Source organism: Zingiber officinale, chromosome 1B (genome assembly GCF_018446385.1).
Source record: "Zingiber officinale cultivar Zhangliang chromosome 1B, Zo_v1.1, whole genome shotgun sequence".
NCBI classification, from domain to species: domain Eukaryota; kingdom Viridiplantae; phylum Streptophyta; class Magnoliopsida; order Zingiberales; family Zingiberaceae; genus Zingiber; species Zingiber officinale.
In genome coordinates, this window is record NC_055986.1 from 169,024,171 (window position 1) to 169,074,677 (window position 50,507).

General features: G+C 36.7%; 6 protein-coding genes and 1 pseudogene across 7 annotated transcripts; 2 read left to right on the plus strand and 5 right to left on the minus strand.

Annotated features, from left to right (window-relative positions):
- Positions 1-5,510: 5,510 nt before the first annotated feature.
- Positions 5,511-12,653, minus strand: LOC122044996 (annotated as a pseudogene).
- A 12,702-nt stretch (positions 12,654-25,355) lies between these two features.
- On the plus strand, positions 25,356-27,960 carry LOC121991124 (phosphoglucan phosphatase LSF2, chloroplastic-like). Its single transcript, XM_042545147.1, has 4 exons — positions 25,356-25,708; positions 26,248-26,453; positions 27,147-27,317; positions 27,561-27,960. The coding sequence occupies exons 1-4, from the start codon at positions 25,450-25,452 to the stop codon at positions 27,762-27,764; spliced, it is 840 nt and encodes a 279-aa protein (XP_042401081.1). The 5' UTR covers positions 25,356-25,449; the 3' UTR covers positions 27,765-27,960.
- A 177-nt stretch (positions 27,961-28,137) lies between these two features.
- LOC121991133 (probable protein phosphatase 2C 73) lies at positions 28,138-30,613 on the plus strand. The gene is made up of 5 exons (XM_042545157.1): positions 28,138-28,682; positions 29,183-29,467; positions 29,574-29,691; positions 29,826-30,049; positions 30,126-30,613. Exons 1-5 carry the CDS (start codon positions 28,431-28,433, stop codon positions 30,558-30,560), a joined length of 1,314 nt encoding a protein of 437 aa, XP_042401091.1. The 5' UTR covers positions 28,138-28,430; the 3' UTR covers positions 30,561-30,613.
- Positions 28,989-32,042, minus strand: LOC121991143 (macrophage migration inhibitory factor homolog). Of its 2 annotated transcripts, XM_042545166.1 has the most exons (6): positions 31,884-32,042; positions 31,319-31,519; positions 30,636-31,241; positions 30,117-30,485; positions 29,563-29,997; positions 28,989-29,447 (listed from the first exon to the last, which is right to left on the minus strand). In XM_042545166.1, the coding sequence occupies exons 1-3, from the start codon at positions 31,992-31,994 to the stop codon at positions 31,188-31,190; spliced, it is 366 nt and encodes a 121-aa protein (XP_042401100.1). In that variant the 5' UTR covers positions 31,995-32,042; the 3' UTR covers positions 28,989-29,447; positions 29,563-29,997; positions 30,117-30,485; positions 30,636-31,187. The 2 variants fall into 2 exon arrangements, with proteins under 2 accessions (XP_042401100.1, XP_042401107.1); XM_042545173.1 differs by having other exon boundaries at positions 29,883-29,997; positions 30,117-31,241.
- Positions 32,043-33,142: 1,100 nt separating this feature from the next.
- LOC121991158 (ran-binding protein 1 homolog b-like) lies at positions 33,143-34,874 on the minus strand. Its single transcript, XM_042545180.1, has 4 exons — positions 34,652-34,874; positions 34,412-34,563; positions 34,201-34,326; positions 33,143-33,532 (listed from the first exon to the last, which is right to left on the minus strand). The coding sequence occupies exons 1-4, from the start codon at positions 34,801-34,803 to the stop codon at positions 33,342-33,344; spliced, it is 621 nt and encodes a 206-aa protein (XP_042401114.1). The 5' UTR covers positions 34,804-34,874; the 3' UTR covers positions 33,143-33,341.
- Positions 34,875-38,079: 3,205 nt separating this feature from the next.
- On the minus strand, positions 38,080-40,740 carry LOC121991176 (metal tolerance protein 1-like). Its single transcript, XM_042545196.1, has 2 exons — positions 40,603-40,740; positions 38,080-39,511 (listed from the first exon to the last, which is right to left on the minus strand). Exon 2 carries the CDS (start codon positions 39,509-39,511, stop codon positions 38,141-38,143), a length of 1,371 nt encoding a protein of 456 aa, XP_042401130.1. The 5' UTR covers positions 40,603-40,740; the 3' UTR covers positions 38,080-38,140.
- Positions 40,699-46,026, minus strand: LOC121991166 (internal alternative NAD(P)H-ubiquinone oxidoreductase A1, mitochondrial-like). The gene is made up of 9 exons (XM_042545188.1): positions 45,478-46,026; positions 45,097-45,319; positions 42,343-42,503; positions 42,139-42,204; positions 41,888-42,051; positions 41,630-41,744; positions 41,383-41,562; positions 41,139-41,292; positions 40,699-40,839 (listed from the first exon to the last, which is right to left on the minus strand). The coding sequence occupies exons 1-8, from the start codon at positions 45,886-45,888 to the stop codon at positions 41,140-41,142; spliced, it is 1,473 nt and encodes a 490-aa protein (XP_042401122.1). The 5' UTR covers positions 45,889-46,026; the 3' UTR covers positions 40,699-40,839; position 41,139.
- Positions 46,027-50,507: the final 4,481 nt, after the last annotated feature.

The following is a 50,507-nucleotide window of genomic DNA, read 5'->3' on the forward strand; positions in this document are numbered from 1 at the left end:
GGAGTGGTAACCCTAGGCGGAAAGTCTTGATGGGTCGAAGGCTTCGGACAAAAACCCTATAGAGTCAGGGACTCTAGGTGGAAAGTCCTAGTGGTCACGGACCAGGTGAAAAGACTGGATGGGTCGTGGAGCGAACGTCCAACAGGAAGTCCTGGAACCTTGGGCGCTGAGCAAAAGTCCAGTCGGTCTGGAGGACCGGCTGACAATAGGTAAACTCTTCTAAAAGGAGTAGGCGAGGACGTATTCCCCGAAGAGGAAACAGTAGGCGTCGATTCGACATAGAGTTTCGATGAAACTCAAAGTCAGAATCGGACAGTCAGAGGCTGCCATAATTTCATATTATATATATTATTTTTTGTCTACACTAACTTTATTTTGTAGAAAATAAAAGTGCTAGAGAAAGTTGGTCCGGGCGCCTGGAGTCGGTCCAGGCGCCCGGAACCCAAAAGTTATCGCCAAGCTGATGTGGCGCGCGCGGAGTGACCGAGCCACGTGGTCCAGGTGCCCAGAGGGGTTCCGGGCGCTCGGAATGGCTTATAAAAGCAGTCTCGACCAGAAGTTTCATTACAACACAACGAACGACTTCCGCTTCTTCGAGCTACTCAGAAATCACTTTCACGACGCCCGAAAGCTCCGATGATGATTCTTCTAGAAGATTTTCTCATACAAAGTTATCGGTATTGTTTTCATTTAAAAGTTCCTTGTACTATAATTGTAATACTTCTCGTTCGAATTGATTAGTGATTGCCCATCGAAAGCACTCTTACGTACGAGCCTTGGAGTAGGAGTCACCACATGCTCCGAACCAAGTAAAAAACTTGGTGTTTGCGTTGTATTTTATTTTCTGCTGCGTGTTTTACTTTGAGTTTTCCTAAACGAACGAAATAGCCACGAGCGCCATTCCCCCCCCCCCCCCCCTCTCTTTAGCGCTTTCAATCCAACATGATATTGATAGTCAAAGTAAGATAATAAATGTGGAGTTGTTGAAGTATATCGACAAAGCAAGGGGATTTGGAAGAGCATTGGTAATGGTGGAATGCATAAAAAATGATAAGAAATATAATACGGGTAACAACTAAGTAATAATTGCTTCCTTTATTTTGTAATTTTTATTGCTTGTTTCTTGATTTTGCTTATTATTATTGTTTGATTTATTTTTATTTAATTGGATGGAAGTATCTTTTTGGAAAAATTTTGATGCAATTTGCATTAACCGTCTAACTCAAGTTTTGATGAATGAAAAGCGAGTTAAGTTAGGTGTTTTCATGATCTAATGCATTAACCGAGCGTGCAGAGATTGGCGAATCTAGGGAACCTGATACTAGGATGAAACCCAACTAGGTCTGAGGACCTGATAGTTTGTGCGAAGCCTAGATAGGTCAAAGGGTCAACCTGATATCTGGCGGGAAGTCCGGCTAGGTTTGTAGGGCATGATAGCTGGCAGAAGTCCAGTTAGGTCTATAGACCTAACAACTAACGAGAAGATCTGGTGGATCGAGAGACTAGTCGATAGACTACAAGTTGGTAAGTGAAGATAAGTCACTGGGAAAAGTGACTCGGTGAGGATATGTCCCGGTTGAGGGGACAGTAGGTGTTGATCCAATTTAGGTTCATTTTGGATCTCTAAACTGAGACATTAACTAGTTCCTGTCCTTGAAGGACATGAACTAATTATTACTGATTATTATTATTTGTCCTAACTTTGTTTTATATGTTAAATGTTTTAGTATTGAATTGACACATTTTGCAGGGCAAATGAAGCATAACGTGCCTTGGGTGAACAGTACCCAAGGCGCCTTCAAGAGCTTTGAAGGCACTTGAGCATTGTTCATGGAAGGTGCCTTCAAATGCTTGGAAGGCGTCTTCCATTGGATACAATCAGACTTCATCAATGATAAGGAGCGAGCTATACTAGATCAGATTTTGCACATTGGATGTGCCTTTAATGTTATGGAAGGCACCTTCCATGCTCAATAAAAGAGCATCTTGACCAAGGCTTAACACACATCACTTTTACTATCTACTGTGCATCCATTTGAAGTTTTGATTGCTCCGACTTACTGCTACTACTTCTAAGAAGTCGGTCTACCACCAAGCTACTTTTTTGAGTCATCTGATCATCTCCGGTAGACCAACAGCAACACACCAAGCACTCTAACTTATTGGAAACATTTTATTAGTGTTGCATTCTTTATACTACTGCTTTAAAAGGTAAGTGTAGGCTGTTACACTATTCCTATCTTTTATATTCGATTACCTATTTCAACGATTTCGGAAGAGGCATTTAGTGGACTACCCATCAATAGGTTCGCGGGACTTTAGTCTTTGAGTAGGAGTCACCGAAGGCTCTGAACCAAGTAAAACCGACTGAGTTTTTCTTGTGTGTTCTTTTAAGTTTAATATTTCCACTATAATTTTATTTTAAGTTTTTAAAATTACTCTGGTTTCAAAGAACACGTGAGTCACCCCTCTCACGTGCTCACGATCCAACATAATGTACCTAAGTTGTAAAAGATGGCTAAAAGAATCCTTTCTTTAATAACAAGTTCTTTTATTTGTGAAAGAAATTGAAGTACTTTTGAGGAGGTAAGTACTTAATTACTTATTATGTATAATGTACTACTAATTATTAAATGTCTAAATATGTATTCATATTAATATTTTGTTTAAATGTAAATCCATATAAAGAAAAGAAATAGACTAGATACTGAAAGGTTGAATAATTTAGTCTATATTCAATTTAATGCTAAGATCATAAATAAAAAAAGAAGACAAAAAAAAGAGTTGATGTGCTATTTGTTAGTGAAGCAACTATAACACAAAGATGGATTGTTGATTGTAGAGATGAGGATGATAAGACAAATATTGAAGATGTAAGAAAACTTATGAAGAAGATTTTGTATTGGATAAAGAAGAGGAAGATGCTATGGATTTTGAGTTTCAATCTGATACAAAGGAAGTGTTAGTGAAATATAGAGATAGAGGAAGAATTAGGGAGATAGGATTATACGAGTTATTTTGTATATTTTTATTATTTTCATTGTATGTTGAATAAATTATTAATTTTAGATATTATAAAATATTTTAGATATTTTTATAATTATTTAAAATTTAAAAAAAATGCCTGGACAATTGGCGATGGATGACCGCCTGCCTAGCACTTTTTAGAACATTGATATTTCTCATAAAATTTTAGTAGTTATTGTATCAATTCAAAGGACCAACCGATGCAAAGTTAACCAAAGAGTTAAGTGTTTTTCGAATGATTCCAACAATCACTTCTTCTATAGAGTTATCAAGAAAATGAGAAACAAAAATCACTATGAGAGATTATGGAAAAAAGTAAAAAACAATTAATATAAAAGAACACCTTAATGTGTAGAATTCTACCTGTATCTTCTTAGTGTAGTCCAATCTCGAACTTCTTATAGTATTTAGATTCTAAATTCACGAGAAAGAAATATGAATGTGATGCTTCTTATAGTATATTTATGAACTGGTTGGAATGACTTTTGATAAAAAGACACAGACAAAGATAAAACAAGTGAATTTAAGCAATAACGGCGTGAGAATCGAACGCATCAAATTAGAGCGTGCGATAACGGCAAAAAATCATCAGGTCAATTTATAATCGTGAATTCTGTTCTTAGTTGCAGATTCCATTCTTCGACTTTAAAATCCGTAGAAATTGAATCCAAATGGAGATGAAGTGGTCGGGCATCCGGCTCACTTCGAGGAACTACAACGCGCTCATCGGTGGATTTTTGCGGAAATGTCAGCTGTTGATGGCCAATCGCATGCTTGTTGAGATGAGCAAGGAGGGTGTGGAGTGGAATCGACAGACAGAACTGCTTCATATATCCTCTTGGATTCCTATGTCAGTCAATTATCGCTGTCTGGAGGACACCTGGTGGATGGGTTCTCGGAGTGATGAAGGCAAAACGAATTCGATTGGATTCCTCTGCGTATATCGAAATCATTAAGCTTTATATGGACAATGACATATGGAAGAAGGCAATGAATCTGGTAATGAAGATGCGTGAGCTTGGCATTGTGCCCGTGAGAATGTACAATGATATATATGATCAACACCTTATACCTTCTGAGAGTATGATCAATTGGATGAAGCAGTCCAGGTATTTGACAAAAGGTCCAGTGGGGACTGAAGCTAGACATCAAAACTTGGAACATGTTGATTAGGTTGCATTGCAAGGCTGGAGACTTGAAACACGCACTTGGATTTTTTACTGAAATGCAAGAGCAAGGGTTATACCCTGATCCTAAGATCTTTCTCACTACCATTAGTTGTTTAGGAGAGCAGGAAAGAAGATGGGATGACATAAAAAATTTGTTTAAGGGTATGAAGTAATATAGAGAAATGGCAGATAGTGACATAATATATTCAGTTTTGGTCAATATATATGGTATGGTATGTTTCAAAATGCTGAGTAGTGTGTTGGAGCACTTAAAGCTGAAGGCATACAAATTGTCTAGCATTTTTTGGAGCACTTAATAATCTCATGCTTTCTATTAGTCAAATTGTCTGGAATTTTGATGCTTTCTGTGATTTGTATTGCTTTTAAAATTTCATGTCATTTTCGACTTTTGGATCTCTCAGATAGTTATCATTTTCTCTATAGCTTTCTTGCCTGATTGTTTCCATCTAGCATCCTCCAAATACTTGAACCTTGTACAAAATTTAGCATCATTTGTGGATTTTACATTTATGGATGGTTGAATTTGATATTATGTAGGTTCAGAATTGTAGTTATTAGGGAACTTCCTCCTTTGCATTACTTGAAATCATTGTCTATAATGTCACCCTCTTGCAGGTGAAAACTAAGCTCAGGGGCCATCAGAACAAGATAACCAGTCTTGCATTTTCTGCTTCATTAAATGTTCTCAAGTCCGCTAGAGCTGATGCTCAGGTGTGCAGATAAAATGTCATGTTCACTTGTCGGCTCAAAGTCCTATTTTAAAGTTGTATCTTCTAACATCTTCACTTCTAGTGTATCTTCTAACACCTTCAGTTGTTGGTCATATTCAGTATTGTGTTTGGAGTATAGATGCCCGGGAGATGAAAAAGGCGTGCTTTATCCACAAGGGCACGGAACTAGGATATTGGTTCAGTCTTAGCAAATTGTGGGTATCATCGACAGACACGTTGCGGATAGCGCCTCCCTCAGTTTAGTTCCGAGGACAGGCCTGAGGCTGAAGCTCTTCGATTCGCAAGCCGTGGCATTGTTGCATGGCAGGACAGCGATCAACTCCAACTCACAAATCACAACGAAGTCATAAACCAAACATACATTGAGCCATTGGAGTCCAAATATTGGTATACTATTGGTATCAGTCCAAATATTTGGACTCCAATGGCTCAATGTATGTTTGGTTTATGACTTCGTTGTGATTTGTCCTAGTTCCATGCCCTTGTGGATAAAACACGTCTTTTTCATCTCCCGGGCATCTATACTCCAAACACAATACTGAATATGACCAACAACTGAAGGTGTTAGAAGTTACACTAGAAGTGAAGATGTTAGAAGATACAATTTTAAAATAGGACTCTGAACCAACAAGTGAACACGACTTTTTGTCTGCACACCTGAGCATCAGCTCTAGCGGACTCGAGAACATTTAATGAAGCGAAAAATGCAAGACCGGTTATCTTGTTTTGATGGCCCCTGAGCTTAGTTTTCACCTGCAAGAGGGTGACATTATAGACAATGATTTCAAGTAATGCAAAGGAGGAAGTTCCCTAATAACTACAATTCTGAACCTACATAATATCAAATTCAACCATCCATAAATGTAAAATCCATAAATGGTGCTAAATTTTGTACAAGGTTCAAGTATTTGGAGGATGCTAGAGGGAAACAATCAGGCAAGAAAGTTATAGAGAAAATGATAACTATCTGAGAAATCCAAAAGTCGAAAATGACATGAAATTTTAAAAATAATACAAACTGCAGAAAGCATCAAAATCTAGATAATTTGACTAATAGAAAGCATGAGATTATTAACCTGCTCAATCTGAACATTATAGATCAAAAACTACAATCTTCCATTCCAACAGCAATGATGTCATTATCTCCAGGATTAAATGCTAAAGACGTGGCTGCCGGTGGGGGTTGGCATAAAGTGGTCATAACCTGCAAGATATGTTTCCATTTAGTTTCTCCAAGAAATAAAAAGATGTTACCACTCCTTTCATTGGTCATAAAAATACCATTTGATGGCTGCCAAAGCTGAGGAGAAACAGATGCAATTGACTGAACAAGCAAAACAAACAATCAGCACTAGGCTTATAGCAAATAGATAATTTCTTACAACTGTTTCTTTCTGACCTCACCCGGTGGATTTGGTTCATCGCGTGGCCACTTCCAGAACTTATGCACAGCATTGGAACCAAGTGCTAACAAAGTATGCCCAGAATTGGTGTATATCAATCTCACAACCTGGAAGAGAACACAACTGAATAAGTTGCCCGGCACCTAATTGAAATACTAAAGATAAGTAGAAAAATAAAGATAACCATTGTAATACTGGACAGCATTAAAGAGAACACATTATCAAGACTAGAGAAGATGGATAAGTAGAAGAATAACAACAAGATGATGAACAAACTAGCATATAAGGCAGCAAAATGAGGAATTTTCAAATAAAATTTCATGCGACATAAAAACATACTTTGCTCACTGCTGATGTTGAATTGGGCAACCAGAAAGCTTTAAGATGCCAAATATCCACAAACCGAGCTAGCTTCCAGCTTCTGTATTTTTTGGCTTTTTTAGATAACCTTGGCTCAACATCAGCAGCACTAGTACTATCCATAACAGCCTGCAGATTTTGCTCATGCCAAATAAAATTTTGTAGACCATGGAAGTGTGGTTTGTCAAAAAATTCCATTCTAGCAGCCTACCATTGAAATTTGAAACACAATATTCACGTTGAGCAGTTGCTGAATATTACCTTCACGTTGGAATCAGATTGTTCATCAGCACTACGTGAAAACTCAAACTTCTTTAAAACCTGTTGTCCAACAGCATTTGCCAGGATTTTGATTCCATTATCACTAGTTGAAACAGCAAATAATGAACCATCTTTCTGGAATCTCGGTCGAGGAAATGCCTGCCATGGAGAAAGAGTTGCGTACAAACTAAAAGTTTGAATTGCAAGAAATATACAAGAAAAGCTAATGTAGATTAAGCTACTAACAGGAAGTCCGCCATCTGCATCAATAGTAGTCAGTATATTAGTGTTATCCATATCCCAAAGGGTCATAGACTCATAGTGCCATCTTTTGATTTTACCATCAATTGAAGTTGAGAAGATAAACTTCACAGAGAGAAATAATGAAACAATATAAGCAGATGGATTTGGATAAATAAACTATAATTAAAAATTTTGCATCGCAAAAATCACAAATAGAAACAGTATAAAACAGAGCAAATACATACACGGATGGCGTCCTTGAAGTGAGGACAAACAGAATAGACAGGGGCTTCATGACCTTCAAATGTATACAGTTTCTGTCCAGTTGAAGCATTCCATGCCTGTTCATCATGCAACAGAAGCTATTAAGAACATACAATTCTTTGATCAACAACATGGTTTAACTCACTTTAATTGCCTTGCATCACCACAAGTAATGATCGAGGGAGTGTTCTTGTGATAGGAAAAGGCGATGCCATTAACACCACCTACATGAGCGTCAATCTGCAGAACACGATGCTATCAGCATCATCATATGGTCGCCAAACACCATAACTATTAACTGACCTCCAATTGTTGTTGTAGTACTCCATCTAGATCACAAGCAAATGTCTGAACTAGATGCTTTGAAAATGCAACACCTATAAGTATCACAGAAGAATAACAAGAATTTTAGATTAATGTTGTGACAATATATCCACCCAACCAATGGCCCTATTTGAACTTGATCAAAATAATCCAACTATTTTTTTTTTTGCTTCGGCATACCGAGAATGAAACCTTCAGGATTCCACAAGCATCGGTTCATAGATACAGTAGCATCTTGTATGAGTGTTGCCTGCAAGTAGGAAAAAAAAGTGATGACAAGTATGAAAAACACTATGAGATTTAAGAAAAATGGCATGTTCATGTTCTTAGTCAGATCAAAAAGTGTTCAGGGCTGGGTTTTCAGTTTGATGAATACCAGCAAAGGTAAAGAACATGTTCTAATATCCCATACTTTGAATTTCCTTTGTGCTAACCTTATTTCACATTCAACGTCCCAAACCCCAATGTCACCAACATTTGTTCCAACTGAAAGAATATTGAAAGGATATATATATATAAAAGATGAGCATCAAATGAGAAGCTCAAAGCTAAATGAACGGAAGATGAAGCTACCTAGAAGAATTGCATCGTGGATAAGGTGAAAATCCAAGCTCGTCACCTTTGAACCTTGATTAAAAGTTCGTACCACTGTCCTGGGAATGTCATCTTGAGAATAGATATTGTGTTGATGAGTTACACCAGAGAATGACACCTAAATGATAAAACTATATATTAAATTCCTAGAAAAAAAGCATTCAACTTTACAGATAAAGGATCCCAGCCCTAACAACTGTAAGAATTATATCTTTTGTACCTCATCTACTTAGCTTGTTTCAATTTCTTTCATTGGACATTTAAAATCTGCAATGTGATAATCAATTCCAAGAGCACCTGTGGGAAGACACGGGTGGTTCATAAATGCAGCTGCAATATCTCATGCCTGGTTTGATTTCAGCACCAGTCACTACATTTTTTGATCGCATGTGGCATGAGCATCAAACAACCTATACCTGCATTCAGAGGCTGCACCAAACCTGAAGGGCCAGGGATTACCACAGGCTGTGGCAATGAAGGGTTAGCATTGGTCATCCACCCAGCAATGAAACTTGCAGGGGCCAGGGGGAGAAACAACTGATTGAAAGGGATAAACAATGGAAAGAACCATAATGATCAGCAATCATATTAGAAAGGAAAATACTATACACAAGCGGATGAACATAATCCACTTACACTATGAACATCCATTGGAGGAAACGTCCCGGTCTTGGTAACTTACCCAACAAGTTGAGCATTGGTAGGAGGAGGTGGTCGTGGTTCATTTGTAGGGGCAGCACATGAATGATCAGTAAACAGTGTTTCAATTTCAGGGTTGGGATGTGGATTATTGCAAAGCTTGTGCTGCCAATTGAGACTAAATGACGGGCATAAGTCATAAAGTCAATAAATAATACACTATTACAATGCATTTCACAGAATATGAAACTTAAAATGGGAAAATAAATAAGATGCAGCAGTTCCCATAACCAATATATTGGATAGCACCAGAATAGTATATACATTTTAAGCACCCATCAACTTGTGACAATTTAAGGAGGGAAAGAAAAATGATGGGTCCTATTAACAAGTTCAATGCATGAAGAATAGCAAAGATGTCAAACATCAAATAAGAAAATGCTTTCATTGGTATAGTCCAATTCTACTGAAAAATCCATGGATACCAAACAAACAATACATACACATAAGAAATATTGAGTGGATCATATACATTAGCAATATTTGGATATATTAGCTAATCAAAGTAATCGTGCAATAAGGATAAAGTAACTTTACACCTTTGGATGATTAATAATCTCAAACGAGAAGTTATAAAAATTAGAAATGTTAACTTATCGTGAAACAAAGGTTTAGTTTTGATAAGTTCCTTAACTTCAATAAGCATCATAGTTCTCGCTGACTTTATATCGTCATGCTTAAAAAGCTACTCATTCTACCTCTATTGATTTTTGAAATGGAAAATAACATGAATGACAAATTAAGTTTTAAATAAAATCATATAAGCTATCCATCTCTATAATATGTTACCTGTCCAAAGACAGCAGCATGGTGATTTGTTTGTCGAAAGATTCAAAATCTTTCAAATTCTTAACAAAAATATCAACAACTTTTACCCTGTCATGACTGAAGACCAAATACAAAAATGCTCTAAAAAATTCCAACTAAATCCGGACATCATGACTAAAATTGAAACAATGAATCTTTCGACAAGTAAATCACCATCTACATATTATTCAAACTAGGGGTGATTCATTGTTTCATTTTTGGTCATGATATTCGGATTTAGCTAGAACTTTTTAGAGCATTTTTGTATTTCGTCTTCAGCCATGACAGGCTAAAAGTCGTTGATATTCTAGTTAAAGATTTGAAAGATTTTGAATCTTTCGACAAGCAAATCACCATGCTGCTTTCTTTGGATAGGTAACATATTCTAGAGATGGATAGCTTATGTAATTTTACTTAAAACTTGATTTGTCATTCATGTCGTTTTTCATTTTAAAAATCTATACAGGCAGAATGAGCAGCTTTTAAAGTGTGACGATACGAAATTAGCAAGAACTACGATACTTATGGAAGTTAAGGAACTCATCAAAGCTAATCCTTTGATTTACAACAAGTTAACATTTCCAACTTTTATAACTTCTCTCTTGTGATCACTAATCATCCAAAGGTGCAAAGTTATTTTCTCCATATTGCACGGTTACTTTAATTAGCTGATATCTCCAAAGATTGGTAAACTTTCGTGAAACCACTTAGATATTTTTCAACTTCATCCCATTCCCCTGCTTGAACAAGATCCTTGAAGTGCTTCATGTTGAAATAGAAGTCGGAATCCTGCCCCAGCTTACAAGATAACCAGACATTTAATCAAAAGACCAAAAGAAGTTAAGAACTCCAGGTGATGTGCGCGAACATACGTGTGAAGAGTTTTCTTGAATTCCGCATCATCAAGAAATTGAAGTATAGGAAAACAAGCTCCCTCCTTAGAGAAGAAGACATTTCGGCGTCCATATAGACGAAGGACGCAGCTCTCCTCCGAGTCCTGATGGTTAGTCAGAACGGAGGTGGAACGCCCGGAACGGGCGTTCCGGCACGGGAACGGCATGAGCCGTGTCAAATTTCTGGTATATAACGTTCCAAACCTCATGGCATCGTCTTCTCCGGCGACAGGTCATGGCGGCGGTGTCGTCTTCTCCGATGACAGGTCGCAGTGGCGATGGCGTTGCGTGCCGGAGAGGTGAAAACCAGCGGCGACGGGAATGATTTGGGCCTTTGGGGTGATGGTGAAGACGTGTGAGGAGAAGGCGGCGGCGTAAGAAACAAAAACATATGGAATTAATTGAAACCTAACCTAAGCCAATTAATTCCCAATTTAAATTGACTTAATTATATTTTAACTGAATTATCCTTTAAAAATATTATATAAAATCTATTTTAAATTTTAAAAATTTCTAAATAAATTTTATATATTTAAATTTATTTATTTTACCTGTCATTAACTAATTATTAATTAAATTATTATTCATTTAATTATTATATTCATTCTAACAAAAATTTCAAATGATAAATTTTAATTATTTTTTTAATAAATCTGTGTTGTGACCGTTCCATGAAATGACATTAGAACTGGAACTGACGGTCGTTGCGACCGTTTTGATGAACCATGCCTCCAACCACAAAGCGTCGCAGATATCAAATCGCTGGAGAAAAACCCTAGTGCTTTGTTTACTTTGGAGAGCGAAAAATAAAATTAAGGAAAAAATTTTGTATTGAAAAAGTTTTCACCGTTTATTTCATTAAAATTTTCAAATGGAAGAGAAAAGCAATCCATCCGTGGATGGTTTTGGAGTCAAAATCGATCATCTCAAAATCGGACGGAAATCAGTGGATGAAAAAAAAGACGCATGTACCCCTTTTCATTCACAAAATTACACCATATACTAAAAAATAATAACCCATGTACCTTTTTTAACTTACAAAATTACATCATGTACAAAAAAAAAAAAAAAAAAAAAACACATATTTTTGTTTTTTATAAAATTACGTCATATGTATCCCATCTTCCTCAATGAAGATACAAAGGCTTTATTTACTCTTTCTCTTCTCTTCCTCCGAGAATAATTTTTCAACGTAAATTCTTTTTCTTTTTTTAGCTGCGCTTGAGAGTAAACATAGCCTAGATGCTCATGCTTCAGGAGCTCAGCGAAGCACCGGAGAGAGAAAGAAATTAGAAATAATCTAATTTTAATCCCGCCTCGTTTTATAATTATTATGGTTAACGGATCTTTAAAAATAAAATCCGTTAAATTTTATATTATTTTTAAAATATTTTAATAAATTACAAAAATTAATAATTTAAATAAGGCCCACTTGAGAGCTTGTGTTAGTTTGTTTAACATCTCCACTCCATCAGTCTTTGCTGCGGTTGCCTCTTGCTCTGCTATCTTAAGTGAATCGACCACTTTTGCCATCTCAATCTTGAGGGAAGCAATTTCATCATCTGACTTCTTGATAGCATTGATGAAATTGAGCTCGTTTGCTTCCCACTCAGTGTTTGAATTGCTTTTTTCAGTTTCAAATCTTTCAACAGTTTTCTTGAGGCACACAATTTCATATTTTGCTTCATCGAGCATGGGTTCATACCTTTCTTCAGCATTCTTGATTTCTGAATTCAACTGCTCAATCTGAACCTTGAGCTCTTCAATTTCAGATTGCTCTGTCAAAAGCTTTTCTTGATTTTCTCTGGCTTCAGTAGACATTTCATGAATCCATTGCTTTTTTGACGTTCTCTCCATCTTTGCAGGCATTGAGCTCGGAAATCAGTTTAGTCTTCTCCATCAACAGAAAACAGACACTCTATTTCTGAAGCAGAAACATTGCATTTGTCCAGTGCTTGTGACCTCTCATTCTTCCAGCTTTGTAAGCTCAACTTTTAATAGGTAACTGTCTTCCCAAGCCTACTGTTTCTTGCTGTGATCTGCCTCGTTGAGATTATTTTGGTAGCTAGACACCTCAATTTCCATTGATTCGATCTTCCCTTTAAGAACAGCAATCTCAGTTTCAACATCTTGCAGTAACGCAGTGCCCTCTTCCATTGTTTTCATTGTGATTGCAAGAGATTGAGTTGAAGATTTCTCAGATTGATTGGCTTCCTTAAGCCTATTTTTTAAAGATGCCACCTCCTTTGCCAACCCATCAGCTTGCTTAATTGTATCTGATTCGACCTTCTTTGCATCAGTCAATTCCATTTGAAGTTGTTCAACAGATGTTTCCATCTCCCACAATCTCTCTTCAGCTGTTTTCGCTCTTACAAGTTCAAATTGCAAAGCAGCAACATCACATTCAACTTCTTAATCATCTCTGCAGATTCCTTGTTTACATCATCCAGCTTGAAATCAAGTAAGAACTTTAAATGACTCAATTCTCTTGCCAACACTTCCATCTTCTCTCCATTCACTTCAGCAGTTTTCTTTGCATCAGTTGCTTCACTCACTCAATGGCTGCTTGTTCCTGTTCATAATCATGGAATTTCTCAACCTGCAAGTTCTCATCAGCCTTCTTCTTAGCAACAATTGCCTCTTGGAGCTTCTTGTTTGCCTTGTCGGCCAATCTCCTAGCTCCTTCTAGCTGCTCAACGGCATGAATCTTCTCCTTCTCCATAGAAGCCAACTGCCCCCTTGCTTTCTTCAAGTCTTCCTCAACAACTACCAACTTCAACTGCAGCTCTGAGTCTTTCAATGTCCTCTTTTGTTTCTACAATCAAAATCTTAAAGTTTTAGCAGCCAATAAGAATCAGCAATCTAAAGAAGCCATAATTACTTACTTCAGGAGTTGTATTGTTCTTGATTGGTGTTGGCGGCTTCGACTCTGCCGACTTTGGTGATCGCTCAACTGAAGAACGCAGCTTTGGCACTGGCGAGGATAGTTTCTGCACAGGGGTGGAGGATAGCTTTGCCACAGGAGATGGCGATCCAGAGTCCAACTTGGAAAAACCACTTCTAGGTTTTTGTAACCTTGGGAGTTGTTGGCACCTGGCGATATAGCTTTGCCATTTGAGGACTCAAGAAGCTGGATCTGCTTAAACCAGGATAACCTTAGCCTTTTAGCATCTAGATATCATAACAAACCTAATAAGTAAACAATGCAAGATGATCCAGCAAAAGAATCATTCTAAATCCTAGAAGAACATTTGTACGAATCAGCAAACAGCAATTATATTCTACCCTTCGAAACAGAATAGGGTCTCAAGAGAAAGAAAAGCACCAAGCCATGGATGATTAAAGCAAAAAGGGCAATGCCATGATAAACAACAAAACAACCATAAATTCCTCTAAACATTCAAAGTACTAAGCTTACCATTGACAGATCGAACACATTGAACCAAGAACAATCGCTACAAAAGCCATTGCCATAGATCTACGCAAAATACACAAAATCAATTTCAGCAGGAAGGAGAAAAAAAACTTATTTTTTTAGGAGAACTGCGCCATCTTTAGATCAACACTGAAGCTAAATGCCAAGAAAACCCCGAAAAAAACAAAGAAAAGCAGCAGCTCCAAGGATAACAAGGGGATCGTAACAAGTGTTCTTCCAGAGATGGTGGAAGGAGGGTGCTTACTTGGATTTCGAGGGCAACTTCGCATCCCGCGAAGATGGAGGCGAAGCTGGGAAGTGCCACCAAATGTAGTCACCTAGTAGCAAAGACAGGGTGGAGCAATGCCGGCAGCGGACCTGAGCACAGAGCACGAACCAAAAGGCAAACGCAAAAAAGGCAAAAGCACACAGCCGCTAGCAGAACTGCGCAGGTTAGCAATTATACCGTTGTTTCACCCTCACACATCCAACATGTATAAATTCCCCTCTAAACTTTAATTTTTTTAAAAAAAAATACCCCTCTGTAGGTTCAAAATTATTAGCAATACAATTTTTATGGTTGCAGATCGATTTTTATAAATAGTCATGTCAGTGCCTGAGGTGACCGACCAAATCATATTTCGGACAGATCATCAGGAAAAAACTGAAAATGTGAATGGCGCTTCACTCCTCGATCAGCTTCTAGGGTTGTCTTTTTCCGGAAAGAAATTAATACTTAGTACGCCACGGTTAAAAATTAATCCGTGGACATTTGATTAATTACGAAAGTACTTTGCCGTGTCATGGGGCCCGAGGGCATGAATGTTGAATTGTTGTGGTAAAAAGTAAATATGTTCGTCTCAGTGTCTTTGTCAATTCGCAGGATCGGTCTTGGAGGAGGACAACATTGGGCAATAGCCCTGGGCTCAGAATTTGGAAGGGCCCAAATTTTTTTTTAATATTATATATTATAGGCATGTAGTTGAGGTCTTGGATAGTTGGGCCCAAATTTATATTTCAAAATCTTTTGATATTGTCTTTTCCTTTTATCCTTTTAGGTTGCAATTTGCAAAGTGGTAAAGGATTTGGGGCTGCCATGAAACAATTGGAAGGTATAATCTTATTTTTTGAAAAGTATAGGAATGATGATTTTGTTGCAAGTTTGACTATTACTAAAAGTCTTACATCATATATGAACACAGAGCCAATATTTAAAACAAAGCATTATATTTTTAGGAAAGAATAATTTAATGAAAGAGAGGACGATGAAGTTTCACTGTCAGAGTCCTTTAGAATTGATTATTTTGTTGTTGTTATAGACATGACGATAGATTTGAACAAATGAAAACTTTTGAAACTTTGGACAATGATGAATTGCGAAAATGTTGTGTCAATATAAAATCTACTCTAACTCATAACAATTCATCAGATGTTAAGTTAGATGATTTATTTACTAAATTAAAAAATATTAAAAATGACTTTACCAAATTTAGTAATGTCTACAATTAATATTCTTGAATTTGTTCAAAGTATAAATTGTTATTCAAATGTTAATATAATTATATGCCTGTTATGGTAGCATCAGCTGAAAGGAGTTTTTTAAAATTAAAATTATTGAAAACATATATGAGATCGTCAATATCGCAAGAAAAATTAAATGGATTGACATGAATATCAACGATTTTTGACCTATCATGGCTGAAGATAAAATACAAAAATATTCTAAAAAGTTCCAGCTAAATCCGAACATCATGACCAAGGATGAAACAATGAACACCGTGACCAAAGATGAGACGACGACCGAACTTTACCTATCAAGTGCTTCGAGGTACCTCTGTACTTATTTCGAAGAAGATTTTCATGGAATACCTATTGTCTTGAACTTTAGTGAAACCACTTAGATATTTTTCAGCTTCATCCCATTCCCCGGTCTGAACAAGATCCCCGAAGTGTTTCATGTTGAAATAGAAGAGGACTCCTGCTCCAGCCTACCAGATAACCAGACATTTAATCGAAAGACCAAAAGAAGTTAAGAACTCTAGGAGATGTGCGCGAACATGCGTGTGAAGAGTTTTCTTGAATTTAGCATCGTCACGGGTAAGCAAAAGTTGGATTAAATCAATAAATTGGTTAAATCAATCGAATTTAAAAATTCAGTTCGATTTATTTAAAACTTCGATTTTTTATTTGATTCGGATTTGATTTTAAATTTTTTTTATTCAATTAAATCGAATAAATTGAATACATCGAATTTTTGAATCAAATCAAATTTTTAAACTATAAATTTTAGATCGAACTCAATTTTTATTAAACCAAATCAAATTTTTAAAAAAAATCGATTTATTCGATTCGATTTGTTCGATTTTATTGAAAATTCGGTTCAATTCGATTCGGTTTTTATCGAAAATCGGTTCGATTCAATTTGTTCGAAAAAAAATCGGTTCAGTTCAGTTAATTTAGTTCGATTCGGTTCGATTTTAACCGAATACTCACCCCTAATTAGGAAAACAAACTACCTACTCAAAGAAACATTTCGGCGTCCATAGACGAAGTGTGAAGCTCTCCGAGCACAAAGCCTCCTTAGAATACGCCGCAGAGATCCGATCGAGAATAACCCTAGATGCTCGCCGCAAGAACTCAGCGAACTCAGCAGAGTGCCGGAGGAAGAAAGAAATTAGAAATAATCAAATTTTAATCCTGCCTCATTTTATAACTATTATTAACGGATCTTTACAAATAAAATCCGTTAAATTTCATTCGATTTTTAAAACATTTTAATAAACTAAAAATAATAATAATTTAAATAAGGTCCACTTCAATGCTTGTGTTAGTTTATTTAACATCTTACCTTCATCTGCCTTTGTTGCGGGTGCTTTTTGACAGGAGTGAGCATTCAGTTAATTTGATTAATTTGATATTAATTTTGTATAATTTTTTTTTATTATTATTTTAAATAAATTTAGTTAATTCAGTGTTAACTGAAATAATTAATTCGATTAATTCAGTTTTAGTAAAATTTTGATTTGATCCGGTTAGCCAACACTAAATTGGTTCTCGGTTAATTCGATTAATTTATAGACCGAATTAACCGAATGTTCACCCCTATTTCTTGTTGGTTCTCGGTTAATTCGATTAATTTATAGACCAAATTAACCGAATGTTCACCCCTATTTCTTGTAGCCGTTCGGATCTTTTAGTGCTCTATCCTTGGTACATTTTTGATTTTCTATATGATTTCAATGTCGTTTCAGTTGATGAATTCATTAAAAAAAAATGAAAATCTAAAATACCTCAATTTCACGCCTAAATTATATATTTTTAATATTTTTAATCTTATAAATATATTTAATGAGGATTTTTTTTAAGAAACCCTTAAATAGACATCTATTAGGGGACTAAGGGATCCGAAGTGCTCTAGTAAGATTCCTTTGGTAAGATTATATTTTTAAGACTTTAATGTTTCCTTAAAAAATAAATATTAAAAATATTATTAGAGATATTTCATTTTATTAGTAGAATTTAAAAGGATAATTTCATACTGATACTAGATTATTTTCAAAACTCTATCTTTTCCAAACCTTACTTTTTTATTAATAAAATTTTAAAATTAAAAATTTATGTTAAATTTTTTAAGCATAATTTATTAAAATATAATATATATCATATTTTTAATAAAATAAATAAAATTAAAATTTTCTAAAATAATATTAAAAATACTAATTAATTTGACAATGAGTAATAAATTATTACAATACTATTAATATACATTTTAATTATTAATTTTTAAAAAATTATTGACCAATTTTAACTTCGATGAAAGTAAGTCTTGACATCATAATAAAATTATTATTGTGTGACCAAGAAATAACAATTTTAACTACAGATATCGCCACTACGGATAATAGACCTTTACCAGGATCCCATATTGATAAGAGCTTCATACATCACGTTATTTTTCTTTATCAAATTTAACTTTAATAAATTTTTAATCAAATTTATTTATCTAAAAATATTTAGTTGGTAAACAGGTGAATTATTAAAAAAAAAAAAAAAAAAAAAAAAGGAGAATATTCATAATAACTTATAGAGATGACAGAAGATAAAAAAAACACATAAAATTTAAAAATAAATAATACTATAATATTTAAAATGTTTGACTTTTCTAAAATATTTTTAAAAAATATCAATTACTATAAGTAATAAATATTTTTAATTTATTAACCGAACTTAATTTTGACCAATAAATTAATTTTTTTATCAATAAAAAATAAAAAAATAAAATCACATTTTAATAAAAAAAAAAAAATTACGAATCAAACATAACTTTAATTATAAAAAATTAACCCTCCCGTGTAAAAGGTTATTGTACTAGGAAAAATACTTCACATGATTTATTCCCTTCTAAACAGTGTGAGGTCGTCCTGAAGAAGTTGCTAAGATAACGGCTTTATTTTTTGCTTACAATAAAAAAAATTAAAATCATCAATTAAATCTAATTGCGATGAGTAAATAAAATTTAATTTGATGAGTAAAAAATTAAAATTACATGAAATATAAGGCCTGTGCCTTGAGCTGGGCCTGCCTCTTGCTCTGCTAGCTTAAGTGAATCAACCACTTTTGCCATCTCAACCTTGAGGGAAGCAATTTCATCATCTGACTTCTTGATGGCATTGATGAAATTGAGCTCCTTTGCTTCCCACTCGGTGTTTGAATTGCTTTTTTCGGTTTCAAATATTTGAACAGTTTTCTTGAGGCGCACAATTTCATATTGTGCTTCATCGAGCATGGCTTCATACCTTTCCTCAGCATTCTTGATTTCTGAATTCAATTGCTCAATCTGAACCTTGTGCTCTTCAATTTCAGATTGCTCTGTCAAAAGCTTTTCTTAATTTTCTCTGGCTTCAGTAGACATTTCATGCAATGCTGCAGCTAAACCTTCCAATGCTTTTTTGACGTTCTCTCCTTCATCTTTGCAGGCATTGAGCTCGGCAATGAGTTTAGTCTTCTACATCAACAGACAACAGACACTCGATTTCTGAAGCAGAAACATTGCATTTGTCCAGTAGTGAGTGTGACCTCTCTTCTTCCAGCTTTGTAAGCTCAACTTTTAATAGGTAAACTGTCTTCCCAAGCTTACTGTTTCTTGCTGTGATAAACCCAGCTTCCTATCTGTCCATAGAAGCCAACTACTCCCTTGCTTTCTTAAAGTCTTCCTCAACAACTACCAACTTCAACTGCAGCTCTGAGTCTTTCAATGTCCTCTTTTGTTTCTACTATCAAAATCTTAGAGTTTTAGCAGCCAATAAGTATCAGCAATCTGAAGAAGCCATAAACATAGTCTATGATTCTTATTTTACTTACTTCAGGAGTTGTATTGTTCTTGATTGGTATTAGTGGCTTCCACTCTGCCTTCTTTGGTGATTGCTCAATTGAAGAACGCAGCTTTAGCACCGGCGAGGGTAGTTTCTGCACAGGGGTAGAGGATAGCTTTGCCACAGGAGATGGCGATCCAGAGTCCAACTTGGAAAAACCATTTCTAGTTGTTTTTGTAACCTTGGGAGTTATTGGCGGTGTAGCCTTTGTCATTTGAGGCCTCGAGGAACTGGATCTGCTTAAACCAGAATAGCCTTAGCCTTTTAACATCCACAAAACTTAACCTTCGGGATAATCTTAAATATATTAATTATTATAAGCTCATATGTTATATGTTGTAATGAAATCTAATATAGATCTTTTTGTTCTTTATTTCTTGTCTCAAAATTATAACCTTGTGCACTCTGTTATTTTCTTTATTTTTTATTTTTACATCTTCATTTAAATCTCTTCCTATTTAAATCATTTGGTTTGTCAAAAAAATTTATATTGCCTTATATAAATTCTCCCAAACATCTCGTTTGATGAAAATACCTCTTTCAGCTACTTTATTTCCTCATTTTACACTAATAGCTAAGTAAATTCACCTTTAATGTATCTTATTGAATAAGATTACTTATTTTCCTTTTTCTAAAATTCCTATACTTCTACATTATACCATCAAAAAATTTTATTTAAAGGCATCTATCCTTTTGACTCACCGATTTTGTTTTAGCTAGTGTTATCAAATTTGACATCATTTTATCTTATGTCATATTCAAGTTGTCATTTATTTTTATTAATATTTATTCTTTTATCCTCTCCTTAAAAGTATTTTATTTTTTATCATTTGACTTTCATTACTTGATCATAGGAGTTATGCGCATTTTCCTTTGATACTATAGTTGATGCATTGTATTTAATACTCTAATCTTGTTGGTGTGATCGACCTTTAGTCGAGATTGACTTAATTGAACAAACTCGAGTTGACTCAAATTGGGTTTCGATGTTTGAGTAATATGTAGATAGTAAAGTGAATGGCGAGTAGGTCAATATTGACCGGATATTTGATAATGTCGGAAGTCCATCATGAGGTTGGCATGAGGCGAGAAAAGTCTAGGTGGGTCATGATTGATCAGACACTTGGTAATCGGAAGATGAACAGGAATTTGGCACGAAGATGAGATGTCCAAGTGGATCACGGTTAACCAAGCACTTGGTGGTCGAAAGTCCAATAGGCAGTTGACATGAAAAGGGAAGTCCAAGTGGGTTATTAAAGATCGAACACTTGGTATGTGAAGTGAAGTCCAGTTAGGCATGACAGATCATACAGTTGGCATGAGAAATAAAGTCAAAGTGGGGTCATGGAGGACCGAATAATTAATTATGATGGAAGTCCTAGTAGGTCAAAGTTAACTAAATGCCACACAATAAGGAAGTCTCGACAAATCAAGATTGATTGGATGTCAGACAATGATGAAGTCCAAACATGTCAAAGTTGATCGGATGCTAGGCAACAGGAAATTTCAACGGGTCAAGGTTGACTTGATGTTAAGCACAAAAAATCTTAGTAAGTTTAGATTAACCGGACACTAAGCAAGATTCAAATTCAAGCAAGGTTGAAACATGAGTATTAGTTGATTGATCGGGTATATTGATGAACTCTAAACCTCAAAATTAGAGTTTGAGGTGTTTTTAGAGTTTTGCTATAGTAACTAGGGTTTCTAATACAGTGACTAGGTTTGCTACAATGGTTAGGGTTCGCTATAAACTCCAAACCCCAAAAATAGGGTTTGCTATAGTAATTTTAGGATTTGCTACCGTAAACAGGTTTAGAGTTTCCTGCTATAGTACTTTTGCTACTGTATTTATTCGATTGGCGACTTTTAGCAATCGATTGGTAGCACTGTAACAACAAGCATAACACTGCAAAATTGATTAGCCAATTCGACTAGAGGCAAGTAATAGATTGATGATTTCTATCAATCGATTGCTAAGGTAAAACAAAGATCGTTCTGTAGGTTTAAATGGTTGGATTCGATGGTAATCTATTGGTGAAGGTAAGCAATTGATTGTTAGGCGAAAATTAGTCAAAATGCAACCCTATAAAAGAGTGTTTCGAGATCATTTGAAAACTAATTCTTGAGGGTTTCAGAGTGAAGTATTGTTATATTTTCGAATCAACAAAGACAATTTCAAACAACAAGAAAGCATCCAAATAAGTTGTTCATTAAAAAGTTGTTTTTTGATTTCATTTACATTTATATTTATTTTTCTTGGTATCTTCTTGTAAGAACTTTTGGTAAAAGGTTTTTCTACCTTTTTCTTGTTATGCTCTTGTAAGAACTTATGGTAAAAGTTTTTTGTTTTTTACCTTTGAAAGGATTCGAAAAGGAGAAAATAATACCAAGTAAACTATTAACATTGTGCATGTGGTATAAGTTTGAGTCAAGTTTTCTACTGCACATTTAAAGGATGAGCTCAAGATCAAGACAAAGCAAATGAAGCTATTCACCCCCTAGCTCACATGTTTCATCTTTTTTCAAAAACCTATTAGTCCATTATAAGTTTATATGTTATAAATGTAATATAATTTTTCTTTATTTTTTTTTAAATAATAGCTACCATTCATTTTATCATATTCCTTATTTCTTACTCTATTTTTATTGAGATATTCTCTTATTAAAATCATTTAGTTTGTCAAAAAAAAAATTTTTATACAACTCATAGTGTCTTTATATAATTCTAAGTAGGTTATAATCACCTGATATATTGGGTAGGAAGAAAAAATATAAGATCAGATATGGTCAAGTTCCTTAATATTATCGGGTCAGATATGGTTATCGGGTACCTATTGTCGGAATATTAGAATAAAATTGAGTCGCTGATTATCAGGTAGTTGATGTGCCAAATTTATTAAAATAATAACAAATATTTTTTAAAAATAAAAAATAATAATCCAATGAGCGGAATTTAGAAATCTTAATGTTGTTAATGACATTAGAACGGTTATGGGATTTATTTAATGTTCAATTCGGCCCCAGAAAATGTTACTGTGAAAATAAAATAAAATTTAATTATCAGAATTAAAAATTCTCCTCTGTGATAAACTGTGGCTCCCATTGCAAGAGCCAATGGCGATGAGAGGAATCTTTAAGGGTGGAATTTTTAGCTGGATTTGTAATTATTTTATTTTCAATTTTTTATTTAATTATTCCTTACTAATTATTTCCAAGGAAATTAATTAATAATTAATTAACCAAACTCAAATACATATTTTTTTTAAAAAAAATGCATACTATTACTAATTAAGTTTTTTAAGATATATTTTCTTTATGAAATATTACGTTAGTTGGTTGGCATTAAATATTTTTCTTTGAAATCCAATACTAAGATCCTGGCGTTCAAAATTAGTAATCGGATAAGATACAAGTAGACGGTTGAATGGAATAAAAAAATTATTAATATATAGGATATTTGATCCGCTAATGAATAAGAAAATAAATAAAAATATTATCTTACACATTTTTATACGAGCGACCATGAACAACATCTAATTTAATATGAATGAACATGCTCAAAATTTTTTTTTTTTTTTAATTTCACTTATCTGTATATAATAATTTTTCTCTCTTTCTTCTTAAATTAAAATAAAATTTTCTTTTTTTTCTCTCTAGGGATTGCATGTAATAATTATTATGATATTTATTTTTAAAAATCAACATTACAATTTAATTATACTAACTACCATTATAGAGATAATACTGATCTTTAAAAATAAGCATCCGATATCCTTGGTGTTGTTTTTTAAAAAACATATTATTATTAATTTTTAAAAAAGAGTATTGATGTATAGAGAAAGCACGAAAGTGTTTTTTAAAAATCAGTATTAAAATAATACTGACTTTTAAAAATCAACATCAAGTTAAAATGATATTAATTTTTAAAAATCAACATCAAATTAAAAATCACATCATCTTATGCTGTTTTTAAAAAATACTTTTGTATTGATTTTTAAAAATCAGCAATGATATAGAGAGAGGGCTCATGTGTTACCAGCTTTTTTTAGAAAAAAAAAATACCTTGGTGACATTGATGAGTTTTATAAATATACACCTTAGTGAGGTGTTTTTAAAAAAACAATATCATCTTCATACTAGTACTAATCTTTAAAGATCATTATTGGTGATGATTTTTAAAAATTAATATTATACTAGTGTTGATGAATATATAATATTTAAGTTGGGATAAAAATCAGTGATTATTATATATAAAGTTTTATTTTATTTTAAGAGGAATGAGAAAATAATTATTGTTGACCAAGCAAATAGCCCCTTATGATCTGTTTATTTGGGGAGTGAAAAATAAAATTAAAGAAAAATTTTTATCACTTACTTCATTGAAATATTCATATAGAAGAAAAATACAATCCATCTACGAATAATTTTGGAACCAAAATCATCTTAAAATCGGATGGAAAACAGCGGATAGAAGAAAAATAACATATGTATCACTTTTTATTTACAAAATTACACCATATACTAAAAAATAATGACGTGTGTATCCTTTTTTAGCTTACAAAATTATACCATATACTAAAAAAAATAATACATGTACCTTTTTTTATTTATAAAATTATGTTGCATGTATCTATCTTCCTCTATTAAGATAAATAAAAATACAAAGGAAGAGATTTCTTCACCTTTTCTATTCTCTTCCTCTAAGAATAATTTTTTTCCATAAATTTCTTTCTTGATTTTTATCCGCGAGTAAACATAGCATTAAGTTTTGACCGGGGCATGTGTCCATGTCTAGGGTTGTAAATGAACCAAATATTCGTGAACAAGTTTGGTGTTTGGCTTGGTAAGAGCTTGTTTATGTTTGTTCAATATATATAAGATTAATTAAACAAACAAATCTGAACAGCTCGTTAAACTAAACAAACAAGTTGAACACATATGTGTTCAGCTTGTTAACGTTCATAAATAACATTCGTGAACAATGTTCGTGAACAACGTTCATGAACACAAACCATATTCATTAATCAAATTCTTTTCAATATGCTAAATAAACAATAAAATAAAATAAATAAATAAATTTAAATTATCAAGCTCAATAACCAATCAAACAACTAAGGGGGTGCTTGTTTGGGGGGTTTGGAATGGGAATGGAATGAAACATGGTGCTTGGTTTGGGGAAATGATGGTGGGTCCCACGGATTGATTCCTCTAAACATAGGAATGGGCCATTACCCATAGGAATGGGTGGTATGGGAATCATTCCCATTTCATTATTATTGATAATCATTCCTATTCTCATTCCATTTCCCTTATCCAAACCAAGCACCCCCTAAAAGTTTCAAACAATCAAATAACCTTGAATTGAGAGCTTGATAACATCTAAATGGACCAAGCTCAAGTCAAACTTGAATTGAGAGTTTAATATCATCTAAACGAACCAAGCTAAAGTCATGCTTCAAATAAGCTCAAACACATAAAAATTAAATCAAGCCAAGCTTGAACACTGATTTAAAAAGTTTGATTCATTTTAAATTCGATTACACTCAACTTAATTACCTTATAAAATAAATTTAAACATTCTAAAATTCAACTCGGCTCGACTTATTTAACGTCCTACCATGTCTATACACACGTGGGCAATTATTCCTTTTCTCCACGATAATTTGGAGTGGCGTTTTAAAAAGTTCCCCTGTAAAATATATTTATTTTTAATTTTGTTTAGGTGCAGTATAAGCAATATTGTTCTTGGGTCTCATTCACACTGCTCATCTCCTCCTTGGTCAAACATGTCGGCAACGGCCTTTGAGTGATCGACATTCAAGAGAGCAGAGCGAGGCGAGGCGAAGGCGAAGGCGAAGGCGAGGCGATGAGAACCGTCGCTAATGGATGCTCCTATTTGCTGCTTCCTTCTTCGCGGATATCTTTCCTGCGCGTTTCCTTCCTCCACAGAGGTCGGTTCGGGAGCTTCGGTGGCCGCTGGTGGAAGACTCCGCCCTCCGTCTGCTGCACGATCTCCAAGAGCGACACGGTGGAGGAGGACCGACGACGCCTGCGCCAGGTCGAGGACTATAATACCGCCATGAAGCGCATGATGAGGAACCCCTACGAGTATCACCACGATCTCGGTAAAATTAGACTTCTGTGCTCGCTCTCTCTCTTTCTCGTGCGAAATCAATAGGTTATTTGTCGATTAGGTTTAGTTTTCTCCTTCACATTTCCGTAAAAATCGGATCTTGGTTGAACATTTTGTCATCGGTAGAGAGCATCCACAGAATATGCAGCTCTACTTCCCTCTTTTTGCTTTGATCTCGTGTGTGCTTTAGAATCCCCTTAGGCATCATTAAGCATGGTTGCTTGTGGATAAGATGCCCGATGGCATGATTCAGGAAAATATCAATCATATTTCTCCGGATGATTCAGGAAATGGGAGCTTACCGACTATGGCTTAGTAATTTTAGTTAGCCGATATGTTATTTTATATTCTCTTTCATTTTTAGTTTATGGACTACGCAAGTTTAGAGTGAAGTAATAGATTGTTTGAAAGAATAGTGAAACTTGCAATCTAGTTTACAAAAGACAGAAATCCAGACTGCGATGATGATATTTGAGCAAAGCAATGTTGTTTGGTGCAAACATGTCAGATAATCAATACTTTGGTTCGTAGGCATGAACTATACTGTCATTAATGATAGTTTAATTGTGGGCTCCCAGCCTCAAAAGCCTGAGGACATTGATCACCTAAAAGAGGCAGAAAAAGTTGCATACATCTTGTGCTTGCAGCAAGACAAAGACATTGAATATTGGGGAATAAATTTTCAAGCTATTCTTACCAGATGCAAAGAAGTCGGTATTCGCCACATGAGAAGGCCGGTAAGCTATTCTCTCTGATTGCCTTTGACAATTTTCTGGTGTCTGGAAGAACATATCTTATATCTGGAACTATTTTGATGCTTAGTTGGTTGTATTAATACCCTTTTTTGCCTTTTCACTGAACTGTGATTCATGTGTCATGGTTATTGTCTATACTGAACTTTTGAGGACAAAATTCATTTGTTTCTCATGGAATTGAGTGTTATAAAGGTCATGATTATGGAAACTAAATTTGCATCTAAAAACACGAGCATAATAAAATTACAAAAAACATCAACATAATTAAAGGAGCCTAATAGGTGTGCTGGGCATTACCTTTGGAATATCTTATTCTTAAAGAACAGCCTGATTGATGTATTTGAGTTAATAAATCTAATTGAAGTTGAAGTTAATGCACAACAATAAGGTCTCTGGTCTAATATACAAGCTGTTCACCTCACCTTCAGACCTTATTGTTCTTACATTTATTTTTCAATATTAATTAGAAGTTAAAACCTTTTCAAGTATGTATTGTATTTGGTCTAATGATCTTACTTTCTACAATTGGACAATGGACAGTGGTTTGTGAGTCATCAAATACTAAGAACCATGGATTGTTTGTTTGGCTATTAAATGGTCAATTCATCTATGTTTCATAAAAGCATACTCTATAAGTCATACAAATAACATGATTACCTCAAACTGCAAATACAGGCAACAGACTTTGATCCAGATTCATTGAGGAGTCAATTGCCAAAAGCAGTGTCTTCACTGGAATGGGCAATATCCAAGGGAAAAGGGAGAGTTTATGTCCATTGTACTGCCGGACTCGGAAGGGCACCTGCAGTGGCAATTGCTTATTTGTTTTGGTTCTGCAACATGAATGTAAGTTCAACCGCATCTCCCTTTATTATGATTGAATCTGAATTTTTTCGGGTAAACCGAAAAACATAGCTTTACATTTTCCGATAGGATATGTTATCGAGATCAAGCTTATTTTACATCTCATTGGCAACCCTACGCATAGTTGCATTTCCTTTCCAGCATTTAGAATGACTGTATTAGGTACCAATAAGCATCTTTATTTGCTTCAAATCGATCTTATTTCGATCGCGTTATGTTGGGCAGCTCAAGATGGCCTATGACAATGTTACTTCAAAACGACCCTGTGGCCCTAACAAGCGAGCGATCAGGGGAGCAACCTACGACCTGGCTAAGAATGATCCTTGGAAAGAGCCATTTGAGACCTTACCTGAGCAAGCTTTTGAGGATGTTGCTGACTGGGAAAGAAAGCTAATTCAAGACACAGTTCGGGGGCTTCGTGGAACTTGAAGCAAAAAATCAATATTCATATATGATTTTGTAAACTTCACAGAGATGAAGTATATCAAAATAATGCCTTTGGGTGCCAGAATAAATAAATTTAATCGCTTCATTTGGTACTCAAATCAAAGTCTCAAATTCACTTTGATCTTTCTTTTGTAAGAAAAACAATATTCATATGACTGTTTCCATATTCATTTTCTTATATCCCTTAGTCAATTTTTTATGTGCTTATCAATATTTAATTGAGTCTTCTATATATATATAGCAAAAATCAAATTGAACTTTCCATTCTCTTCTCTCCAAACTTCACCAAGAGAAAAAATTATCTATCATCAAAATTAGTGACAAAACTCAGATACCTGTATTATTAAAAAGATTTAAAAAAAAAAGGGACAAAGACAAAATAGATATCAGTCTCATGCAGCGCTGGTGATGTGCATCATCACCTCTACGGTTCCTATTAATACCACACATCTCGTGGCTCATATTTAAGTCACCCAACAACCTCCATCTTCTTCATTTACTATTCCTGCCACCATCGCCATTCTCGTCCTCTCTTTCTCCTCCCTTCCCCTTCCTCTTCCCAGCCCTGCCTCTCTCTTTCGGTCCAACCATCGTCGCCGCTCGCTGCTGGTCGCCTACTCCTCCGGCCACCTCCGGCATTGCTTTGGTATGGGAGCCTGTTGCAGCAGGAATGACGACGTCATGGAATTGGCGACGCGCAGAGCGTTCATGGAGGAGGAGGAGCAGGAGGAGGGCGAAGATGTGGCATCCTGTTTGTTCGGGGCGGAGGAGCAGGGCGACGGCGAGGAGGGAGGGGGAGACTCCGCCCGGGTGAGGCTGCGGGGATCCTCCATGGCCGTCGCCATGTATTCTCAGCAAGGATGGAAAGGCGTCAACCAGGACTCCATGACCGTTTGGGAGGTAAATATTCATTTTTATTAATTATTTAGAATCATTCATCTTCTTCTTATTATAAAATTAAAAAAAAAAAAGGAAATTATGAGGAAATTAGTATTCACATTTAAATTTTGTGTTAAATGTATACCAATTTACCCTAAGCGCCATCAATTCTCAAAGGGTAGAGAGACCTTGTTGGTTGTGTTTCAATTCTAATTCAATCCTCGAGTTCGTCTGGGTCGAACCCGATCCATTGTCACTAGGGTTTCTTGCGAATAATTGGTCGCTAATCGGCCTTTTATTGTAGTGGAACTTACATTGTCATTATGGTTTCTAAAATGAGTTGAATCGCTTGCATTGTTAAAATCGAAAGAAATATTGTTTCTAACATTGGATTCGACCAGTTCAATCATCAGTTAACCGACAAACTGACCGAGACCAAATTGAACCGATTGAATTAGTGAAAGAATCCTGATTCATACCTGTGATCTGTCCATTAGCTCATTTTTCTTCAAACTCCACAGGGTTTTGCCGGCGACAAAGACACTATCTTCTCTGGCACGTTCGATGGCCACGGCCCGTATGGGCACAAGGTCTCCCGGCACGTCCGCGACACGCTGCCCTCCAAGCTGCAATCCCAACTGAAGCGGTTGATGAACGACGACTCCAACCTCGACACCGAGACATGGTTTCCCAAATGGAAAGCCATTTTTGTGAACGCCTTTGAAGAAATGGACAAAGAGCTACATGCCCACCCAATGATCGATTGCATCTGCAGTGGATCCACAGCTGTAACCATAATCAAACAGGTATTTAAAACCTAAAAACAAACAAACAAACAAATTCAGAGAAAATAGTTTTTCTTTTGCATTTGTTATTCAGATATAGAGAGATTAATGCTAACTTTGGTTTCAGAGAGAGCACTTGGTGATTGCTAACTTGGGAGATTCTAGAGCAGTAATCTGCACCAGGGACAACAAGAACCATATAGTTCCTGTCCAACTCACAGTTGATCAGAAACCAAACATACCAAGTGAGAGTTGATAACAATAACTATTTTATCTAACTCTATAGATTAAACTATGATATCTTAATATTAGCATAAATTTTCATTAATTTTGATCATTAGTATAGTGATGTGTTTGCATGGGATGTTGTGGTGAGCAGGTGAAGCAGAGAGGATCAGGCATTGCAGAGGAAGAATTTTTGCGCTGCAGGAAGAACCTGATGTGCACAGGCTTTGGCTGCCTGATGAGGACTGCCCGGGCCTCGCCATGGCAAGAGCTTTTGGTGACTTCTGCCTCAAGGATTTTGGGCTCATCTCCACCCCTCAGATTTCCTACAGGAAGTTGACTGACAATGATGAGTTTGTTGTCCTAGCATCTGATGGTGTAAGTGAATATTACATTTCGAGAGTAGATAATGAAAGGAAGTATCGACATAAGGTGAGGAGTTTACCTTCTTCAGGTCTGGGATGTGCTACCAAACAAGGAAGTGATCAAAATAGTATCATCTGCCAGCAAGAGATCTGACGCACCTAAGCTGGTGATTGAGAAGGCAGTTCGTGCATGGCGAATCAAGCACCCAACTTCAAAGGTCGACGACTGCACTGTGGTATGCGTGTTCCTTAAGGTTCCTCCTCCAACATCAGCATCCAACAAGTCAACGAGACGAAGCAGGAGCTTGAGCACAGCATCATCCGACATATCCTGCACAAGCTTTAGGACAGCCAGAAGCAGTGAAGTGTCTGAGGTGGAGTTGGAAGCCGGGTCGGAGGAGTATTGGAATGCACTTGAAGGGGTGAGCCGGTCCAACTCGATGCTGAAGCTGCCAAGGTTTACCAAAGCTTTGAGCTGGCACAGGAAATCTTTCAAGGTAGAAGAAGATACTTGTGCGCACTAAGATTGGATTTTTAGAAGATTGATCTAAATGCATTGGTTCAAGATTGGAATTCATTTATTTGCCAAGTTCAATTACCTCAATCTAAGCGGGATATCTTCCTTGTGAGTTCTTCCATGTCACTGGAATATCATCAATAGAATATTACACAGAAAGATTGCATTAATCCACTGCTTCAAATTGTCTTAAACAGAATCATATGCAAATAATATGCATCTAGAATGAGGAAAAATCCATCACCGAATCTAATGGCAAATCTTTAGTCTCCAGGACAAATCAAATCTACAAATCGACTAGAATCAACTTGTGAGTAACGACTAGTAGGTACTTATCCATCTGCATCACTGTCTCATGAGAAAAAAAGAAAGTAATACATCAAATGATTCACGAATGAGACACAATAGGTCTTTCTTTGCATTCTCTGGAACAAAATGCACCAAAATATTTTACGCATAACCATAAACAAGAACACCACGAACTGAAGCTGAGAGTGATAGATTTAATTGGAACATTAATAATAGTACATACAAAGTCTGAGAACACTGCATCAATTGTAGAAATGTAATCAATCATTTGAAAGCATATAATGTTATGACACAGAGTTTGGGTAAGGACTATAAAAACCGAGATTTATTGTTGATGCAAGGCATGCAAACACTGAGCATATTCTTGTGCTTGATTTGCCTAACAAATGAAGAAAAGAAAATGCAATCAGAACAAATCAAAGGGGGAACCTTAAAAGTAGTTTAACAGTGGCTTGCCTTTGAGTCATAAAACTTCAAAAAGAAACGGGACTTTGGAATGGACATGTTATTCTCTAAAATGTCAGCAATTCCCGCGCTTAGTTTCTTATTCACATCAGAATTCAGCCCTCCAATGGAAACTAATTCACCATAAGCAGCTGGCTGCTGTGTTCCACCAAACGAAATGGGTATAGATCCCTTAAGCACAACCATTACATACTGTAAACAAAAATAATAATAATAATAATAATAATAATAACAAAGCAGAAGATATAACTTATAAGTATGCTTATGCATCAACAAGATAGTTACCCATTTTCTGATGAAAAGATGAGCCTTTCCAAATTATGAAACCGAATGAAATATAACAACTGAATCGACAAAGGATTACTTGTTTTCTTTCCCGGCGGCAGCAAAACTAATACAAAATCCTCCCATGTATGTAAATAAAAAACAGTTTTCAAATTGAAAAAAAAAAGGAATCATTTTTGGCATTAGAAAAACAAATAATAGATAAATAAAGCAGTGTATGGCGAATATGGAGCAGAAATCGAGTGGCGAGAGTAAGGGAGCTGGGACGAACCGTTTCGGGCTTGCCGATGATGTCGGAAATGGCCTTCGTCGTCTCGGAGAGGACGGTGGAGGTATCGACCTCCTCCAACCTTACGTTGGTGAAGAGATTTAGGCACGGCATCTTCTTCTCCCCTTTCTCTTCGTCTCCATGGTGAAACCCTCGCGGGATAAGAACCGCAATTGGGCCGGAGAAGATTAAATTTATGGGCCCGAAGGGTGTAAGTTTTGGTCCAATTCTGTCACGAAGAGAGACAAGGAGTAGGCCGACCGGCCCAATATGAATTTATTAGTGTGAATATCATAATTTCGGTATAGTTACAAATTCATCCCTTCTAATTTACAGATATTAATGTAACCCTTTCAGAAAAAATCAATCTAATCCTTATTTTATGTTTTTTCTCTCAGCAAACTTTTTTTTCCTTTTTTACCAAATCTACATTTAGGGGTATAGAAGAGGCAAGCCACTCGTAACCTCTTTGATCTCAGTTCGAAAAAAAAAAATTATTCAAATTCATTCGATTAAATTAATGAACCAAACTCGAACCTTATTTCGATCTTAAAAATATTATCGAAGAGAGCTCGAGTTTAACAATATTTGATTCATGAGCTCGTGAAAATATTTCTTTAGAGCCTTATCATATATATATAGAAACTTGTTTAATTTTTAGACGGACTTTTTTTCAAGACGAGCTTGAACTATTTAATTTTATTACGAGTTGAATTTGAGCTTAAGAACTAAAACTTGAATTAAACTCCAGTCGAGTTTAAGAATAACAAACTAAACATGAACTCGAGCCTCTTACTATTAGCTTAGTTCAATTACCCCCCTATCTATATTTTAATCTATTGAATGAATTATTTATATTTACTAAGACTATATTATATTTTTCCATAGTTTATTATCTTTAATCTTCTATCATCGAAACAAAAGATAATATCGCTCATCTCAAATGATCTAGTATTACCGGCCTTACGATAAAATACAATCAAAGGAATGTATCACTCATCTCAAATGATCTAGTATCACCAGCCTTACGACAAAATACAATCAAAGGAATGTTTTATCCTAACACAACAACCCTTTGCAGGATAAAAATCAAAGGATACATTTTGCGCCCATTAAAAATTAATCAGACCAACCAGATTAGTGCCATCTGCTTAATTTTCTGTCATGTATACTCAAGGAAGAAATCTTTGTCTTTAATATCCAGAATATAAATTCAAGTAGTCTCATATTTAATATTTAAGTGGTATAAAAACACTTTACAATTAAAATAAAAAACCGATTAAACTGAATCAAAATAGTAGTTTTTTGGAAGCCAAACTAAAAATAATCCCAAGTTTGTATAACAGCAGAACCAAAGGAATTCAACCACAGGCATATTTACCAAACCATGAACTAAACCACTCCCACTTCATACACTGACAAAGATCTTGCGCCTCTGGACTCCAGTCAATCCTTGGAAGGTTATTCAGTTTTGGTCTCTGTTTCTGATTTTTCTTCTGGCTTAGCAAGAGCAACCTTTTCGGCTTCTGTTTCATCCACGCTTAGTTTGCCCAAGAGGCCAGCTGCATCACTTGCATCCTTGCTATCTTTCTCTTCAACTTTTCCAGAGGATTCAGCAATGGTTTCAACCATCTCCATGAATTTCTTGCGGTCTGCAGTTGATAAACAAGGTTACAAGGATAGATATGCGTGTCATAATGGTTATCAAGAAACAAGAACAAAAAAACAACATTAACAACATAAGGAGATACCAAATTTGATATCGAAGTTTGCAAATCAGGTGTTTCTTTGATACATAGCAGCTAGCTAAAGTCTGATCAATTCTTTGTCAAGCAGATAGTCTTACTACTAATCCCAAGCATTAAGAAAGTTGAATTCTTATTTTTCCATTCTAATGTTAGGAGTCGAACACAAACATCACCTATGCGTTGCGAGAAGATAAAACCATGAGAAAATGAACAAGAGAAAAGTCACAATATTTTGCCAATATTGCCTGTGTAGCTAGGAAACAAAGAAAGCAATCTTATTATGCCTCCATCAACAAAGTGATCACTCACACATACAATATGAGATTGGTTTCTCCCCCTCAATAACAGTCTATAACATATACAAGATGTCATAGACTGAATTGATTGAGGATCAAGTTGAGGCAATAGAACATCTAATTGATCCACAAATGGTGATTTAGGCCAAGTTAAGGAAGCCACAAACAAGCACAAAGGCTCTAGTGATAGAAGGTCTAGCACTAGATGGTGCAGGATGTAGTTGTGACGCAATTGAACAACAACAGAAGAAGTAACTCGTTGATAAAAATGCTCACTTTCCACAGAGCCGAACCGAATGCTGAACAACTCATCTTTCAACTCCCCATCGGCGAAATCCGACGCGTGCCACACGCAAGATTTATCATTCCCAGCATGCTCCTGAATTTTGATGGTCGGAACAACTGAAAGAGAGGATGGTTTTTTGTTAGAACAATGAGACCTGATATGTCAAGAACATCCAACTAAAGTTGGGTACAAGAGCTTCACCAAGATGGTTGGCGCAAATCTTAAGCGTTTTGGCCTGGCGCATGACCAACCTCACTTTTCGAGTCTCCCGGTGCTTCAAGAGCTTCACGTTTCCAGTTCCCCGTTCCTTCCACTGGTTCCCGTCTCTATCGAACCGGTAAAGCTTCGCCTTTCTGATTCAGGCAGCACCGCGTGGAAGAGCATATCAATCAGACGAATTTAAAAAGACAAGTAGAGAGAGCTCGGAAAGAAAATTTTTACATGTCGAGGAGGACGTCCTCTTCCTCCTCCCCGGTGGTGACGGCCACCTCCGACAAGTTGACGATGGGGGCGATCTGAGCGCCGGTGTCTTCGTCCTCGCCGGCCGCCGCTGCCACCGCCTCCGCCTCGCGATCAGGTGAGCTGCTCGCCATGGAATTCCGATCGTGCAGGAGAACCAAACCAATGACAAAATTTTCTTAGGGTTTAGGTTTTACATAGAAAACTCCGAGCGGCGCATGGAGTATAAATTCATGTGCGGAGCTAGCTAAGCCGTCGGATTTCTCCTAAAACACCCTTGATCCGTACGATAAACGAGTTCCGTATAGGACTCTATTGGACGGGCCATAAATTTGGCTGGCCGAAAGGTCGCATGTGCCAAGACGTAAGTCGAACAATAATCGACTTGAATTTATATAATAAAAACCCACATTGCTAATACAAAATAGTTGAAAGAATCGCAACTTCCTTCCTTCCGAAGTATAAATGGTAAAAAGTCATTTATACATCGACAGGATTTATAATTTCTGTGGACAAACGGTAAAGATATCCTGCTAGTTAATCGTCTGTTACTATAATAAATAATAAAAATTATTTTTTCACAATGCATAATTGATTAAAGCGGGACGGATTTATTATATTGAGATAGAAATGAATTCAGGATGAATGCATGCAGTCAATTATAAATTAATTCGTAATTTATTTTTCTTCCTATAATTTTAGGATGGATTATAATGAATATTTAACATGGACTATAATGAACATTTAGCATTAACATAGTAATTTTTTACTATAATAAATATAATAAATAAAAAAGTAAAAGACGTTTAGAATGAATAAAAATAACATATTAATATCATTTTTCTAAAAAAAAGTCAAATGAACCTCCTCTAAATCTCTTATCTTAAAAATATTCCTAAATTCAGCACTATTATAAAAATTACTTGCTAGCTTCTACAATGAATAGAAGGTGACCAGTAGTTATTATATGTTGTAAAAGTTATATACTAATTTCTATATGTCAATCATGATTAAATTATACTTGTTTGAAATGTTACGAGTGTTATCAAATCTCCATCATTTGATTTGCTCATTAATGTTGTTCTAATTAGATTATCATTTAAAAATTAAAATGATATAAAATTATAATTGTAGAAGTTGATTGCTAGTTTTTATAATTATAAAATATAATTGCTAATTTTTATACGATTGAATAATCAGATAATGTAAGGGTATTTAGGGTAACTCATTTTAAAAGGACCCAAATGGGTTGCTCATTTGACTTTAATAAAATATAAAACGTTCATCAAATATGACAAAAGGTGATTCGTTCGTCCTAACGCCCTCATTAACTCGTTTCTAGACCAATAAGAAGGAAGTAAATCATGAGTGACTACTAGCCATTAGTGCATGTGCTAAAAGCATGGGGGAGGCATGCTCGGACATGCTAAGTTTTGACCCCAAGATCCCATGTGGTGACACTTCATGTCTTAACTACCGCACCGCCCCGAGGGGACTAAAGCATTCATCTAATGAAAATGCAAATGATGGACGCCCATTTAGTTTTTACCCATGTATAAATGCCATAATATCACCCCATGAACATGGTGCAGCAGTTAAGGCACATCGAAGCTAAAGTGAATGTCATGACTCAATCCCCACTTAGAACATTTGCTGGCTTTGGAAAAATTTGTTAGACCTCGTGGTTATTTTGATGTGATCAACCAAGTTGGTTATGTCATACTTTGTGTTTGATTCTTATGTCTAAGTGTGCAGGAGCTTAAGAGCGCAGGAAGTCAAGCGAAAAACGCAGCTAGCGAGAAGGACGGCACGGGAAGAGAGCCGACGGGCTCGGTGCATCCGAAGGACAAGAGAGCTGCGGAAGAGTACACCGGTGGACGAAAAGAACGTGCGCGGCGTTCGAGGGACGTTAAGCCGGGGAGGGAGGCTACTCGAGGAGAAGGCCGAAAATTGGGTTCGGGTGAGCCCTATTTCGGTTGGCCGAAATCACCCAAGCAAACGGAGCTTCGGAAGTCAAAGCGAAGAAAAAAAAGAGTCAAAAGAGGTTGGAAACTATTTATACTATACAAGCATGAAGGTATTTATAGCAGGAACCTTGAAGGCGCCTTAAACATGCATTGAAGGCGCCTTCAACATTGAAGGCGCCTTCATTGCTTGTTGAAGGCGCCATGAGCCAGGTCAAAATGATCGTTGAGGTTCGGATAGAGTTCTATCTGAACAACTCATTGGAGGCGTCTTAGACCTACGAGATAGAGTTTTCAGGGCTTATAAAAAACCCCTGGACCTAGGAATTAGAGATTAATTGTTCAATCAACTCTGTAATCATTTCTTAGCAATGATTCTGAGCTGTTAGAGTATAAAAGGTTTCTCCGCCTTCAATAAATGAGACTTTTTCTAGTGCGCTTTTCATCGCCCTGGATTAATAACCTTCTTAGTTGTAACCAGGTTAACTGCTGAGTCTCTGATTTATTTCTGTTTCTTTATTTCAGTTATTTTATTATTGCTATTGCATTTTTGAGTTGAAAGCACGATGAGGGTATAGTTTTTTTTTATTTTTCAAGCAATTCACCCCCTCTTGTCGTCCTCCGCTGCACTTACAAAATTGAGTTGGATGGTCGTGGATCGAAAAGAGGGAGGCATCGGCGGTGGAATTCCATCGGTAGAGATGGAGGATATCACCCCTTGTTCCGCGTACAAATCAGCCGCGCTCAACTCAAATCGTGATCACCCCTCCATGTTTGAATTTCTAAATCCGTCACTGGACTGAAATACCTATGGATGAAAAAACCCCACAAATTTGCCTTTTTGAACAAAGTATTAATTCGGCATTGGACACTCTTATAAGAACAACAAATAATTTATTCTAGTGATCAATGAAAAACTTATTTTTATAGAATCAGATCAATTACTTCTAAGATTAATTAGCTCCTAAGAACTGAACATTTGAATTCTAAAAAAAAAATAAATAGATGATCATAGCATTACTCCGAGACAATAGTATGATAGTTACACTCTCTAAGTGGTTAATCAGATATATAAAAATCAAATACTAGTTACGGTGCAATACTTTCAAATTTATATTGACGATCAATGAAACATTTCGGGACCGAATCAATAGTCCCTAAAAATAATGGCCGACGAAAGGAATACCCGGTGCTTACTAACCAACAAAAAAAAAAAACATAATATTGCATCCTCCCTGCAAGTATTCAAGTATTCGCGTCTCATTCAGCTAAACTAATCAAAGAATAGGGAGCATTGGAATCAATAAAAAAAACATACACTCTGTATGAACTCTTCAATTCGGGATCCTGTGAAAAAATAACAACAATAGAAATACCAAAAAAACCCGATCATTTGGAAAGAGATAACCATTTGAAGCAATATTTGACAAAAAAAAAAAAAAAGCATGAAGCAATAGACAGATGACCATTACTGGCAAATGGTTTAGAACCAAGGAGTTGCCTAAAACTACATAGATTGCCTTTCTATTTGGATGGTTACATGGCTAATATTGTACTCTCGATTGATGAATCCGATCACCATGTCGAGAATAAGTTCAGCATCCGCCTCTGGTGCGATCGTCACATGACAAGCAAGAAGAACCTTCCCTACTGTGATAGCCCAAATGTGCAGTTCATGAATTGCAACAACACCATCCAGCTGGCAAAGCCCTTCTTCAAGTTTGGTCGCATTGATTTGCCGCGGCGTGCTCTCCATCAGGACCTCGAGTATGTCCCTTAACATCTTGATGGTCGTTATCAGAACGATGACCGAGAAGAAAAGTGTGCACGCCATGTCGATTAACTTCCACTCAGGCTTCCACCATATGATGGCACCACCAATCATCACGCCTACACTCTGAATGGAGTCGCCGAGGACATGAAGATAGGCGCTATGCACGTTGATATTTCTTGTTTGGCCTTTGACATGCTTTGAGCTGACTAGGGATTTTTCTGACTCGTGCCACAGAGGATCGAGTTCATCACTGCCTCCTGCATTTGCTCTGGGACTCTGGCGAATTACATTGCCACCTTCACAGCTATGATCATGCCCCGTCTCCTGTCTATAATCGTGATTGTCATCATCATGGTTTGAGTGAGTGCCAGAGTAGCTGTGGCCATGCTCGTCGTGGTCACGGTCATGGCCGTGCTCGTTGTTGCTGTCCTCATGCCCACCATGACTATGGTTATGCATGCCATGTCCATGCTCGTCGTGGTCATGGTCGTGGCCGTGCTCGTTGTTGCTGTCCTCATGCCCACCATGACTATGATTATGCATGCCATGTCCATGCTCATGTCCAAGCAAGACAGCCATAATGATATTAACAAGCAAACCAAATGTAGCTACACTAAACATCAAGAGGCCTTGTACTTCACCAGTATCATGGATAAGTCTGGCAATAGCTTCGTAGAGTAGGATACCAGTCAAGAGCCATATAAGCTGGATCGACACTAGAGCTCCGAGGATTTCTATTCGAAAGAATCCATATGACTGGCGTGGGGTTGCTTCCCACCCTGACGCCCAAATGGAGAACAGGGAGATGGCAAATGCTGCAACATCTGAAAGGAGATGTGTGGCATCTGTAAGAATTGCGAGACTGTTTGCTTTAATTCCTCCAACCACTTCTACAGCCATGAAAATGGCGCATAAGATGACGGCAATCAGAAGCTTGCGCATAGACGCAAATCTTTCTTTAGCATCTCTGGAATCTGATGTGGAATCAGAGAAGCCACATGCAGTGCCGCCGCATATCTTTTTACGGGCTATGCTAGATTCATCCCCCGACTTATCTATGCTTATGTCAATGATCTGTGAAGAATGAGAAGCTTGTGGTTCCATCTAAAATAGAAAGGAAAAGGACTCTTAGCATAGTAAGATAAGGAAGGTTTAAGGAAATAAATAGTATAATAACATCTATACAAGAGAACCACAAATGTTAGCTGTTGGAACTGTTGTTCTAAGAATCGTCTCTTCGATTAAAAAATGAGCTATTCCGAGAGAAAAATGAACTAAATGTTTTTTTTGTTTATTTTCTCCATATGCAAAGGGCATCAAAATCAACACTTAGTTGAAGCATAACATTGCACAACAGAATATTTCAATGCAAGAACAGTGAAACAATAAGTTTCAGAAAGAAGAAAGAGGATAACTAACCAATTTTCTGAAACATATTTCTTGGTTTTCTTCTCTTTTGGATCTCACTGATAGCAATATATTTTAGGCGAGTTAATTGCTCTTTAAGAATCAAGTTCTCCCAATTTGGATAATCTAATGGATCCCTTGAGCTGTTATTTCTTCTCACCGTTTTTTTTTTTTTTTTGTAAAAGAACTTGAATAAAGGAAACCTAACCTAACTGAAAAATTCAAGCGCAGTTAAGGAAGAAAAGGGAGGCCAAAATGTTTGCACAAGTAATATTTGAAGAAGGATCATCCAGATGAATGAAGTGCGATTTTCCTTTTGAAATATTAGCTAATCACCATTGCAGGAACAGAATTCAAGATTATATGTCTAAACTAATAAAAAAAGAGTATAAACACTAGAAGCGATTTGATTAGTTCAAGATAAAATCCCAATTTAGGGTTTCAGAAGGTGGCAAACCGGAAATTTTCAAACTGAGCAAAGCATAAATGGATAAAACTATATAGTAAACAAAACCCCTAGAAAGAAAATTCTTCCCCGTCGAAACTTCAGAAATTCAGCAAGGATAAAACTACGAGCCCAGAAGCGAATCGATTTGTTCAAGGTAAACTCCCGAGTCTAGCGTTTCAGAAGGCGGCAAAAATGAAACTTTACGAACGAATCGTACTATAATAAACAAAATCCCGAGAAAGAAAGTTCTTCCCCGCCCGAACTACAGAACAATTGGAAGAAAGCGAAGGGCAAATACAACCAAAAAAGACGTAGAAAGAGAAAAAGGAAGAAAACTAACATATTTTCCCCCAAGTCCGGGCCTTTCCACGACGGATCAAAGATTATTCGAACCCTCGAGCGAGAAACAGATGAAGCATGACGGTTGGCGAAGAGGATAGTCAACGGGGGCGCCGTCGATGCGATCGTGCCCCAGACTCGATTTGTCGAAAATGAGAACGCATTTACTTTATATTGACGCAGATTCGGAGCTATTTTTAGAAATTCCCAGCTCCACTAGGGCATCCGAAAATATCTCCTGCTTAAAAGGGAAGAGATTAAGGATATTTAAAAATCACCCGGTAAAAATTTTAGCGATGCAGCAGGTGAGCTGGATGCATGGGTGGGCCCATGGCAACAATAACTCTTTTTTTAATATTAAAAAAATATTAAAATATATAGATAAGTATTAATTAAAAATATTTATGAATAAATATAAAATAAAATAAATTAAATTGAAAAAAATGAAAAATATAATTAAGATAAATATTTAATATGAGATTTGAATTAGTATTACAACACTTAGTTTTGATACATTATCAACCCTGGATTACTGACCTTAGATTCGGCTTATATCGCGGCCAAACACAATCGTCGTAATCCAGTTAACTGCGACATAGAATCTGTTCCTCCAACTTATGACTCGAGTTAGATACGCAGATCTCCAGACGAAGAAGCTGATGAAACCTGTAAGAGAGATCCCTTTTGCCTCCTGCAGATAATTAAAGACCCTGGAATCATTTTGGTTTGAGCAAAGATGAAACTTTGGTTCGAGGCATTAGCAGAGGATGAAGGCTTATACCTTGCTTTGCCTGAGATCGACAAGAGCTTTGTATCGACCAACAGTCGCCATGCTCCCTAAATGCTTATAGACAAAAGGATCGCCAAGGTCTGCATTTGCTGCAGTGTTTGCGTAGCTTCCTCCGGCTTTACCCATTCGGTTCAACAGGGCGCAAAGATACTTCCCCTGTCTTTCTGCAACCTGCTTTTTCATGCACAACCTTCCTTGAGTTTCCAATTCAGATTACAAGAACAATGATGTAGCTGACCTGTGCCAATGCTGGCAATGTTGTTCTCCCCGTGCCTTCGAGAAAACCACTACAGTCACCGATTGCAAACACATCCTGCACGGAAGGAACGCGTAACCACTCGTCAACACCAATCCTGTGGAATTTTTAGAGCCTTGAGTGTCTCTGCTAGATGAGCCATGCAAGATGGCATTTTTTCCGGTAGAAAAGAGAGGAATTCCTTGAGGACTTTTTGCAGTCCGAAGCAAAATTGTAAATAATGAGCTGCTGATGAAATACCTTCCCTCTGGTGATTTTGGGAATCCTAAAGATTTAACTAGTGAAGAAGGACCAACACCAGTGGACCATACAAGAAGTCCATAGGGAACCTCTGTGCCATCACTTAGAACAACTTTTTCAGGTTGAACATCTTTCACAAGTCCACGTACAAGGCGAACTCCTGACTGCACGTATAGCAGTAGAGGTTAGTTATAACTGAAAGGACTTGTAACTAAAAACAAAACCCATAACAGGCATTTATATTGACTCACTTTGGTTAATTGATTTGTAGCATATTGTCTGAGACGGACATCAAAGGATGACAATATTTCATTTGCCTACCGAGACACAGAAAACTCCAGATGTTAGATACAGTGCAGCTTATAGTGAGCTCCTAAAGCTTTAAAATTGAGATATTGCAATGCCAAAACCAAAGTTAAGCCAGAAGACTGAAACAAAGATGAACAATCTGAAACCTCAATTAAGGTGACATTAATATAATCCTTAACATGCGAGTATCGTTCATGGACATCTTTGATGATGAAATCACTGAGTTCACCACTGAACTCGACACCTGTAGGACCACCTCCAATAACAAGGCAGTGCAACAGTCTCTTCTTTTCATCCTCTGAGATACCTGTTAGTATGTAAGTTTCAGGGGTAATAATTTTATCAGTTGGAAAGGCTAATGAACGGATATGACAACATGAATCCAACATTACATAGAATAATTACCAGAATGAAGGGATCAATTCAAAGCATGAACTTTAATGAATGCAATCCAGGTAAAAAAATTCACATGAAACCAGTGTACTGAAGTTCTTTTAGTTATAACAACAGTTTCATTCGAATCTTTAGCCGACACCACTAGCGACTAACTCATAGTGCACTGTAGAAAAAGCTTGATCACACTATACTTAGTTCAACATGTTGGTTCTAGGTTTGGGATACAATAAGAAAGAAACTAATGTGTATTTGGTTGATAGGAGTAGCTATTTTATTCTTTATGAATTTGTATAGAATAAACATTTCTATGTTTTGTTATAGAAATAAATTCAGATTAACAATTCTCATGAAATAGTGATTTCTTATTCATAAGAAATATTTTTTTTTAATGTTACAGAATATAGTTATTATTACTACTCTGTTCAAACTTCAAAAAATAAAATCTATTATGGACGAGCAAAGTAGGTTAATTGGGTCATTTGGGTGATCTGAGCAAGCTAGACATGTCATGTGAAGACGTGTAAGACAACCCAATAGTCTCAAATGATTCAGCTCACAAGGGAGGAGGGGGAGCAGTCATGCAAGAGAAGCCAACTTGAATGGGTTGACCGCATTGGATGAGCCAACTCGAGGAGGTTAGTCCAAACAAGCCAAACTACCTATCATGATGGACAAACTCGATAGACCCATCGCGCCTAACAAACTGTCTAACAAACCAGATAGATGGACCAACAATGCTGGACGGGTTATGATAGTTTATCTTGTTGAACACATCATATGAGCCAAATGTGGCAAAATGACTAGGAGGGTGTATCGTGCGAGACTTACTAAATGAATCAATAATGACAATTGGCAATCTAGATGATCCTATCTGAAATAGGAAGAGATAGCACGTTGAGCAGGTGGCGATGTTGTTGACCAAAAGGAGACTTTTCACAGAAGAAAGAAGATGATGGGTTGGAGCAGAAAAGGGTTTTAAGTGTCTTCCTCCTCTCTGCGCATACTCAAAAGAGCCAACAAAATGTTAGAGCAAAAATCAGGGAAAAGGTTTCTGGCGTAGACCCTTCGACGCTTAAGTCAATAGATGACTGAACGAAAAGTGGAGATGAACTATAGTAAAATTGAGCAAGCCTCAATGAAAAGTAATCTAGTGCTCTATTATGTAAAGCATGTAACGCACCTCTGCAGTGGAAAGAACCTCTTTTTATATCACCTCTCATAACCTCCAAAATAATGAGGCGACAAAGAATATTCGGTGTCAGAAGATGTCAAATAATAGAAGGTGTATAATCTGAAATTTGTACAGTTATCCTTCGAGAAATCTTCTGTCTTATGTTATATGGATATGAATAATCTCGTGTAATCTCCATAATAATGATAGAAGTTGTATAGTAATTTTCGTAATAAGGTTCCATTGAATGCATATGTTGTAATCGAAAAATATTCTTTGATAGATAGCTGTTATTCTGACAATCTGTTATGATTCTTTGACAATGTTATCTCCTATAATATAGCCCGGACGAACACTTGGACGAACTGGGTATCCTGAGTGTCTCTATGTCCAACCAACTTTGTAATGAGAATAACTTTATGTATTTTGCCTTTTAAAGAGAGAGTTGAGTCCTATAACCGGTCGACAATATGCTCGTAGGCTTATGCTGAAGATTTGCTAAGTAATAAGGAGATAAGTCTCGTAGGTCTGGTCAACTCTAGGACCGACCAACCATATGATAAGAGATTGACTGTTGGATAACAAGGAGCTCAGACTCGTAGGTACGACCAACCTTGCGACGATTTGATTTATACTGAAGGTTGTACTGCACTGTAGGATAACCTCTGTATGAAAGTAATTAATATTACAAAAATGGAGAACTAAACCCCATATGCTCAATCGACTTCAGGGTCATCCGGATTTAATCTATATGTTTTGATGCTAAATGGAGAGATAGGTCTATTGAGTCCATCCATATATAAAGACGTTCGACCCTATATTGAGAGCGGACACTAAGCTTAAATACTCCCGGTTGGCCTTTGGGTCGGTCGAGTATATAATAGAGTTATGCGGTGCGGGTCATGATTTCGACCGGCTTTTACGCCGACCAGTTGTTTACAAGTGGAGCACTGGATCTTTCAAGCAAGACCGGCCCTTAAGCCGACTGTCATAAGGCCTTAGCGTCGGGTGAGGTGCTAAGCCCTAATAAGGGTGATGTTCTGACTGCCACCTTATCTTGACTTTAACTGTCACCTTACATTAACTTTGACTTACACGTCACTTCTAAGTCTGCTCGTAACATCTCATATCACTAGACGAATAATTATTTTAGGTGAATAAATACTTTATCATTATAAAAGGCTATTCCATATAACATTCTCACAAATCAAACATTAAAATTCTATTATATCAAGCGAGCCAATGAATATCTATTCCTATTAGATTCTTTGCCAATTCCAAATATGCTTATTGCATTTGAATTGCTACATTGACTCAGCTAGTAATAATGTACCGGGCACATCGGAAAGCATTAGATTGAGGAGAAGTTTTCTTCGAATCTCTTGGGCATGATGAACTTCCCTCAAAAAAATGGCATGCTCCTTCACACCTCGTATACCAAAAGTTGAAGCCTCTGCTCCAGTTGCAATAACCAATTTATCGTATGACACCTTAAACTTCCATGGTTCATGAGCATCTCTGGCAGTCCCGTGATCAGAAACAGTTTCACAATGTACCTTACGACGAAACACACACAAGAAATCAGCGACTCAACAGCTTTGGCTTTTGGTATGTCGAAAGCAAGAATCGACAGTGATTTTTGTTTTTGTTTTTGATAATGTGCGTGAAAGCAGGCTAAGCCCCCATTTTAGGAACAGAAGTTTAAGGCACATACCGTGTGGGAATCGGGGTCGATGGCTGTACAGCGGGCGAGGAAGAAGTAGGAGCCAGGGGCGGTGGAGATGGACGGCTGGATACGGCCGATGGGCTCTGCGACGGAGCGGAACTCGAGCGTGCCGACGCAAGTCGAGGCCAAGAGCGGGGTGAAGACCATGTGGTTCCGCGGCGAGACGCAGACGATGTCGTACATCCCGGCGTCGACGCCCTTCATCAGACGGCACCCGGCCCATCCGGACCCCACCACGAGCAGCCTCGGCTTCTCTTCGCCTGCCAGTGTCGGTCCGAGTCCGGCGCTGGCGGCGGAGCTGAAGCCTGGGGAAGTGGAGATAGAGTGGGGGAATGTGTTCCGCGAGGAGGAGGAGGAGATGGAGCGGGAAATGCGTGCGAGAGTTCGAAGCCAAGACATGGCGGCGGGGGCGGTCGCCGGGAAAATGGCACGGAGCAGGGGATGGACGTCGGAGTTGGATGAGATTAAAAGGTACAATGACCGTTGGATGGTCAATGGACGGATGAGATAGGATAAGCCAGGAATAATAGAGAACCACAGGTGAAGGATGAGTGGATCGACGTCTTCCGTGCCGTTGGTGGATATTAGGGGTGAGCAATCAATCCGCCAAACCGACCAACCCGCTTATATCGACCCGACCCAAACCGAAAAAAATAATCCGCCGGATATAGGGCCGGATGTAGGGTCCTAATATTGCATTATCTGATATAGTAGGGTCGGATAGTTTTTTATCCCAATAACCGAACCAACCCGATCCGATCACCCCTACTTGTAGCAACTAATGTTGATAAGCTGTTACACGTTGTAGCAACTACTGCCGATAAATTGCTATACGTTGTAATAGTTTTTTCCGATTAGCTGCTATAACGTGTAATGAGTAATGTCTATTATCATTTTAAAAAAATATATATATTTTTTTGTTATATTTATATTTATATTTTATATTTTATTGGATATAGGGTCGGATATCCAAATAACTGACAACCCGTCGGATATCTGAAACATAAGAACCGCCGGATATAGGGCCGGATGTAGGTCCCGATTTTGCATTATTTGATCTAGTAGGGCCGGATAGTTTTTTACCCCAATAACCGAACCAATCCGATCCGTGATCACCCCTAGTGGATATGTTGTTTGCCAATCGAATATCGCCACGTCATCATTTAAGAGTCCATCTGGTCAACAATCATGGAGTTGTCAACGGCCATGAAATCCCATGATCGAGGGTCTAGATCGTCTAATCAATAATTCCTCGTATTTTTTATAATTTGTACCTTGGATCAAGGTCAAAATCATGTTAAAAATAATTGCAATCTCTCTTGGATTCATCTTTTCATCTAAATCATAGTTTTTGTCGAATCTGGTGGTCGGAGGCCACTGATGATAGGTAGATTGTATGATGCCGAGTAGGAGATGGCCTGGCCACCATCAGTGACTTTCTCCCGTCTGACTCAATAAAAAACTATAACCTAGGTAGGAAGGTGAACGCAGGGAAGATCGTAATCAATTTTGATCGGATTCCCATTGTGATCCGATGTGTGAATTTTGGAAGAGACCAAGAAGGATCAGGGATTACGAACCTGAGGATTTGGAGTCCCGTGAGTAAGGGAATGCAGACCATGTTAGAATGTATACTAAAAGCCTAGCTTTTGATATAAACATTTATCTAGAAATAAGAATCACATTGGTCAAATGTCTACATTTATGATAAATGTAGTTGTTTAATTAATTTATATTATAGATAACATGATGTGTGGTGTCACACACAGAAGATCATGTTATCAGTACCTTATAAATTATAAACAGTAGCTCACGACCAAGATGGAAAAGAACAAACCATTGGAAGGTCGTAGTGTAATTAGGTATTAGTTTATCTTAACTATATAATTACACTAGTACACTTAGAGTGTATTGAGTAGGACCATTAGAGGTCGTTTCTTTTATACTGACTTTATAAAGGAACAAAGACCTCAGTTATTATGGAAGTGTGTGCTCTTAATCCCAATATAATAACAAGCACATATATTTGATATTTATTTCTTTAATTTATCAATGAGTGAGATTTAGTTCGATAAATCAATAAGCCCGATAAGTTGGGAAATGATATCACTTATAGTGTGTGTTGTTGATTATAGAAGGAAACTGTGTCCTAGTGATCTAGGTTGAGAATGTCCCCAAGAGGAGTTCATAAGGATTGTCATGTTAAACCCTGTAGGTGGACTTAGTCCGACATGACGATGAAGTTGAGTGGTACTACTCTTGGAGCTAGATATTAATTAAGTGAGTTGTCAGTAACTTACTTAATTAGTGGACATTTGTTATCTTAAACACAGGGAGACTAACACACTCATAATAAGAAGGAACCCAAAATGTAATTTGGGATTGGTGCAGTAGTTCAATAATAGTTTTCTAGTGGAATGAATTATTATTGATAAAATTAAGTTGTGTGTTCGGGGCGAACACGGGATGATTAATTTTATTGGGAGACCAAAACAAATTCCTCCTCTCGGTCCCTATCGTAGCCTCTTAATTATATAGTACTATACCCACCTTTTTACCCATCCCATAGGGCCGACCAAGCTAGGTTGGAGACCAAGCTAGGGACGACCAAAGTTTGGTTCATGGGTGCTTCAAGGTGGCCTGCCCTAGCTTGGGTTCAAGCTTGGTGTGGCCGACCCAAATTAAAATAAAAGGATTTTTATTTTTTAAAATTTTTCTTATGTGGATAACATGATTTAAAAGAAAGTTTAAAATTTTAAATATTTCCTTTTATAAGATTCTACAAAAGATTAAGAGAAGAGCTAAATATCTTTCCTTATTTGTAAATTAAAAGGTTGATTTTAATTTTGGTAAAAACTTTCCTTTTAATTATGTTTATGATTTAAAGGAAAGTTTAAAAATTAAAAATTCTCTTTTATTAATTTCTACAAAAGATTAAGAAAAGATTTAATATCTTTCCTTATTTGGAGATTGAAAGGAGATTTTAATTTTTAGAGATAACTTTCCTTTTTGGAAAGTATCCACATGTTTAAAAGAAAAATTTTAATTTATAAAATTTATTTTTATTAACCAATCATGAATGGATTAAAATTATTGGAGAAATTTTTATAAATTTCTAGAAACAAATTAGAAAATTTTAATTTTTGTTTTAATTAAAACTCTCCTTGTTTTGGAGAAAGAGGTGGTCGACCAAATAAATTGGAGAAGAGAAAATTATTTTTAATTAAATAAATTTTCTTTTTCATGGCAAAAGAATTAAGGAAGTTTTTATTTAAATTTCCTTATTTGCCAAGACCAAGGATTATAAAAGATGGGGTAGAGGAGGCTTCATAGTGAACGACTCTATTCTTTTTCTTCCTCTCTTTTCTTCCTTTGTGTGGCCGGCCCCTAGAGGTTCCCCTTCTCCTTCTCTCTTCTCCTTCTTGTGGCCAAGACTTCATCATCTCTTGAAGGCCTAGAAGTGGTCGGATCTAGCTTGGAGAAAAGGAGAGAAAGGAGTCTTGTTTCATGCATCCCTTGGAGCTTGGTTGGTGGAAAAAGATCTTTATCTTTTGGAAGCATTGTGCTTGGCCGAAACTTGAAGAAAGGAGAAGGTGCTTTGGTGGTTTCTCATCTCGGAAGATCGTTGTCCACACAACGTCCGAGGTTAGAAGAGGAATACGGTAGAAGATCAAGAGGTCTTTCTAAAAGGTATAACTAGTATTTTTCCTTTCCGCATCATACTAGTTATTTTTGGAAATAATACCAAATACAAGAGGCATGCGATTCTAGTATTTCGAATTTATTTTCGATGTTGTGTTCTTTTGTTTTTTTTCTTTTCCTTGTGATTTGATTGTTCTTTTCGGTTGACCTAAAGTTATTTAAGGAAATTAAATATTAACTTTCCTTAAAAGGCTTTGCCTAGTCGGTGGTGGTTGTTCCCATATCCAAGAAGGTCATGTGCCTCGCCACGTCAGTACTGGAAGTCAATTTTGGAAATTAATATTTAATGAAATTAATAACCTAGGTGATTTGGATCAAACGTGTTAAGTTCCGCAGGAGATCCGAGTCTAAACCTAAAAGAACAAATAGATTAGACTTTGGATCAAACGTGTTAAGTTCTGCAGGCGATCCAAGTTTAATTTAAAAGAACACATGGTAGCTAGGAAAAGGTTCAGACATTTGTACAAAATTTTTGTGCAGTGGAACCATTAGGTTTCCCGAGTAGCAACCAACAGACCAAAGGATCTGGACTCCGAGCGTTGAGCTAGGCGGCCTGGACGGACTGTATGGTGTCGAGCAGGGGACGACTTGCCCATCGCTAGCGGCCTTCAGGCGCCTGGCATGATCAAAACTATAATCTAGGTGGGAAAGTGAACCCAGGGGAGATCACATCTAATTTTGACCGGATTCCGACCGCAATTCGATATGCAAATTGTGGAAGAGACCGAGAAGGGACCAAGGATTGCAGACTAGAGGATTTGGACTCTATGGATTCACCTTTACACATAAGTTATAGTTTTGGGTCGAGTCAGGAGGCCAGAGGTCATTGGCGGCAGGTGACATCAGATCATAATCATAATCCAACCACAATTAGTTGCAATCTCTCCTGTGTTCACCTTTCTATTTAGGTTGTAGTTTGGGTCGAGGTAGACGGTCAGCCACCCGCCCACGGCGGTGTCCTCCGGCCACCTGTTCCAACCCAAACTACAACCTAGGTTAGAAGGTAAACTGAGAGGGATCACAACTAATTGCGGATGAATCAGATTGTGTCCACAATCTGATCGAAATTGGATCGTGGATCATCCCCTATCCACAAAAAGTGTACCAAAGGGCAGATCCTCTCATCCGCTTTTTCATGGTCCCCTTCACAATTGTGGTTGGAGCACGTTTGAAATCCGACCGTAATTAATTGCGATATCTTTCTGGGTTCACATTTCTACCCAAGTTATAATTGGAGTCGGGACAAGTTGCTCGAGACCGCTCCCTGCTCAGTGCTAGTGGCTTCCAACCATCTGTCATAATTTAATTATAATCTA

Bases quoted from the DNA above. Each gene is read 5' to 3' on its own strand.
- LOC121991124 (XM_042545147.1), top strand. From the start codon at position 25,450: ATGAGAACCGTCGCTAATGGATGCTCCTATTTGCTGCTTCCTTCTTCG. The intron at 25,709-26,247 runs GTAAAATTAGAC...TTTGGTTCGTAG, and splicing joins CGAGTATCACCACGATCTCG to GCATGAACTATACTGTCATT. The intron at 27,318-27,560 runs GTAAGTTCAACC...TATGTTGGGCAG, and splicing joins TTTGGTTCTGCAACATGAAT to CTCAAGATGGCCTATGACAA.
- LOC121991133 (XM_042545157.1), top strand. From the start codon at position 28,431: ATGGGAGCCTGTTGCAGCAGGAATGACGACGTCATGGAATTGGCGACG. The intron at 28,683-29,182 runs GTAAATATTCAT...CAAACTCCACAG, and splicing joins ACTCCATGACCGTTTGGGAG to GGTTTTGCCGGCGACAAAGA. The intron at 30,050-30,125 runs GTAAGTGAATAT...TACCTTCTTCAG, and splicing joins TTGTCCTAGCATCTGATGGT to GTCTGGGATGTGCTACCAAA.
- LOC121991143 (XM_042545166.1), bottom strand. From the start codon at position 31,994: ATGCCGTGCCTAAATCTCTTCACCAACGTAAGGTTGGAGGAGGTCGAT. The intron at 31,520-31,883 runs GTTCGTCCCAGC...TTTTGTTTACAG, and splicing joins TCATCGGCAAGCCCGAAACG to TATGTAATGGTTGTGCTTAA. The intron at 31,242-31,318 runs GCAAGCCACTGT...TTCATTTGTTAG, and splicing joins TGAAGTTTTATGACTCAAAG to GCAAATCAAGCACAAGAATA.
- LOC121991158 (XM_042545180.1), bottom strand. From the start codon at position 34,803: ATGGCGAGCAGCTCACCTGATCGCGAGGCGGAGGCGGTGGCAGCGGCG. The intron at 34,564-34,651 runs GTAAAAATTTTC...TGCCTGAATCAG, and splicing joins GAGGACGTCCTCCTCGACAT to AAAGGCGAAGCTTTACCGGT. The intron at 34,327-34,411 runs GTGAAGCTCTTG...CCTCTCTTTCAG, and splicing joins GATTTGCGCCAACCATCTTG to TTGTTCCGACCATCAAAATT.
- LOC121991176 (XM_042545196.1), bottom strand. From the start codon at position 39,511: ATGGAACCACAAGCTTCTCATTCTTCACAGATCATTGACATAAGCATA.
- LOC121991166 (XM_042545188.1), bottom strand. From the start codon at position 45,888: ATGTCTTGGCTTCGAACTCTCGCACGCATTTCCCGCTCCATCTCCTCC. The intron at 45,320-45,477 runs GTATGTGCCTTA...TTTCGTCGTAAG, and splicing joins TCGACCCCGATTCCCACACG to GTACATTGTGAAACTGTTTC. The intron at 42,205-42,342 runs GTTTCAGATTGT...GTGTCTCGGTAG, and splicing joins TTAATGTCACCTTAATTGAG to GCAAATGAAATATTGTCATC.